Genomic DNA, 72,089 nt, shown 5'->3' on the forward strand with positions numbered 1-72,089 from the left:
TGTTGTTTGGAGGACAACACCTTTGGAAAGGGTCACTTCCCATGGGGGCATACTACTGTGGCCAGGCCCATCTGCCCCCCAGGAGGGGCAGAAAGCCCACCAAAGACCAGGGAAGATTTATGTTTTAAAAAAAAGAGGGTGAAGGTATGGCCATACCCCACCCCAAATAAATCGGGCCAAAGTTGCTCTGCCCACCGGTGGGCAGATGGGGGAATTAACACTGTCCACTCTCTGAGGGGGGCAGCAAGCCTACTAGATGCCAGGAAATTAATAAAAAAAGTGGGTGGTGGCTACCAACCAAATTGGGCATGGTTATGCCCCCACCCCAACTGAAGGGGGTAACAGTCTTTTAGCTCCCCCCACACACTAATACATCTTATCCCACGGCAAGCAAGAGGACATTTGACTATTTTGGAATTTGGTTTTACATTTGGGGCATAAGAGCTTGTCTAACTCTCAAAATCAGGCCACTTGGAATGGTGAGGGCTGCACTTTTTGGGACTTTGGGACGCTGCCATGTAGAAAAATCCACAAGACCTAGACACCTCTGAAAACTAAATATCTGGGTGAGTCCAGGATGGGGTGCTTCACATGCACCCCATACCTTTTTCTTGCCCACAATGCCCTGCAAACCTCCAACTGTGCTGGAAATCCCACATTTTTCCCACATTTTTGTGATGGAACCTTCCGAAATCTGCAGGAATCCACAAAATTCCTACCACCCAGCATTGTCACATCTATACAGATAAAAAATTCAGCCTAAAATGTTTTTTTTTCAAACTGCCCTTTTGGACCCGCTTTGGTTCCCGCTCAATTTGGACATGTTTTTGGCTCTTCCCTGTGACAAGCCCTTGGCCCACCTACAAAAGTGAGGTATCATTTTTACGGGAGAAATGTTTGGGGATAGGAAATTTGTCCTGGTGTGGTGATCCCACACAGAAATGTGGGAATCTTTTTATTTTTTAGCTACATTTTTTGAGGTTTGCTGAGGATACTAGGTAAGAAAACAATGGGGGACCCAAGCAAGTCACACCTCCCTGGATTCCCTCGGGTGTCTAGTTTTCAAAATGTTGGGTTTTGGTAGTTTTCCCTATATGGCTGCTGAGCCCAGGACCAAAAATGCAGGTGCCCCTCCCCCACAAAAACAGGTAGTTTTGTATTTGATAATTTTGATGTGTCCACATAGTGTTTTGGGGCATTTCCTGTTGCAGGCACTAGGTCTACCCACACAAGTGAGGTACCATTTTTATCGGCGGGAGACTTGAGGGAACGCTGGGTGGAAGGAAATTTGTGGCTCCTCTCAGATTACAGAACTTTCTGTCACCGAAATGTGAGAAAAACAGTTTTTTTGTCCAAATTTTGAGGTTTGAAAAGGATACTGGGAACAGATCCTGGTGAGAGCCCAACAGGTCACCCCATCCTGGATTCCCCTAGTATCCAGTTTTAAAAAACTCACAGGTTTGGTAGGTTTCCCCAGGTGCCAGCTGAGCTAGAGGCTAAAATCCACAGCTAGGCACCTTCCAAAAAAACAGCTCTGTTTTCTTTGGGAAAATGTGATGTGTCCACGTTATGTTTTGGGGCATTTCCCGTCCCAGCACTAGGGGCCATATTTATACTCCGTTTGCGCCGGATTTGCGTCGTTTTTTTTAACGCAAATTCGATGCAAAACGAACTCCATATTTATACTCTGGCGTTAGACGCGTCTAGCGCCAAAGTCCATGGAGTTTGCGTCATTTTTTAGCGTGGACACCTACTTTGCGTTAATGATATGCAAGGTAGGCGTTCCCGTCTAAAAAATGTACTCCGAGGCATGTGCGCCGTATTTACACTCCCAGGCAAAAATGACGCCCGGGAGTGGGCGGGTCAAAAAAAATGACGTCCAGCCGCTTTTGAGTCGTTTTTTAGCGCCTGGTCAGGGCAGGCGTTAAGGGACCTGTGGGCTCGGAAGGAGCCCAGAGGTGCCCTCCCATACCCCCAGGGACACCCCCTGTCACCCTTGCCCACCCCAGGAGGACGCCCAAGGATGGAGGGACCCATCCCAGGGAACTTAAGGTAAGTTCAGGTAAGTAATTTTTTTTTTTTTTTGTGGCATAGGGCGGCCTGATTTGTGCCCCCCTACATGCCACTATGCCCAATGACCATGCCCAGGGGTCATAAGTCCCCTGGGCATGGCCATTGGGTAAGGGGGCATGACTCCTGTCTTTGCTAAGACAGGAGTCATTTCAATGGGGGTTGGGAGTCAAAATAAATGGCGCAAATCGGGTTGAGGCGAAAATTTTGCCTCAGCCTGACTTGCCCCATTTTTTGGCGCCCAAGCTCCATATTCCCTTACGCCGGCGCTGCCTGGTGTACGTCATTTTTTTTGACGCACACCAGGCAGCTCCGCCGGCTAACGCCGGCTAACGTCATTGAATAAATACGGCGCCCGCATGGCGCTTCAGAATGGCGTTAGATTTTTTGACGCATAACTGCGTTGGCGCAGTTGTGCGTCGAAAAGTATAAATATGGCCCTAGGTCTACCCACACAAGTGAGCTACCATTTTTATCAGGAGACTTGGGGAAATGCTGGGTGGAAGGAAATTTGTGGCTCCTCTCAGATTCCAGAACTTTCTGTACCGAAATGTGAGGAAAAAGTGTTTTTGGGCCAAATTGTAAGGTTTGCAAAGGATTCTGGGTAACAGAACCTGGTGAGTGCCCCACAAGTCACCCCATCTTGGATTCCCGAGGTGTTTAATTTTTAAAAATGCACAGGCTTGGAAGGTTGTTTTGCTAGTTGAACTAGAGATCAAAATCCACAGCTAGGCACTTTCCAAAAAACACATCAGTTTTCAATGTAAAAATGTGATGCGTCCATGCTGCATTATCTGTCGCAGGCATTAGGCCTACCCACGCAAGTGAGGTACTGTTTTTATCGGGAGACTTGGGGGAACACAGAATAGCATAACAAGTGTTATTGCCCCTTGTCTTTCTTTACATGTTTTCCTTCCAAATGTAAGACAGTGTGTTAAAAAGACGCCTATTTGAGAAATGCCCTGTAATTCACAGGCTAGTATGGGGAATTCAGAGATGTGTAAATAACCATCGCTTCTCAACACCTTATCTTGTGCCCATTTTGGAAGTACACATTTTTCCTCAATACCTATTTTTCACTCTTTTTATTTCACCAAATGAATTGCTGTATACCAAGTATACAGGGAAAACCCATTGTAAGGTGCAGCTCATTTATTGGCTCTGGGAACCTAGGCTTCTTGATAAACCTGCAAGCCCTATATATCACTGCAACCAGAATCTAGCAGATGTAACGGTATATAGCTTTCACAAATCTGACATCTCAGGAAAAAGTTACAGAGTAAAACGTGGAGAAAAATTGCTGTTTTTTTCAGCTCAATTTCAATATTTGTTTTGATTTCAGCTGTTATTTTTTGTGGGAAAACCTTGTAGGATCTACACAAATGACCCCTTGCTGAATTCAAACGTTTTTCTACTTTTTAGAAATGTTCAGTTCTTCAGGATCCAGCATTGATTTCATGCCCATTTCTGTCAGTAACTGAAAGGAGGATAAAAGCCCCCAAAAATTTTAAAAATGGGACATGTCCCAATAAAATGCCACAATTGTGTTGAAAAATGCGGTTTTATGGTTCAAGTACCGGAAACCCTTTGTTAATGCCATTTTCAGGGAAAAAATCACAAGCCCTTTTTTCCCATTTTTATTTTTAAAAAAACGAAATTTTGGCTGTATTTTGGCTAATTTCTAGGTCTCCAGGGGAACCCACAAACTCTGGTACCTCTGGAATCCCCGGGATGTTGGAAAAAAGAGGACACTAATTTGGTGTGGGTAGCTTATGTGGACAAAAAGTTATGAGGGCCTTAGCGCAAACTGCCCCAAATAGCCAAAAAGGACCTGGCAGTGAAGGGGTTAAGGACAGCAAGAAAGATTTTTTGTTGTTGTTGTTTTTTTGTGGGGGGTTCATGCAAAAAAAAAAACATATGAAAAAAGCTAGCAGCATCATAACATTATATAGTACAATGTAAAATGTAAAACCACCTCAAGGCTGATAATACACAAGCCCACAGTCTCAAAATGCCATCACTTTCTTATTGTAGAACTCTGCTGCCTCACATCATTAATAATGTGCCACCGTATCCCCTTGCCCTAAATTTCCCATAGACTCCAAAATTTCTTAAGAGGTCCAGATCTAAGCACATAGCAGTGTTCTAATTCTTTGATTTTTAGCATTTTAAGGCACTATTGTGAGTATGTAGGAATTAACTTAGATCGCCAGTTTTGCGAAATTAACGATCTAGCTACAAAAGCACATATAAACAATCTTTTTTTCAACAAAGATTTAAAATTAATATCTGGAGTACCCAAGGACTTCGGTATATATGTCTATGTCATGGTCTAACCCCAAAGTGAACAGTGCATCTGGATGTCTGCCCAGAAAGAGGTTATTCAAGGACATCCCCAGATAATTTGAATTCAATTGGCTCGACCCTCCTCTGAGCACCTAAAGCACCTATCAAAAACCTGGAGATTAATTCTTTGCAGAAATGCCGGAGTTCTATAGAGTAGCCAATTTGCATTGAACTGCATTCTGCGGACGTTTGCACCTTTTATTAAAGAAAAATAACCATATTTATCCTACTCCAGGTCTCTTCTGTAACTAGGAGCCCTTCCTTAGTCTGTCACTTATTTTGAACCTTTAAGTCTAGGGTGTTAGCCTTCTGATGTCTAAGGATACAAGTCCAGCTACTGATGGATCTGCGAGTAGTGGTTTCTATCCAGTCTTTGACCAAATCTAAGCTGTCCCAAATTCTAATAATATTTCAATTGCTTAAAAACTGTCTGATACAAATAAAAGACCCATGCATCAATATCTTAAAAAGTCTAACTGAGTGCTCTATTTCCACCCAGATCTTCCAACTAGCTAAGTTTAAGAAATGTAGAATCTTACTATTCCCATTAGACCCCCACCTGGCCATGATGTTCATCAAATAAAGGGCGATTCCCTACATAGATATCAGCAAGGCAGGTTTTACAGTTAATGACCAGAATGTTGTAGAGCTTACACAATTGATTTTTACATTTAAGAAACCAGCCTACAACCTTGTATCTAACTTTTTGGGGGGATCCGGTGAGGCGCAGAAAGTCAACCATCTCATATTCATGAAAAATCAGATTAACAAAAAAAAATCTACACTCATCCTGCCATGAACTTTAAAAAAAAACTATATGAGCAATGTGCAAAATTAGCAAATTAATATAATTTCAGATCATGCAAGGCTAGGCCACTTTTTATTCAGTCCTGTAGAGCACCACTTTAAAGCTAGTCTAGGGCCCATATTTATACTTTTTTAGTGCCGCAGTTGTGCCGCTATTTGATGAAAAAGCAGCGCACACTTACAAAATACAATGGTATTTTGTAAGTGTGCGCCGCTTTTGCGTAAAAAAATGACGCAAATACGGCGCTAAAAAAGTATAAAATGGGCCTAGGTGTCTTATACGCCCATATAAAAGCCAAAAACATGCCCTCAGTTCCTTAAAAAACGTCATCTGAAGAGCACATGGATTTGCTGACAATAAAAAAATACAGAATGGCAGGACTGACATTCTGATCAAAGCAACCCAGACAATTATTGAAAGTGGTAAATCAGTACATTTAGGAAAAAGTGCCTTAATCTTACATATCAGAGGGGAATGGCTCGGTGCAAATAGATAATCCACGTTTTCCATAACATATATCTGTGAATACCTTTTAGGATGGTGATTAACTAAGGGGTTGAATTCTATAGATAAAGTTTCCAGTGCACAGTTACTTAATACAATTTCTGTTTTCAACTTATTTATTTTATACTCATCCAGCTCTTGAAATTCTTGAAAAGTTGTAAAAACCTGATTTAAGATTGCCAGTTCTGGTTTTAAAAATAATGCTATACCATCAGCTTCTAACTTAATAGGGATCAAACCACTTATCGCGGATACAATGCCGGTATCAGTGCATATTACTATAGTTAAGGGCTCTATAAATAGCGCAAAAAGAATAGATGACAGGTGGCATCCTTGCTGCATTCCCTTATCAATCACACAGGTCCCTATATTCTGAGAATTAATAATAATCTGAGCTGTGGCCCCTGCATACAAGTGTGATATACTCTGAATGAGCCTCTCTGGAAACCCAAAGTCATGTAAAATAGCAAACAAACTGGCCCAGGATACAAGGTCAAATGTCTTTTCTATGTCCAATAGAGAAACCTGGACAGATATTTGATTTTGTGAAAAATAATGGAGTGCTTTGATTAAGAAATTTGTAGTAGAAAAAAGTTGTGTAGGAAGTTGGCTCTGTATGCACTATTTCAAAGTAAGGAATAGTATGCACAGAGTCCAAGGGTTCCCCTTAGAGGTAAGATAGTGGCAAAAAGAGATAATACTAATGCTCTATTTTGTGGTAGTGTGGTCGAGCAGTAGGCTTATCAAATGAGTAGTGTTAAGCATTTGTTGTACATACACACAGGCAATAAATGAGGAACACACACCCAGAGTCAATTCCAGGCCAATAGGTTTTGGTATAGAAAAATATATTTTCTTAGTTTATTTTTAAGAACCACAGGTTCAAATTTTACATGTAATACTTTGCATGAAAGGTATTGCAGGTAAGTACTTTAGGAACTTTGAATAATCACAATAGCATATATACTTTTTCAAATAAAACACATATAGCTATTTTAAAACTAGACACAGTGCAATTTTCCCAGTTCCTAGGGGAGGTAAGTAATTGTTAGTTCTTGGAGGTAAGTAAACCACCTACGGGGTTCAAGTTTGGGTCCAAGGTAGCCCACCGTTGGGGGTTCAGAGCAACCCCAAAGTTACCACACCAGCAGCTCAGGGCCGGTCAGGTGCAGAGTTCAAAGTGGTGCCCACAACGCATAGGCTTCAACGGAGAAGGGGGTGCCCCGGTTCTAGTCTGCCAGCGGGTAAGTACCCGCGTATTCGAAAGGCAGACCAGGGGGGTTTTGTAGGGCACTGGGGGAGAGACAAGTTAGCACAGAAAGTACACCCTCAGCAGCACGGGGGCGGCCGGGTGCAGTGTGCAAACACACATCGGGTTTTCAATTGGAATCAATGGGAGACCAAGGGGTCTCTTCAGCGATGCAGGCAGGCAAGGGGGGGCTCCTCGGGGTAGCCACCACCTGGGCAAGGGAGAGGGCCTCCTGTGGGTCACTCCTGCACTGGAGTTCCGATCTTTCAGGTCCTGGGGGCTGCGGGTGCAGAGTCTTTTCCAGGCGTCGGGATCTGGGAGTCAGGCAGTCGCGGTCAGGGGGAGCCTCGGGATTCCCTCTGCAGGCGTCGCTGTGGGGGCCCAGGGGGGGCAACTCTGGCTACTCACGGTCTCGTAGTCGCCGGGGAGTCCTCCCTGAAGTGTTTGTTCTCCACAAGTCGAGCCAGGGGCGTCGGGTGCAGAGTTGCAAGTCTCACGCTTCTGGCGGGAAACGCAGTTGTCTTGAAGTTGCTTCTTTGGAAACAAAGTTGCAGTCTTTGGTGAACAGGGCCGCTGTTCTCGGGAGTTTCTTGGTCCTTCTAGAGCAAGGCAGTCAGAGGTCGCTGGTCCTGGGGAAGGCGTCGCTGGAGCAGTTTCTTCAGAAGGGGTGGAGACAGGCCGGTGGGGCTGGGGCCAAAGCAATTGGTGTCTCCGTCTTCTCTGCAGGGTTTTTCAGCTCAGCAGTCCTCTTCTTCTTAGGTTGCAGGAATCTGAGTTGCTAGGTTCAGGGGAGCCCCTAAATACAGAATTTAGGGGGGTGTTTAGGACAGGGAGGGCAGTAGCCAATGGCTACTAGCCCTGAGGGTGGCTACACCCTCTTTGTGCCTCCTCCCAAGGGGAGGGGGTCACATTCCTATCCCTATTGGGGGGATCCTCCATCTGCAAGATGGAGGATTCCTAAAAGTCAGAGTCACTTCAGCTCAGGTTGCCTTAGGGGCTGTCCTGACTGGTCAGTGACTCCTCCTTGTTATTCTCATTATCTCCTCTGGCCTTGCCGCCAAAAGTGGGGCCGTGGCCGGAGGGGGCGGGCAACTCCACTAGCTGGAATGCCCTGTGGTGCAGTAACAAAGGGGGTGAGCCTTTGAGGCTCACCGCCAGGTGTTACAGCTCCTGCAAGGGGGAGGTGATTAGCATCTCCACCCAGTGCAGGCTTTGTTACTAGCCACAGAGTGACAAAGACACTCTCCCCATGTGGCCAGCAACATGTCTCGAGTGTGGCAGGCTGCTAAAACCAGTCAGCCTACACGGGTAGTTGGTTAAGGTTTCAGGGGGCACCTCTAAGGTGCCCTCTGGGGTGAATTTTACAATAAATTGTACACTGGCATCAGTGTGCATTTATTGTGCTGAGAAGTTTGATACCAAACTTCCCAGTTTTCAGTGTAGCCATTATGGTGCTGTGTAGTTCGTGTTTGACAGACTCCCAGACCATATACTCTTATGGCTACCCTGCACTTACAATGTCTAACATTTTGCTTAGACACTGTAGGGGCACAGTGCTCATGCACTGGTGCCCTCACCTATGGTATAGTGCACACTGCCTTAGGGCTGTAAGGCCTGCTAGATGGGTGACCTATCTATACTGCATAGGCAGTGTGAGGTTGGCATGGCACCCTGAGGGGAGTGCCATGTCGACTTACTCATTTTGTCCTCACTAGCACACACAAGCTGGCAAGCAGGGTGTCTGTGCTGAGTGAGGGGTCCCCAGGGTGGCATAAGTTATGCTGCAGCCCTTAGAGACCTTCTCTGGCATCAGGGCTCTTGGTACCAGGGGTACCAGTTACAAGGGACTTACCTGGATGCCAGGGTGTGCCAATTGTGTAAACAAAAGTACAGGTTAGGGAAAGAACACTGGTGCTGGGGCCTGGTTAGCAGGCCTCAGCACACTTTCAAATCAAAACATAGCATCAGCAAAGGCAAAAAGTCAGGGGGTAACCATGCCAAGGAGGCATTTCCTTACAAGTTGCCTCCCCAAAATAAAACCACACTGGTCTGGATGAATAATGGAACTTGGCATTTTACTTATATGATTAGTCAACACTTTGGCAATAACTATATATTCTGCATTTAGCAGACTAATACGCCTATATGAGTTAGCGTCTTCTTTATTTTTATCTTCTTTTCTGAAAGCTGACCTGAACCACAGTGCAAAACGAAACTGGGACTTCACCCCTGTCCAATATGTAATTGCCGAGGCTCACCAGTTCAGGATTTAAAGCTGGTGCGAATTTCTTACAAAACTCTGCTGGCAATCCATCTCCACCACATGCTTTCCCACTTGGAGTAAGTGTGTAAGTAATCTGTAAATGTAATGAACTCACAACTACTAGTGTTTGCTCAAAGTGTCCTGGTGCTTGTGTTGTCAGAGTGAACTGCAAATAAGGGGGCCCTAGAGAGTAATTTTCCTTTCATCACACTACAAGTGCAATATTTTTCTGTGTGAATATATAAAATCTATTCACTTTTCTCCACCTTTGTGTCCACAGGCGGCTTAACCATATTGCTGTGTTTTATGCTGGGCCCATGCAGTTCTTTCCCTCTTCCCTTCTCCTTCTAGTCTCCAAATCTTATCTCATAGAAATATACCCCTTAAGACACACAGGGGGTGATTCCGAGTTTGGCTGGTGGCGGGTGCCGCCAGCCAAACGGGAACCGCCAGAACACCGTACCGCGGTCAGAAGACCGCATCGGTCATTCTGAGTTTCCCGCTGGGCTGGCGGGCGACCGCCAGAAGGCTGCCCGCCAGCCCAGCGGGAAACCCCCTTCCATGAGGATGCCGGCTCCGCGTGGCAGACATTGAAAATCTTGGTGGGGCCCTGTTAGGGGGCCCCTGCAGTGCCCATGCCATTGGCATGGGCACTGCAGGGGCCCCCAGGGGCCCCACGACAACCGTTACCGCCAGCCAGGTTCTGGCGGTCAAAACCGCCAGAACCAGGTTGGCGGTAAGGGGGTCGGAATCCCCATGGCGGCGCTGGAGGATTCCCCAGGGCAGCGGGAAACCGGCGGAAAACCGGCGGTACACCGCCGGTTTTCGGTTTCTGACCGCGGCTGTACCGCCGCGGTCAGAATGCCCATGGGAGCACCTCCAGCCTGTTGGCGGTGCTCCCGCGGTCGTTGGCCCTGGCGGTAGTCTACCGCCAGGGTCAGAATGACCCCCACAGTGACCTAGACAGGGACATAGGGCTCACAAGACATCCTGATGAATGCCCTTGGCCCTGTGGGAACGTATGAGAACCAAAATATGTTTCTCTATAACACAATTTTCTTAAGATCCCAACAACATGTGTTCCTTTTCTTTTGATTCTTCTGTTAGAGAGGCACAAAAAGTAAAACACAGTACAGAAATAGCATAAGTCAAGTGCAAAAAGTTCCTCTGCTATTGATTGTGTTCCCTGCAGGGCAAAGGGGAATTGGAATTTTCTAGTGGATTTTAGGGCAGTAAATGTATGAATGTTAAAAAACAGTTGTATAAATGAACATACTGATGGGTAGATGGGTTAAAAGATGGATGGATAGATGGATGGGTTAAAAAAGTAAAGTATGGTTAAATGGGGCGATGCGTGCAAATAGAAAATTGAAGGAATTGATAGAAGAATGGACGAATAGATATAGGGTATATGTGTGGATAGATGGAAGGAGGATGAAAGGAATTCTTCAACGGAAGGTCGCATTTGCTTCCTTGACATGCTCAGTCAGCTTAAACGTATGTTTCAAGTAGGGAGTATTTTACTGCCTTGCTTAAGATCCATTTATTTTTATATGTAATATTGTCATTGTCATTTTGTGACCATTTCCTCCAAAGGGGATACAAGTTGAGATGTGCAACCAATCACATAAGCCTCAAAATGTCAACTTTATTCAATAGACAGGGCTAGGGAGCAGTTGTATGAGCTGAATGTCAGAACGTTGGAAGGAGACAGGGGAGTTCTGAAGGTACACTTTGGTACACGTCAGTGCACTGGCCAGTGCTGGGTGGCGATCGGTGGGGAGGTGCAGTAAGACGAAGAGGAGCACACCACCACACCGCCACCACCGACAGACGCGGAGACACTGAGACGCCGAGACGCTTTACCACGCATTACCGGAGCCGGGTGAAGATCGGCAGGGAGGTGCGGTAAGACGAAGAGGAGCTCACCGCCGCCTCCAGAGCCGTGGAGACACTGAGGTGCCGAGGCGCATTACCGTGCCTTGCCACGGCCGAAAGCCACTGCAGGAAAGGAGGAGGAGGAGAAGAGGGGAGGCAAGAAGTGAGGTCTTTCACCTCTCTCCCGCAGGCACCGGATGACGATTGGAGGCATCAAAGGAGTACAAAAGAGGACACCGGTAGTCACGCACTACCAGAAAGGTGGGTCTCCCTGAGAGACAAGCAACGCTGTGAAGTGCAGAGACGATCACAGCAGAGGGAGCCGGGTGAGAAGAGAGGTGAGGTGAGGCGGGGGAGTGGTGCGGAGCCAGGTGTCATGGTGCCACTTGCCCTCACTATAGACATTTCAATAGTCACTATAGTTACTGGTCACCTCTCTGAACTGTACTGTCTCTTTGGAGTAGTTTGACTCCGTCCCCTGGCCCAGCATCCTGACTCTTTCCGTGGAGCGGGGCGGAGAAACCGTGAGGGCTGGAGAGGAAAACTTGCTAGAGTCTGGAGGAAAATAGAACCCCTGTAGTGCCTATTCGTGCCTAGCTCTCCCTTCTGGGGCAAAGTCATCGCCTAGACACCACCTGGTGTTTAAGGAAGGAAGGTGGAAGAAGGAAGGAGGAAGGAAGAAGGAGAAGAGTGAAGGGGAGAGACAGAGGTGACAGAGATTGGTGTGGAAAAGTGACCCATACACCTGCTGTCTGTCATTGTCTGAGCTTGCGCAGCCTCGTGTTTCAATTTCCCCCCTCTGCTCTCCACCCCAGCCCCCAGTTTGAAATCCATGATCATGCTCTTTCCGTAGACTTATACTTGTATCTGTCCCTCTAGATGATAAAGCAGCAGTGTTCTGCTATATTCAGTCAAGGGCCGCAGTCTATGATAAAGATGACTGCTAAACACTTTTAAAGGAGCAGGACTTTTCTCAGTTGCGCCTGTAAAAAGACGAAGTCAAATTCCTTAAGGAATAAGAGTATTCCTCACCTGCACACAAAAAGTATAAATTCCATCCTGTCTGTTGTTCAAAAGGAGTCACTTGAATAATTAGCTGCTAACGATTGCACTGATCCAAGAGCCAGCAGTGCTTTTGATAGAGAGGAGGAGGCACCCCATCCCTTTTTGAGAGGAGTCTTGGAGATTCAAATACCACCCCAGGAAAATCAAAAGTCCTCGACAGTGAATGCGATGGATGAGGTGGGAATTAGAGCAGGAATAGAGTATTTTACTCTCCCAGATATTGACCTGGATTACGCTCAAGGGAATCTCTCCCGATAGTCACCTAAAGACTCATCTGGACAGTATCCTCTGTCCCATTACACCAGGTCTAAGGCTGTTTAGTAGCACTCCCTCTGACCTCTCTCTTCCCCTTAAATTTTCTTCTCAGACGCCAGATCACGTGTGCTCTCTGAATCTACCGAGTGGTCCCCCAGAGCAAAACTTAATATTCTCTGAGTCTTTCAAATGTCTCAAAAGAATGTTGTCTTCTATCTTGGTTGTCCTTGAAAAATCAGTTACTAGTTCTGATCATCTACAAGACGTATTATTTTCCATATTAAAAACATTGCTAGATCAAAAGGACCTAAACCCGGGTCAAGTTGGGAAATCATGTAGGGCCATTCAGGCTGATCCGCAATCGTCAGGCGACAAGCTCTACAACCATTTTTGAGTTTGCAGCCCCATGTGTGCCCATGATTTTTCCTACTCGGCTTTCTTTCTCTAAGCAAGGAACACAGGTGGGAAAGCTGCAAATTCAGCGGAATCCTTCAAACACTCAGGATCCTTCAACTCAAGAGATCCTCGTCTATTCCTTGAAAAATCTATTTTCTAGTCCTTTTCCTGTGAGTAACGTAGCCGCCTTTGACTATGAACTTGCTTTGAAAAAAGATGAGGCTACTCCCCCAGTGGCCCCCTATCCCATCTTTTTACCTAAAATAAATCCTGATTTGCTGTCAGTGGAACATGAGGGGATCCTGGATGAAAACACCTCAAGTCCTCGGGGAAAAAAGGAAAAAAAATAACAGTAAAGAGGAAAATCAGAGGAAAAGGAGAATTTCTAAAAATAACCCAATAAGGATTAAGTTTGAGGTTGAGGGCCAAAATGGGTCCTCATTCCATCAAGAAGAACGTGAATTGACTCTAAGGATGGAGTATCCCAAGGTGTTGGGATCGGCTAGCCCCCCAACTCCATGGGGTGAACAAAACTCTATAACTCCCGTGGAGGTTCAACAGTCTTCCCTCGTACTCTAGGAGTCTGTTTCCCATTTCAAAACCACATGATATCTCCTTCTGCAATGTAAATGCAAATATAGTGACAGTAAATTGTATTTCTGATCCCTATAAAGGGGGGGATGACTATATAACGGAGGAGGTGTCTCTTGATAGTATAGAGCCTCCGGAATGTCTAGAGTTTTCCGCTTTATTTGATTCAAATGGGATCTTAAATTGCTCTATTTTAATTTCATGCCTCTCAGATATTGCTGAGTTAAAGTTTGTTGACAATTGTGATATTTACCGCGTTTACCTTGAGCATAGCATAGGAATGGTAAAGACAAAAGCCTGGTTCTTTTCTAAAACTGTTTTAAATTAGATTTTAGTACATTGTGAGCAGTAACAGTGCAGTGGTATAGATGTGGTTCCAATATGGGGTAAGGAAGTTTTCCGTAACCAGATACAGTCCCATATTACCCATCATGCGAACAACACCAATCTGCACCAATGTCCCGCTCATAATGCCCCCCCCCCCCAACCCGGAAAAGGTAAAAATTTCTGTTGCTCATGGTGAAAGAGTGGTAAAGATTTTGGAGGATGCCTCACCGTATTGCACATGCTCCAAAAAGGAAAACTGGAGTTGGCTGGCAGGAGCATTAAATAGCACTCTAAACTGCACGAGGGAGAAGGGTACTTCTTCACATCCCTGTTACTAACCAGAATTTCTCCTTGGTCTCCTAGAATGCAGTTGGCTTAGGGAACACTACAGAGAAATTAGATTTTATCTGTTCACTTCAAGTGGACGCAATCTGCATTCAGGAGACTGGAGAGTAGCAGACTTCACCTATCCTGGGCATTTGGTCTTAAGTATAAAGGCGCAGCCATCTAAAAAAGGGCAAGCAAAAGGAGGAATTGCCATATGATTGAATAATAAACTTAAATGGGAATATGTTAGCTCGCCTATCTCCTCAAACTTTTTTTCAGATTGTGAGAGTGTATCCGATTTCAGAGAATGGTTGAAAACCTCCCTGCTAATAGTTAATGCTTAAATTCCCCCGGATAAGAAATTTGATAATGTTTTATTGTCTATGCTTAATCAAATATTAGTAATCTGCTCTAATCCACATGAAAGTGTAGATGCGTTACTAATAATGAGAGATTTAAATAGCAAAATCTCCAACTTATCCCTTGCCACTTTTGGGGACCTAGAGAGGGAAACTGCTTGAACCCCTTCGCTGCCAGGCCTTTTCCCCCTCCTGTGCCAGGCCTTTTTTTGCCTATTTGGAATAGTTCTCGCTTAGGCCCTCATAACTTCTTGTCCACATAAGCTACCCACGCAAATTTGCATCCTTTTTGTCCAACATCCTAGGGATTCTAGAGGTACGCAGACTTTGTGGGTTCCCCTGAAGGAGGCCAAGAAATTAGCCAAAATACAGTGAAAATTTCGGTTTTTTTTTTTAAATGGGAAAAGGGGGCTGCAGAAGAAGGCTTGTGTTTTTTCCCCTGAAAATGGCATAAACAATGGGTTTGTGGTGCTAATATCACCAGCTTCCCAGCTTTCAGGAACAGGCAAACTTGAATCAGAAAACCCAATTTTTCAACACAATTTTGACATTTTACTGGGACATACCCCAATTTTACGATTTTTTGTGCTTTCAGCCTCCTTCCAGTCAGTGACAGAAATAAGCGTGGAACCAATGCTGGATCCCAGAAACCTAAACATTTCTGAAAAGTCAACAAAATTCTGAATTCAGTAAGGGGTAATTTGTGTAGATCCTACAAGGGTTTTGTACAAAAAATAACAACTGGAAAAAAAAATATTAAAATTGAGGTGAAAAAACAGCCATTTTTCTCTACATTTTACTGTGTAACTTTTTCCTGCAATGTCAGATTGTTGAAAGCAATATACTGTTACGTCTGCTGGACTCTTCTGGTTGCAGGGATATATAGGGCTTGTAGGTTCATCAAGAACCCTTGCTACCCAGAGCCAATAAATGAGCTGCACCCTGCAGTGGGTTTTAATTGTATACCGGGTATACAGCAATTCATTTGCTGAAATAAAAAGAGTGAAAAATAGCTATCAAGAAAACCTTTGTATTTCCAAAATGGGCACAAGATAAGGTGTTGAGGAGCAGTGATTATTTGCACATCTCTGAATTCCGGGGTGCCCATACTAGCATGTGAATTACAGGGCATTTCCCAAATAGATGTCTTTTTTACCCACTCTCTTATATTTGGAAGGAAAATTGTAGAGAAAGACAAGGGGAAATAACACTTGTTTTGCTATTCTATGTTCCCCCCAAGTCTCCCGATAAAAATGGTACCTCACTTGTGGAAATGCCCCAAAGCACAACGGGGACAAATCCCATTTTTCTACAGAAAGCAGAGGTGTTTTTTTGCAAAGTGCCTACCTGTAGATTTTGGCCTCTAGCTCAGCCGTCACCTAGGGAAACCTACCAAACCTGTGCATTTTTCAAAACTAGAGACCTAGGGGAATCCAATAAGGGGTGACTTGTGGGGCTCTCACCAGGTTCTGTTACCAAGAATCCTTTGCAAACCTCACAATTTGGCTAAAAAATCAAATTTTCCTCATATTTCGGTGACAGAAAGTTCAGGAATCTGAGAGGAGCCACAAATATCCTTCCACCCAGCGTTCCCCCAAGTCTCCCGATAAAAATTATACCTCACTTGTGTGGGTAGGCCTAGCACCTGCGACAGGAAATGCCCCAAAACACAACATGGACACATCACATTTTCCCAAAGAAAACAGACCTGTTTTTTGCAAAGTGGCTAGCTGTGGATTTTGGCCTCTAGCTCAGCCGGCACCAAGGAAAACCTACCAAACCTGTGCATTTTTTAAAACTAGAAACCTAGGGGAATCCAAGATGGGGTGACTTGTGGGGCTCTGACCAGGTTCTGTTACCCAGAATCCTTTGCAAACCTCAAAATTTGGCTAAAAAAAACACATTTTCCTCACATTTCAGTGACAGAAAGTTCTGGAATCTGAGAGAAGCCACAAATTTCCTGCCACCCAGTGTGCCCCCAAGTCTCCCGATAAAAATGATACCTCACTTGTGTGGGTAGGCCTAGCGCCCGCGACAGGAAATGGCCCAAAGCACAACGTGGACACATCCCATTTTTCTACAGAAAACAGAGGTGTTTTTTGCAAAGTGCCTACCTGTAGATTTTGGCCTCTAGCTCAGCGAAACTACCCTAGGGAAACCTACCAAACCTGTGCATTTTTTAAAACTAGAGACCTAGGGGAATCCAAGATGGGGGTGACCTGTGGGGCTCTCACCAGGTTCTGTTACCCAGAATCCTTTGCAAACCTCAAAATATGGCTAAACAAAACACACTTTCCTCACATTTCGGTGACAGAAAGTTCTGGAATCTGAGAGGAGCCACAAATTTCCTTCCACCCAGCGTTCCCCCAAGACTCCCGATAAAAATTATACCTCACTTGTGTGGGCAGGCCTAGCGCCCGCGACAGGAAATGCCCCAAAACACAACGTGGACACATCCCATTTTTTTACAGAAAACAGAGGTGTTTTTTGCAAAGTGCCTACCTGTAGATTTTGGCCTCTAGCTCAGCCGGCACCTAGGGAAACCTACCAAACCTGAGCATTTGTAAAAACTAGAGACCTATGGGAATCCAAGATGGGGTGACTTGTGGGGCTCTCACCAGGTTCGGTTACCCAGAATCCTTTGCAAACCTCAAAATATGGCTAAAAAAACACATTTTCCTCACATTTCGGTGACAGAAAGTCCTGGAATCTGAGAGGAGCCACAAATTTCCTTCCACCCAGCGTTCCCCCAAGTCTCCTGATAAAAATGATACCTCACTTGTGTGCGCAGGCCTAGCGTCCGTGACAGGAAATGCCCCCAAAATACAACGTGGACACATCACATTTTTCTACAGTAAACAGAGGTGTTTTTTGCAAAGTGCCTACCTGTAGATTTTGCCCTCTAGCTAAGCCGGCACCTAGGGAAACCTACCAAACCTGTGCATTATTGAAAACTAGAGACCTAGGGGAATCCAAGATGGGATGACTTGTGGGGCTCTCACCAGGTTCTGTTACCCAGAATCCTTTGCAAACCTCAAAATTTGGCTAAAAAACTCAAGTTTTCCTCACATTTCGGTGACAGAAAGTTCTGGAATCTGGGAGGAGCCACAAATTTCCTTCCACCCAGCGTTCCCCCAAGTCTCCCTATAAAAATTATACCTCACTTGTGTGGGCAGGCCTAGCGCACGCAACAGGAAATGCCGCAAAATACAACGTGGACACATCCCAATTTTTTTTACAGAAAACAGAGGTGTTTTTTGCAAAGTGCCTACCTGTAGATTTTGGCCTCTAGCTCAGCCGGCACCTAGGAAAACCTACCAAACCTGACCATTTTTAAAAACTAGAGACCTAGGGGAATCCAAGATGGGGTGACTTGTGGGGCTCTCACCAGGTTCGGTTACCCAGAATCCTCTGCAAACCTCAAAATTTGGCTACAAAAACACATTTTCCTCACCTTTCGGTGACAGAAAGTTCTGGAATCTGAGAGGAGCCACAAATTTCCTTCCACCCAGCGTTCCCCCAAGTCTCCTGATAAAAATGATACCTCACTTGTGTGCGTAGGTCTAGCGCCCACAACAGGAAATGCCCCAAAATACAACGTGGACACATCACATTTTTCTACAGAAAACAGAGGTGTTTTTTGCAAAGTGCCTACCTGTAGATTTTAGCCTCTAGCTCAGCCGGCACCTAGGGAAACCTACCAAACCTGTGCATTTTTTAAAACTAGAGACCTAGGGGAATCCATGATGGGGTGACTTGTGGGGGTCTCACCAGGTTCTGTTACCCAGAATCCTTTGCAAACCTCAAAATATGGCTAAACAAAACACACTTTGCTCACATTTCGGTGACAGAAAGTTCTGGAATCTGAGAGGAGCCACAAATTTCCTTCCACCCAGCGTTCCCCCAAGACTCCAGATAAAAATTATACCTCACTTGTGTGGGCGTGCCTAGCGCCCGCGACAGGAAATGCCCCAAAACACAACGTGGACGCATCCCATTTTTTTACAGAAAACAGAGGTGTTTTTTGCAAAGTGCCTACCTGTAGATTTTGGCCTCTAGCTCAGCCGGCACCTAGGGAAACCTACCAAACCGGAGCCTTTGTAAAAACTAGAGACCTATGGGATTCCAAAAATGGGTGATTTGTGGGGCTCTCACCAGGTTCGGTTACCCAGAATCCTTTGCAAACCTCCAAATTTGGCTAAAAAACACATTTTCCTCACATTTCGGTGACAGAAAGTCCTGGAATCTGAGAGGAGCCACCAATTTCCTTCCACCCAGCGTTCCCCCAAGTCTCCTGATAAAAATGATACCTCACTTGTGTGCGTAGGTCTAGCGCCTGCGACAGGAAATGCCCCAAAATACAACGTGGACACATCACATTTTTCTACAGAAAACAGAGGTGTTTTTTGCAAAGTGCCTACCTGTAGATTTTGGCCTCTAGCTCAGCCGGCACCTAGGGAAACCTACCAAATCTGTGCATTTTTTAAAACTAGAGACCTAGGGGAATCCATGATGGGGTGACTTGTGGGGCTCTCACCAGGTTCTGTTACCCAGAATCCTTTGCAAACCTCAAAATATGGCTAAACAAAACACACTTTCCTCACATTTCGGTGACAGAAAGTTCTGGAATCTGAGAGGAGCCACAAATTTCCTTCCACCCAGCGTTCCCCCAAGTCTCCCGATAAAAATTATACCTCACTTGTGTGGGTATGCTTAGCGCTCGCGACAGGAAATACCCCAAAACACAACATGGATACAACCCATTTTTCTACAGAAAACAGGTGTTTTTTACAATGTGCCTACCTGTAGATTTTGGCTTCTCGCTCAGCCGGCACCTAGGGAAACCTACCAAACCTGTGCATTTTTTTAAACTAGACACCTAGGGGAATCCAAGATGGGTTGACTTGTGGGGCTCTCACCAGGTTCTGTTACCCAGAATCCTTTGCAAACCTAAAAATGTGGCTAAAAAACACATTTTCTTCACATTTCGGTGACAAACAGTTCTGGAATCTGAGAGGAGCCACAAATTTCCTTCCACCCAGCGTTCCCCCAAGTCTCCCGATAAAAATGGTACCCTACTTGTGTGGGTGGGCCAGGTGCCTGCAACAGAAAAAGGCCACAAACTTGTAGAGATTATGGGGATAGCACAGCGAGTTGATAAGCACATATTCTTCTTTTATACATCTTTAGGCTGACTGTGCTTTGGGGAACCACACAAGTGAGGTGTCATTTTACTTGGGAGACTGAGGGGAACGCTAGGGAGTAGGAATTTTGTGCTGGAACGGTGATCGTACAAACAAAAGTCAGGAAATATGCTTTTTTAAGCAAATTTTGAGGTTTGCAGAGGAGTCTGGGTAAGAAAATGTTGGGGGATCCACGCAAGCCATACCTCCCTGGACTCCTTGGTGTGTCTAGTTTTAAAAACTGTCTGGGTTTGGTAGTTTCCCTAGACTCCTTTGGAGTAAATTGCTTTCACTTACCTAAAACATGCAACTATGCAAACCGCAGGACAACTAAAGCCAAAACCGCGAGGATCCACAGCAAAGGAAGCAAAAGCTTTGAACTAGAACAAAAAGAAGAAATAAACTGTTATAATCACAAATACAAATACTTCGCCAGTTGACAAACACCCCGCCACCAAGAACTTAGAAATTAGCCCTGGTGCCTAAGTGGCTTCTGCCCCACTAGGAGGCTGGTGGGCCTAAAAAAAATCGGCTGATCTGCCCCCAAGTGAGGCAGAAATGTCCAACAGCTCTCTTCCCTGTTTGGGGGGGCGGCCCTTGCCAAAGGGGGCGAATGGGGGTGCCCCCAGCACAAAAAAAACAAAGGGAACCAAAAAAAAAAATCTCTGACATCTTGGTGCATGGGCCTAAAAACAAATAGGCTGATCTGCCTCCAAGGTGGGCAGAAATGGCCATCACTAACGTGCTCCCTTTGGGGAGGCGACCCTTGCCAAAGGTGCCGCCCCTCCCCACACAAAACACACACACACGATCCCTGGTGCCTAAGTGGATTCTGCCCCCCTTGGGGCAGATGGGCGTAAAATAAATTGCCTGATCTGCTTCCAAGGGGGGCAGAAATGGCCAACAGCTCTGCCCCCTTTAGGAGGCGACCCTTGCCAAAGGGGGCAAAAGGTGGCACCCCAGCACAAAACAAAAAAAGGGGAAAAAAAAATCCCTGGCGTATTAGTGGTTTCTGCCCTCCTTGGGGGCAGATGGGCCTACAAAAATAAGCCAATCTGCCCCCAAGGGGGCAGAGATAGCCAATATGAAATTTACCCCCTTTGGGGGGGGCAACCCTTGCCCAAGGGGTGCCCCCAAACACACAAAACACACACGCAATCCCTGGCGCCTAGTGGGTTTCGACCCCCCGGGAGCCAGATCGGCCAAAAACATGGCCGATCTAGCCCGGGGGGGTGAAACATATAAAAAATGATTGCCCTTGGGGCAGCGACCCTTGCCTAAGGGGGTCACTGCCCAAAAACATAAAGAAAATAAATTCCCTGGTGTCTAGTGGTTTTCGGACCCCCCCTGGGGCCAGATCGGCCAAAAAATCAGCCGATCTGCCCCCGGAGGGGCCGAAACAGGAAAAAAATAGCCCCCCATGGGAGCGACCCTTGCCCAAGGGGTCGCTCCCAAAATACATAACCAAAATCAAATCCCTGGTGTCTAGTGGTTTTCCTACAAAGTGGAGTCCCAGACTCCTGGACAGAGAGTGTGATTGTCCCATTACATAAAAAGGGTGATAAATCCTTGCCCGTAAATTATCATCAAATCACACTACTGGATGCAACTGGCAATATATTTGCAAAACGTATTTTAGTACATTTAACTTCCTGGGTCGAGGACAATGAAATACTTCCTCTGGAACAAGTAGGTTTTAGAAAGTATCATAGTACTTTGGACAATATGTTATTGCTGCAAATGATAAATGAAAAATATGTTCAGATAAGGGGGGACAGTATATGCAGCGTTTCTTGATTTCTCTATGGCCTTCAATAGAGTGGACAGCAAAATACTGTGGAAAAAACTAAGGCGGTCATTCTGACCGCGGCGGTCGGCGGTCGCCGCCCGCCAAGCGGTTCCCGCTGAAAGACCGCGGCGGCCATTCTGGCTTTCCCGCGGGGCCGGCGGGCGACCGCCAGAAGACCGCCGGCCGGCCCAGCGGGAAAGCCCCTTAAACAATGAAGCCGGCTCGGAATGGAGCCGGCGGAGTTGCAGGGGTGCGACGGGTGCAGTGGCACCCGTCACGATTTTCACTGTCTGGAAAGCAGACGTTGAATATCTTTGTGGGGCCCTGTTAGGGGGCCCTGCACTGCCCATGCCAGTGGCATGGGCCGTGCAGGGGCCCCCAGGGGCCCCACGTCACCCGTTCCCGCCATCCTGGTTCTGACGGTGGACACCGCCAGAAACAGGCTGGCGGGAAGGCGGTCGGAATCCCCATGGCGGTGCTGCAAGCAGCGCCGCCATGGCGGATACCCTGAGCCAGCGGGAAACCGCCGGCTCCCCTTTTCTGACCGCGGCTTTGCCGCCGCGGTCAGAATCGCCCAGGAAGCACCGCCAGCCTGTTGGCGGTGCTTCCGCCGCCCTCCGCCATGGCGGTCATGGACCGCCAGGGTCAGAATGACCCCCTAAGTAAGCTTTGCACTCCTCTACCTGGTGTAAAATTTTGCTAAGAGGAGAACAGGGCTTGTGTGATAAATTTCCTACAAAAAATTGACTGAAGCAAGGCTGTTTATTGGCACTATTGTTATTTTCCTTATATATTTATGATCTGCCCAGTTTTTTGCTTAATGTGGAAGGTTTTTCACCGAAAATTGGAGGATATCCTTTGTCTTGCCTCCTATATGCAGATGATATAGTTGTGATTGACCTTACCCTTTAAATCAGCGATTGCCTGTGTTGCACCTATATGCTACACAGCATCATCTGCAGATTAATCAATCCAAGTCTCAAGTGATATGTTTCCTTGGGAAAAAATTGAGTAAGAAAATCAACTTCTCCTGGTCTTTGGGCCAACACAAGCTAGAATGGTTAAAATCCTACTGTTTCTTGGGGAAAATGTTTTCCTTCTCACTCAGTGACAAAGATCATATGTGCAATAATGTCTTGAAGGCTTTATCTCAAGCACAAGGTTTAGTTGCATTTTTTACAGAAGTTGGCTGACGTCATTTCCACCATTTATTAACGGTTTATCAAACAAAGATCCCGGCCACTATCCTGTATTCTCTTGAGGGCACAGAGATCTCCAAATGGAATTTTTTAGATAGGACGGAAGGGCAGATATTAAGACTCCTAGCCTCGAGTAATAACTTGGCCTCAGTGGCAGCCTTAAGGCTCGAATTCGGTATTAAGAATGTTTTCGTATTGGCCTTGTGGCTGTGGTTCGGAGAGCTTATAGTTTAGCCCACATTAAGGCAGCTACCTTAGGAAATCGAGCTTTTATAGAAATCTTTAATAGATTGAAATTAAAATATATGTTTTTTAAACATTATAATCTAGCTTTACAATTACTTGATCCAAACCATGATTCGATTCAATCCTCTCTGCCCACTACTCTTAAAACCCTTTTAAAAGAAATGTCCTGGTGGAAATGTTTCTCCTCTGATTTACAGTTCTACAGTAATAAAAGGAGACGGACCAGTTTAAGCAAATCAGTAATTTAAACAATCTCAGCCCAACAATTTCTTGGAATCTTCCCCATGGGTTAAGGCCCTTGTACCTTTTGCTGAAATTAGATAGATTGCCCCTTAGAGATTTTACCGCTAAATGGGAGGGATCTGATAATAATTGAGATCTCTGTCAACTGGGTGTGCAGAATTGTAAACGTGTACTATTTATTTGTCCGGCTTTAGCCCCGGCCAGGAAAGAATGGCTAAAACCTCTTTACCTGCAATTTAATATTCGCTCAGTAGGAGAAGCTTTGGAAGCTCTCTTTAATCCTCCCAATGAACGCTTTTGTTATAGGATTTTTACATTCTTTCAGGCCTTTTTAAATCTCTACTGAGTGTTCTGTATGGGTGATAACTATAAAGATAAAAAATTTACTCTTCAGGGCAGATTGGAGAACTTTGATAAGAACACCTGGTGCTTTTCAATTCGCATTTACTGCTAAAGGTTGTTTGTCCTGGACTAATTTGAATGCTTTTCTATTATTCCGGCTTGGAAGTATATGTTACACAACTGTTTTACTGTAGAAAACATTATGGTAAGCGAGGGTTCTCTACAAGAAGTCTCCCTAGGGTTCCATGTCCCACTGTCTGAGGCACTCATTGGCTTTTCCTTCCTCAGAATATTTAATGTTTATACTCTAGAGGCTAATTTTAATAACTAGAATAACCTGATCAATTTTAGACCCGCTACTGTGATGTTTTATATGACCAATGTATTTTTATAATTTTTGTGCTCTTTTTTTAATCTTCTGTGAAATTTGTATATGCATGTTCTCAGGTTGTTCTATGTCTTGGTTTAACACGTGGACCTCTTAGGAGTTCCAATTCATGAAATAAATAAACTTGAAACTTGTATGAACAGGGAGCACATTTACTAAGAATTCATGCAATGCAGGGCAGCAAGGCAGGGAAGCAACGCAAGTTGCTGTGCTGCATTGCGTGAATGGGAGGGAGCTAAAAAGCAATATACCTACTAAAATGTGCTGCCGTCTCCCACCACTGATGCACTTGTGGCTGCTGAGCGCCAATACAGGAACCCTTGTGCCATTCTGCAAGGGGTTTGCATTAGAGGCAGTAATGTTTTGTGCAGGAAGGGACAACAGCCATCTAGAAAGTCATTTTTGTTATGTGTACTTGTGATGCAGAATGCAACACACATAGAAAGTGATAATAACAAGGAGAAATAAACACATTTCTCCTCACTATGACTCTCTGTGGTAGGCTTAGCAAGCTCCTGTAATTGCAGCTTTACAAACATTATTAAATGTGGAATCCTGAGGAGTTCATGGGTGGATGCACAGGAACACCCATGCTCCACCCATGAAATAACTGCCACTAAGAAATGCAACACAACACAATGCAATCTGTGCTGCATTTCTTTACAAAGCCACACAAATCAGGCCTTGCGCGGCTTTGTAAATCCCAAATAAGGCCTTGCATTGCCCTGCGTTGCCTTGCAAGACACAAGGTTAATGCAAAGGCTACGTAATTCCCCCCCAATTATCTGCCTTAAAACAAGTTTCAAAGTGCAGCTGCCTTGAGTAGCTGTCTGAACCTGTGCATGGTTGCAACTGGATCTAGTCGAAACAACCTGCAACTGGATTTCTAAAAATACGTTGTAGGTTTATAATGAGACCAGATATGGCATACATAATTCTATTCATTAGTTGTTGTCTGTTGTGTGAACTCTACCCATTAACCTGTTCTGTGCCTTGGACGAGATGATCTGGTCCAAGGCTACAGTTCCCCTGTGCCTTGGACGAGATCATCTTGTCCATGGCACAGGGGAACTTGGGGGAGCGCTAGCGCGCCCCCCCGTTCACCCCCTCCCCCCCAAGCCGGGGATGGAAGGGGAAGACCTTCCCCTTCCACCCCCCCTGTGACGTCAGTGTGAGAGCGCGCGCTGATTAGTCACAGGGGCCTCCCCCATCGCGCTGGAAGCAGAGCTTCCAGCGCGATTGAAAGAGAAATGCTAAGCATTTCTCTTTCAATCACATGGGCGAGGCCCGGAGGGGCTTCAAAGGGAAGGAAATGTATTTCCTTCCCTTTGAAGTCTCTCTGAGGGTTTCAAAAGCCGGATTGCTTGCAATCCGGCTTTTGAAACCCCACTAGACACCAGGGATTTTTTTTTTTTGATATTGTCATAAGGGAGCGACCCCTTGGGCAAGGGTCGCTCCCTGGGGGGGCATGTTTTCGGGAAGGCCTTTTCTGCCCCCAGGGGGGGCAGAAACCTCAAGGCACCAGGGATAAAAAACAAAATTAGGTTTTTTTTTTTTTTTTTAGGTGGGGAGCGACCCCTTAGGCAAGGGTCGCTCCCCTTGGGGGAAAATTATATTTAGGTCATTTCTGCCCCCCTTGGGGGCAGATTGGCCTATTTTGATGAGGCCAATCTGCCCCCAAGGGGGGTAGAAACCACTAGACACCAGGGAGTTTTTTCACGCAAGGGGAGCGACCCCTTAGGCAAGGGTCGCTCCCTGGGGGGGGCAATTTATTTTAGGCCATTTCTGCCCCCCCTGGGGCAGATCAGCCTATTTTAGGTCAATCTACCCCCAAGGGGGCAGAAACCACTAGGCACCGGGGATTTGTTTTTTGGCGCCAATGTCACGCAGGGGGAGTGACCCCGTAGGCAAGGGTCGTTCCCGGGCAGGGGGTGATTTGGGGGGGTGGGGGTGCTCAAATTTATTTTAGGGCATTTCTGCCCCTCCTGGGGCCGGCTGAGCTAGAGGCCAAACTCTGTGATATGTTGTGTCCACGTTGTGTTTTGGGCCATTTCCTTTCGTGGGCGCTCGGCCTACCCACAGAAGTGAGGTATCATTTTTATCGAGAGACTTAGGGGAATGCTGGGTGGAAGGAAATTAGTGGCTCCTCTCAGATTCCAGAACTTTCTGCCACAGAAATGTGAGGAACATGTGTTTTTTTAGCCAAATTTTGAGGTTTGCAAAGGATTCTGGGTAACAGAACCTGGTCCGAGCCCCACAAGTCACCCTATCTTGGATTCCCCTAGGTCTCTAGTTTTCAGAAATGCACAGGTTTATTAGGTTTCCCTAGGTGCCGGCTGAGCTAGAGGCCAAAATCTACAGGTAGGCACTTCGCAAAAAACACCTCTGTTTTCTTCCAAAAATTTGGATGTGTCCACGTTGCGCTTTGGGGTGTTTCCTGTCGCGGGCGCTAGGCCTACCCACACAAGTGAGGTATCATTTTTATCGGAAGACTTGGGGGAACGCTGGGCGGAAGGAAATTTGTGGCTCCTCTCAGATTCCAGAACTTTCTGCCACAGAAATGTGAGGAACATGTGTTTTTTTAGCCAAATTTTGAGGTTTGCAAAGGATTCTGGGTAACAGAACCTGGTCCGAGCCCCGCAAGTCATCCCTCCTTGGATTCCCCTAGGTCTCTAGTTTTCAGAAATGCACAGGTTTGGTAGGTTTCCCTAGGTGCCGGATGAGCTAGAGGCCAAAATCTACAGGTAGGCACTTCGCAAAAAACACCTCCTGTTTTCTTCCAAAAATTTGGATGTGTCCACGTTGCGCTTTGGGGCGTTTCCTGCCGCGGGCGCTAGGCCTACCCACACAAGTGAGGTATCATTTTTATCGGGAGACTTGGGGGAACGCTGGGTGGAAGGAAATTTGTGGCTCCTCTCAGATTCCAGAACTTTCTGCCACAGAAATGTGAGGAACATGTGTTTTTTTAGCCAAATTTTGAGGTTTGCAAAGGATTCTGGGTAACAGAACCTGGTCCGAGCCCCACAAGTCACCCCATCTTGGATTCCCCTAGGTCTCTAGTTTTCAAAAATGCACAGGGTTGGTAGGTTTCCCTAGGTGCCTGCTGAGCTACAGGCCAAAATCCACAGGTAGGCACTGTTTTCTTTCAAAAATTTGGATGTGTCCACGTTGCACTTTGGGGCGTTTCCTGACGCAGGCGCTAGGCCTACCCACACAAGTGAGGTATCATTTTTATCGGGAGACTTGGGGGAACGCTGAGTAGAAGGACATTTGTGGCTCCTCTCAGATTCCAGAACTTTCTGAAACAGAAATGTGAGGAACATGTGTTTTTTTAGCCAAATTTTGAGGTTTCCAAAGGATTCTGGGTAACAGAACCTGGTCTGAGCCCCGCAAGTCACCCCATCTTGGATTCCCGTAGGTCTCTAGTTTTCAGAAATGCACAGGTTTATTAGGTTTCCCTAGGTGCCGGCTGAGCTAGAGGCCAAAATCTACAGGTAGGCACTTCGCAAAAAACACCTCTGTTTTCTTCCAAAAATTTGGATGTGTCCACGTTGCGCTTTGGGGTGTTTCCTGTCGCGGGCGCTAGGCCTACCCACATAAGTGAGGTATCATTTTTATCGGAAGACTTGGGGGAACGCTGGGTGGAAGGAAATTTGTGGCTCCTCTCAGATTCCAGAACTTTCTGCCACAGAAATGTGAGGAACATGTGTTTTTTTAGCCAAATTTTGAGGTTTGCAAAGGATTCTGGGTAACAGAACCTGGTCCGAGCCCCGCAAGTCATCCCTCCTTGGATTCCCCTAGGTCTCTAGTTTTCAGAAATGCACAGGTTTGGTAGGTTTCCCTAGGTGCCGGATGAGCTAGAGGCCAAAATCTACAGGTAGGCACTTCGCAAAAAACACCTCCTGTTTTCTTCCAAAAATTTGGATGTGTCCACGTTGCGCTTTGGGGCGTTTCCTGCCACGGGCGCTAGGCCTACCCACACAAGTGAGGTATCATTTTTATCGGGAGACTTGGGGAAACGCTGGGTGGAAGGAAATTTGTGGCTCCTCTCAGATTCCAGAACTTTCTGCCACAGAAATGTGAGGAACATGTGTTTTTTTAGCCAAATTTTGAGGTTTGCAAAGGATTCTGGGTAACAGAACCTGGTCCGAGCCCCGCAAGTCACCCCTCCTTGGATTCCCCTAGGTCTCTAGTTTTCAGAAATGCACAGGTTTGGTAGGTTTCCCTGGGTGCCGGCTGAGCTAGAGGCCAAAATCTACAGGTAGGCACTTCGCAAAAAACACCTCTGTTTTCTTCCAAAAATGTGGATGTGTCCACGTTGCGCTTTGGGGTGTTTCCTGTCGCGGGCGCTAGGCCTACCCACACAAGTGAGGTATCATTTTTATCGGGAGACTTGGGGGAACGCTGGGTGGAAGGAAATTTGTGGCTCCTCTCAGATTCCAGAACTTTCTGCCACAGAAATGTGAGGAACATGTGTTTTTTTAGCCAAATTTTGAGGTTTGCAAAGGATTCTGGGTAACAGAACCTGGTCCGAGCCCCGCAATTCACCCCTACTTGGATTCCCCTAGGTCTCTAGTTTTCAGAAATGCACAGGTTTGGTAGGTTTCCCTAGGTGCCGGCTGATCTAGAGGCCAAAATCTACAGGTAGGCACTTCGCAAAAAACACCTCCTGTTTTCTTCCAAACATTTGGATGTGTCCACGTTGCGCTTTGGGGCGTTTCCTGTCGTGGGCGCTAGGCCTACCCATACAAGTGAGGTATCATTTTTATCGGGAGACTTGGGGGAACGCTGGGTGGAAGGAAATTTGTGGCTCCTCTCAGATTCCAGAACTTTCTGCCACAGTAATGTGAGGAACATGTGTTTTTTTAGCCAAATTTTGAGGTTTGCAAAGGATTCTGGGTAACAGAACCTGGTCTGAGCCCCGCAAGTCACCCCATCTTGGATTCCCCTAGGTCTCTAGTTTTCAGAAATGCACAGGTTTAGTAGGTTTCCCTAGGTGCCGGCTGAGCTAGAGGCCAAAATCTACAGGTAGGCACTTCGCAAAAAACACCTCTGTTTTCTTCCAAAAATTTGGATGTGTCCACGTTGCGCTTTGGGGTGTTTCCTGTCGCGGGCGCTAGGCCTACCCACACAAGTGAGGTATCATTTTTATCGGGAGACTTGGGGGAACGCTGGGTGGAAGGAAATTTGTGGCTCCTCTCAGATTCCAGAACTTTCTGCCACAGAAATGTGAGGAACATGTGTTTTTTTAGCCAAATTTTGAGGTTTGCAAAGGATTCTGGGTAACAGAACCTGGTCCGAGCCCCGCAATTCACTCCTCCTTGGATTCCCCTAGGTCTCTACTTTTCAGAAATGCACAGGTTTGGTAGGTTTCCCTAGGTGCCGGCTGATCTAGAGGCCAAAATCTACAGGTAGGCACTTCGCAAAAAACACCTCCTGTTTTCTTCCAAACATTTGGATGTGTCCACGTTGCGCTTTGGGGCGTTTCCTGTCGCGGGCGCTAGGCCTACCCACACAAGTGAGGTATCATTTTTATCGGGAGACTTGGGGGAACGCTGGGTGGAAGGAAATTTGTGGCTCCTCTCAGATTCCAGAACTTTCTGCCACAGAAATGTGAGGAACATGTGTTTTTTGAGCCAAATTTTGAGGTTTGCAAAGGATTCTGGGTAACAGAACCTGGTCCGAGCCCCGCAAGTCACCCCATCTTGGATTCCCGTAGGTCTCTAGTTTTCAGAAATGCACAGGTTTGGTAGGTTTCCCTAGGTGCCGGCTGAGCTAGAGGCCAAAATCTACAGGTAGGCACTTCGCAAAAAACACCTCTGTTTTCTTCCAAAAATGTGGATGTGTCCACGTTGCGCTTTGGGGTGTTTCCTTTCGCGGGCGCTAGGCCTACCCACACAAGTGAGGTATCATTTTTATCGGGAGACTTGGGGGAACGCTGGGTGGAAGGAAATTTGTGGCTCCTCTCAGATTCCAGAACTTTCTGCCACAGAAATGTGAGGAACATGTGTTTTTTTAGCCAAATTTTGAGGTTTGCAAAGGATGCTGGGTAACAGAACCTGGTCCGAGCCCCGCAATTCACTCCTCCTTGGATTCCCCTAGGTCTCTACTTTTCAGAAATGCACAGGTTTGGTTGGTTTCCCTAAGTGCCGGCTGATCTAGAGGCCAAAATCTACAGGTAGGCACTTCGCAAAAAACACCTCCTGTTTTCTTCCAAACATTTGGATGTGTCCACGTTGCGCTTTGGGGCGTTTCCTGTCGCGGGCGCTAGGCCTACCCACACAAGTGAGGTATCATTTTTATCGGGAGACTTGGGGGAACGCTGGGTGGAAGGAAATTTGTGGCTCCTCTCAGATTCCAGAACTTTCTGCCACAGAAATGTGAGGGACATGTGTTTTTTTAGCCAAATTTTGAGGTTTGCAAAGGATTCTGGGTAACAGAACCTGGTCCGAGCCCCGCAAGTCACCCCATCTTGGATTCCCGTAGGTCTCTAGTTTTCAGAAATGCACAGGTTTGGTAGGTTTCCCTAGGTGCCGGCTGAGCTAGAGGCCAAAATCTACAGGTAGGCACTTCGCAAAAAACACCTCTGTTTTCTTCCAAAAATGTGGATGTGTCCACGTTGCGCTTTGGGGTGTTTCCTGTCGCGGGCGCTAGGCCTACCCACACAAGTGAGGTATCATTTTTATCGGGAGACTTGGGGGAACGCTGGGTGGAAGGAAATTTGTGGCTCCTCTCAGATTCCAGAACTTTCTGCCACAGAAATGTGAAGAACATGTGTTTTTTTAGCCAAATTTTGAGGTTTGCAAAGGATTCTGGGTAACAGAACCTGGTCCGAGCCCCGCAATTCACTCCTCCTTGGATTCCCCTAGGTCTCTACTTTTCAGAAATGCACAGGTTTGGTAGGTTTCCCTAAGTGCCGGCTGATCTAGAGGCCAAAATCTACAGGTAGGCACTTCGCAAAAAACACCTCCTGTTTTCTTCCAAACATTTGGATGTGTCCACGTTGCGCTTTGGGGCGTTTCCTGTCGCGGGCGCTAGGCCTACCCACACAAGTGAGGTATCATTTTTATCGGGAGACTTGGGGGAACGCTGGGTGGAAGGAAATTTGTGGCTCCTCTCAGATTCCAGAACTTTCTGCCACAGAAATGTGAGGAACATGTGTTTTTTTAGCCAAATTTTGAGGTTTGCAAAGGATTCTGGGTAACAGAACCTGGTCCGAGCCCCGCAAGTCACCCCATCTTGGATTCCCGTAGGTCTCTAGTTTTCAGAAATGCACAGGTTTGGTAGGTTTCCCTAGGTGCCGGCTGAGCTAGAGGCCAAAATCTACAGGTAGGCACTTCGCAAAAAACACCTCTGTTTTCTTCCAAAAATGTGGATGTGTCCACGTTGCGCTTTGGGGTGTTTCCTGTCGCGGGCGCTAGGCCTACCCACACAAGTGAGGTATCATTTTTATCGGGAGACTTGGGGGAACGCTGGGTGGAAGGAAATTTGTGGCTCCTCTCAGATTCCAGAACTTTCTGCCACAGAAATGTGAAGAACATGTGTTTTTTTAGCCAAATTTTGAGGTTTGCAAAGGATTCTGGGTAACAGAACCTGGTCCGAGCCCCGCAATTCACTCCTCCTTGGATTCCCCTAGGTCTCTACTTTTCAGAAATGCACAGGTTTGGTAGGTTTCCCTAAGTGCCGGCTGATCTAGAGGCCAAAATCTACAGGTAGGCACTTCGCAAAAAACACCTCCTGTTTTCTTCCAAACATTTGGATGTGTCCACGTTGCGCTTTGGGGCGTTTCCTGTCGCGGGCGCTAGGCCTACCCACACAAGTGAGGTATCATTTTTATCGGGAGACTTGGGGGAACGCTGGGTGGAAGGAAATTTGTGGCTCCTCTCAGATTCCAGAACTTTCTGCCACAGAAATGTGAGGAACATGTGTTTTTTTAGCCAAATTTTGAGGTTTGCAAAGGATTCTGGGTAACAGAACCTGGTCCGAGCCCCGCAAGTCACCCCATCTTGGATTCACGTAGGTCTCTAGTTTTCAGAAATGCACAGGTTTGGTAGGTTTCCCTAGGTGCCGGCTGAGCTAGAGGCCAAAATCTACAGGTAGGCACTTCGCAAAAAACACCTCTGTTTTCTTCCAAAAATGTGGATGTGTCCACGTTGCGCTTTGGGGTGTTTCCTGTCGCGGTTGAGGCCTACACACACAAGTGAGGTATCATTTTTATCGGGAGACTTGGGGGAACGCTGGGTGGAAGGAAATTTGTGGCTCCTCTCAGATTCCAGAACTTTCTGCCACAGAAATGTGAGGAACATGTGTTTTTTTAGCCAAATTTTGAGGTTTGCAAAGGATTCTGGGTAACAGAACCTGGTCCGAGCCCCGCAATTCACTCCTCCTTGGATTCCCCTAGGTCTCTACTTTTCAGAAATGCACAGGTTTGGTAGGTTTCCCTAGGAGCTGGCTGATCTAGAGGCCAAAATCTACAGGTAGGCACTTCGCAAAAAACACCTCTGTTTTCTTCCAAAAATTTGGATGTGTCCACGTTGCGCTTTGGGGTGTTTCCTGTCGCGGGCGCTAGGCCTACCCACATAAGTGAGGTATCATTTTTATCGGAAGACTTGGGGGAACGCTGGGTGGAAGGAAATTTGTGGCTCCTCTCAGATTCCAGAACTTTCTGCCACAGAAATGTGAGGAACATGTGTTTTTTTAGCCAAATTTTGAGGTTTGCAAAGGATTCTGGGTAACAGAACCTGGTCCGAGCCCCGCAAGTCATCCCTCCTTGGATTCCCCTAGGTCTCTAGTTTTCAGAAATGCACAGGTTTGGTAGGTTTCCCTAGGTGCCGGATGAGCTAGAGGCCAAAATCTACAGGTAGGCACTTCGCAAAAAACACCTCCTGTTTTCTTCCAAAAATTTGGATGTGTCCACGTTGCGCTTTGGGGCGTTTCCTGCCGCGGGCGCTAGGCCTACCCACACAAGTGAGGTATCATTTTTATCGGGAGACTTGGGGGAACGCTGGGTGGAAGGAAATTTGTGGCTCCTCTCAGATTCCAGAACTTTCTGCCACAGAAATGTGAGGAACATGTGTTTTTTTAGCCAAATTTTGAGGTTTGCAAAGGATTCTGGGTAACAGAACCTGGTCCGAGCCCCGCAAGTCACCCCTCCTTGGATTCCCCTAGGTCTCTAGTTTTCAGAAATGCACAGGTTTGGTAGGTTTCCCTGGGTGCCGGCTGAGCTAGAGGCCAAAATCTACAGGTAGGCACTTCGCAAAAAACACCTCTGTTTTCTTCCAAAAATGTGGATGTGTCCACGTTGCGCTTTGGGGTGTTTCCTGTCGCGGGCGCTAGGCCTACCCACACAAGTGAGGTATCATTTTTATCGGGAGACTTGGGGGAACGCTGGGTGGAAGGAAATTTGTGGCTCCTCTCAGATTCCAGAACTTTCTGCCACAGAAATGTGAGGAACATGTGTTTTTTTAGCCAAATTTTGAGGTTTGCAAAGGATTCTGGGTAACAGAACCTGGTCCGAGCCCCGCAATTCACCCCTACTTGGATTCCCCTAGGTCTCTAGTTTTCAGAAATGCACAGGTTTGGTAGGTTTCCCTAGGTGCCGGCTGATCTAGAGGCCAAAATCTACAGGTAGGCACTTCGCAAAAAACACCTCCTGTTTTCTTCCAAACATTTGGATGTGTCCACGTTGCGCTTTGGGGCGTTTCCTGTCGTGGGCGCTAGGCCTACCCATACAAGTGAGGTATCATTTTTATCGGGAGACTTGGGGGAACGCTGGGTGGAAGGAAATTTGTGGCTCCTCTCAGATTCCAGAACTTTCTGCCACAGTAATGTGAGGAACATGTGTTTTTTTAGCCAAATTTTGAGGTTTGCAAAGGATTCTGGGTAACAGAACCTGGTCTGAGCCCCGCAAGTCACCCCATCTTGGATTCCCCTAGGTCTCTACTTTTCAGAAATGCACAGGTTTAGTAGGTTTCCCTAGGTGCCGGCTGAGCTAGAGGCCAAAATCTACAGGTAGGCACTTCGCAAAAAACACCTCTGTTTTCTTCCAAAAATTTGGATGTGTCCACGTTGCGCTTTGGGGTGTTTCCTGTCGCGGGCGCTAGGCCTACCCACACAAGTGAGGTATCATTTTTATCGGGAGACTTGGGGGAACGCTGGGTGGAAGGAAATTTGTGGCTCCTCTCAGATTCCAGAACTTTCTGCCACAGAAATGTGAGGAACATGTGTTTTTTTAGCCAAATTTTGAGGTTTGCAAAGGATTCTGGGTAACAGAACCTGGTCCGAGCCCCGCAATTCACTCCTCCTTGGATTCCCCTAGGTCTCTACTTTTCAGAAATGCACAGGTTTGGTAGGTTTCCCTAGGTGCCGGCTGATCTAGAGGCCAAAATCTACAGGTAGGCACTTCGCAAAAAACACCTCCTGTTTTCTTCCAAACATTTGGATGTGTCCACGTTGCGCTTTGGGGCGTTTCCTGTCGCGGGCGCTAGGCCTACCCACACAAGTGAGGTATCATTTTTATCGGGAGACTTGGGGGAACGCTGGGTGGAAGGACATTTGTGGCTCCTCTCAGATTCCAGAACTTTCTGCCACAGAAATGTGAGGAACATGTGTTTTTTGAGCCAAATTTTGAGGTTTGCAAAGGATTCTGGGTAACAGAACCTGGTCCGAGCCCCGCAAGTCACCCCATCTTGGATTCCCGTAGGTCTCTAGTTTTCAGAAATGCACAGGTTTGGTAGGTTTCCCTAGGTGCCGGCTGAGCTAGAGGCCAAAATCTACAGGTAGGCACTTCGCAAAAAACACCTCTGTTTTCTTCCAAAAATGTGGATGTGTCCACGTTGCGCTTTGGGGTGTTTCCTTTCGCGGGCGCTAGGCCTACCCACACAAGTGAGGTATCATTTTTATCGGGAGACTTGGGGGAACGCTGGGTGGAAGGAAATTTGTGGCTCCTCTCAGATTCCAGAACTTTCTGCCACAGAAATGTGAGGAACATGTGTTTTTTTAGCCAAATTTTGAGGTTTGCAAAGGATTCTGGGTAACAGAACCTGGTCCGAGCCCCGCAATTCACCCCTACTTGGATTCCCCTAGGTCTCTAGTTTTCAGAAATGCACAGGTTTGGTAGGTTTCCCTAGGTGCCGGCTGATCTAGAGGCCAAAATCTACAGGTAGGCACTTCGCAAAAAACACCTCCTGTTTTCTTCCAAACATTTGGATGTGTCCACGTTGCGCTTTGGGGCGTTTCCTGTCGTGGGCGCTAGGCCTACCCATACAAGTGAGGTATCATTTTTATCGGGAGACTTGGGGGAACGCTGGGTGGAAGGAAATTTGTGGCTCCTCTCAGATTCCAGAACTTTCTGCCACAGTAATGTGAGGAACATGTGTTTTTTTAGCCAAATTTTGAGGTTTGCAAAGGATTCTGGGTAACAGAACCTGGTCTGAGCCCCGCAAGTCACCCCATCTTGGATTCCCCTAGGTCTCTAGTTTTCAGAAATGCACAGGTTTAGTAGGTTTCCCTAGGTGCCGGCTGAGCTAGAGGCCAAAATCTACAGGTAGGCACTTCGCAAAAAACACCTCTGTTTTCTTCCAAAAATTTGGATGTGTCCACGTTGCGCTTTGGGGTGTTTCCTGTCGCGGGCGCTAGGCCTACCCACACAAGTGAGGTATCATTTTTATCGGGAGACTTGGGGGAACGCTGGGTGGAAGGAAATTTGTGGCTCCTCTCAGATTCCAGAACTTTCTGCCACAGAAATGTGAGGAACATGTGTTTTTTTAGCCAAATTTTGAGGTTTGCAAAGGATTCTGGGTAACAGAACCTGGTCCGAGCCCCGCAATTCACTCCTCCTTGGATTCCCCTAGGTCTCTACTTTTCAGAAATGCACAGGTTTGGTAGGTTTCCCTAGGTGCCGGCTGATCTAGAGGCCAAAATCTACAGGTAGGCACTTCGCAAAAAACACCTCCTGTTTTCTTCCAAACATTTGGATGTGTCCACGTTGCGCTTTGGGGCGTTTCCTGTCGCGGGCGCTAGGCCTACCCACACAAGTGAGGTATCATTTTTATCGGGAGACTTGGGGGAACGCTGGGTGGAAGGAAATTTGTGGCTCCTCTCAGATTCCAGAACTTTCTGCCACAGAAATGTGAGGAACATGTGTTTTTTGAGCCAAATTTTGAGGTTTGCAAAGGATTCTGGGTAACAGAACCTGGTCCGAGCCCCGCAAGTCACCCCATCTTGGATTCCCGTAGGTCTCTAGTTTTCAGAAATGCACAGGTTTGGTAGGTTTCCCTAGGTGCCGGCTGAGCTAGAGGCCAAAATCTACAGGTAGGCACTTCGCAAAAAACACCTCTGTTTTCTTCCAAAAATGTGGATGTGTCCACGTTGCGCTTTGGGGTGTTTCCTTTCGCGGGCGCTAGGCCTACCCACACAAGTGAGGTATCATTTTTATCGGGAGACTTGGGGGAACGCTGGGTGGAAGGAAATTTGTGGCTCCTCTCAGATTCCAGAACTTTCTGCCACAGAAATGTGAGGAACATGTGTTTTTTTAGCCAAATTTTGAGGTTTGCAAAGGATGCTGGGTAACAGAACCTGGTCCGAGCCCCGCAATTCACTCCTCCTTGGATTCCCCTAGGTCTCTACTTTTCAGAAATGCACAGGTTTGGTTGGTTTCCCTAAGTGCCGGCTGATCTAGAGGCCAAAATCTACAGGTAGGCACTTCGCAAAAAACACCTCCTGTTTTCTTCCAAACATTTGGATGTGTCCACGTTGCGCTTTGGGGCGTTTCCTGTCGCGGGCGCTAGGCCTACCCACACAAGTGAGGTATCATTTTTATCGGGAGACTTGGGGGAACGCTGGGTGGAAGGAAATTTGTGGCTCCTCTCAGATTCCAGAACTTTCTGCCACAGAAATGTGAGGAACATGTGTTTTTTTAGCCAAATTTTGAGGTTTGCAAAGGATTCTGGGTAACAGAACCTGGTCCGAGCCCCGCAAGTCACCCCATCTTGGATTCCCGTAGGTCTCTAGTTTTCAGAAATGCACAGGTTTGGTAGGTTTCCCTAGGTGCCGGCTGAGCTAGAGGCCAAAATCTACAGGTAGGCACTTCGCAAAAAACACCTCTGTTTTCTTCCAAAAATGTGGATGTGTCCACGTTGCGCTTTGGGGTGTTTCCTGTCGCGGGCGCTAGGCCTACCCACACAAGTGAGGTATCATTTTTATCGGGAGACTTGGGGGAACGCTGGGTGGAAGGAAATTTGTGGCTCCTCTCAGATTCCAGAACTTTCTGCCACAGAAATGTGAAGAACATGTGTTTTTTTAGCCAAATTTTGAGGTTTGCAAAGGATTCTGGGTAACAGAACCTGGTCCGAGCCCCGCAATTCACTCCTCCTTGGATTCCCCTAGGTCTCTACTTTTCAGAAATGCACAGGTTTGGTAGGTTTCCCTAAGTGCCGGCTGATCTAGAGGCCAAAATCTACAGGTAGGCACTTCGCAAAAAACACCTCCTGTTTTCTTCCAAACATTTGGATGTGTCCACGTTGCGCTTTGGGGCGTTTCCTGTCGCGGGCGCTAGGCCTACCCACACAAGTGAGGTATCATTTTTATCGGGAGACTTGGGGGAACGCTGGGTGGAAGGAAATTTGTGGCTCCTCTCAGATTCCAGAACTTTCTGCCACAGAAATGTGAGGAACATGTGTTTTTTTAGCCAAATTTTGAGGTTTGCAAAGGATTCTGGGTAACAGAACCTGGTCCGAGCCCCGCAAGTCACCCCATCTTGGATTCACGTAGGTCTCTAGTTTTCAGAAATGCACAGGTTTGGTAGGTTTCCCTAGGTGCCGGCTGAGCTAGAGGCCAAAATCTACAGGTAGGCACTTCGCAAAAAACACCTCTGTTTTCTTCCAAAAATGTGGATGTGTCCACGTTGCGCTTTGGGGTGTTTCCTGTCGCGGTTGAGGCCTACACACACAAGTGAGGTATCATTTTTATCGGGAGACTTGAGGGAACGCTGGGTGGAAGGAAATTTGTGGCTCCTCTCAGATTCCAGAACTTTCTGCCACAGAAATGTGAGGAACATGTGTTTTTTTAGCCAAATTTTGAGGTTTGCAAAGGATTCTGGGTAACAGAACCTGGTCCGAGCCCCGCAATTCACTCCTCCTTGGATTCCCCTAGGTCTCTACTTTTCAGAAATGCACAGGTTTGGTAGGTTTCCCTAGGAGCTGGCTGATCTAGAGGCCAAAATCTACAGGTAGGCACTTCACAAAAAACACCTCCTGTTTTCTTCCAAACATTTGGATGTGTCCACGTTGCGCTTTGGGGCGTTTCCTGTCGCGGGCGCTAGGCCTACCCACACAAGTGAGGTATCATTTTTATCAGGAGACTTGGGGGAACGCTGGGTGGAAGGAAATTTGTGGCTCCTCTCAGATTCCAGAACTTTCTGCCACAGAAATGTGAGGAACATGTGTTTTTTTAGCCAAATTTTGAGGTTTGCAAAGGATTCTGGGTAACAGAACCTGGTCCGAGCCCCGCAATTCACCCCTACTTGGATTCCCCTAGGTCTCTAGTTTTCAGAAATGCACAGGTTTGGTAGGTTATCCTAGGTGCCGGCTGATCTAGAGGCCAAAATCTACAGGTAGGCACTTCGCAAAAAACACCTCCTGTTTTCTTCCAAACATTTGGATGTGTCCACGTTGCGCTTTGGGGCGTTTCCTGTCGCGGGCGCTAGGCCTACCCACACAAGTGAGGTATAATTTTTATCGGGAGACTTGGGGGAACGCTGGGTGGAAGGAAATTTGTGGCTCCTCTCAGATTCCAGAGCTTTCTGCCACAGAAATGTGAGGAACATGTGTTTTTTTAGCCAAATTTTGAGGTTTGCAAAGGATTCTGGGTAACAGAACCTGGTCTGAGCCCCGCAAGTCACACCATCTTGGATTCCCCTAGGTCTCTAGTTTTCAGAAATGCACAGGCTTAGTAGGTTTCCCTAGGTGCCGGCTGAGCTAGAGGCCAAAATCTACAGGTAGGCACTTCGCAAAAAACACCTCTGTTTTCTTCCAAAAATGTGGATGTGTCCACGTTGCGCTTTGGGGTGTTTCCTGTCGCGGGCGCTAGGCCTACCAACACAAGTGAGGTATCATTTTTATCGGGAGACTTGGGGGAACGCTGGGTGGAAGGAAATTTGTGGCTCCTCTCAGATTCCAGAACTTTCTGCCACAGAAATGTGAGGAACATGTGTTTTTTTAGCCAAATTTTGAGGTTTGCAAAGGATTCTGGGTAACAGAACCTGGTCCGAGCCCCGCAAGTCATCCCTCCTTGGATTCCCCTAGGTCTCTAGTTTTCAGAAATGCACAGGTTTGGTAGGTTTCCCTAGGTGCCGGATGAGCTAGAGGCCAAAATCTACAGGTAGGCACTTCGCAAAAAACACCTCTTGTTTTCTTCCAAAAATTTGGATGTGTCCACGTTGCGCTTTGGGGCGTTTCCTGACGCGGGCGCTAGGCCTACCCACACAAGTGAGGTATCATTTTTATCGGGAGACTTGGGGGAACGCTGGGTGGAAGGAAATTTGTGGCTCCTCTCAGATTCCAGAACTTTCTGCCACAGAAATGTGAGGAACATGTGTTTTTTTAGCCAAATTTTGAGGTTTGCAAAGGATTCTGGGTAACAGAACCTGGTCCGAGCCCCGCAAGTCACCCCTCCTTGGATTCCCCTAGGTCTCTAGTTTTCAGAAATGCACAGGTGTGGTAGGTTTTCCTAGGTGCCGGCTGAGCTAGAGGCCAAAATCTACAGGTAGGCACTTCGCAAAAAACACCTCTGTTTTCATTCAAAAATTTGGATGTGTCCACGTTGCGCTTTGGGGTGTTTCCTGTCGCGGGCGCTAGGCCTACCCACACAAGTGAGGTATCATTTTTATCGGGAGACTTGGGGGAACGCTGGGTGGAAGGAAATTTGTGGCTCCTCTCAGATTCCAGAACTTTCTGCCACAGAAATGTGAGGAACATGTGTTTTTTTAGCCAAATTTTGAGGTTTGCAAAGGATTCTGGGTAACAGAACCTGGTCCGAGCCCCGCAATTCACTCCTCCTTGGATTCCCCTAGGTCTCTACTTTTCAGAAATGCACAGGTTTGGTAGGTTTCCCTAGGTGCCGGCTGATCTAGAGGCCAAAATCTACAGGTAGGCACTTCGCAAAAAACACCTCCTGTTTTCTTCCAAACATTTGGATGTGTCCACGTTGCGCTTTGGGGCGTTTCCTGTCGCGGGCGCTAGGCCTACCCACACAAGTGAGGTATCATTTTTATCGGGAGACTTGGGGGAACGCTGGGTGGAAGGAAATTTGTGGCTCCTCTCAGATTCCAGAACTTTCTGCCACAGAAATGTGAGGAACATGTGTTTTCTGAGCCAAATTTTGAGGTTTGCAAAGGATTCTGGGTAACAGAACCTGGTCCGAGCCCCGCAAGTCACCCCATCTTGGATTCCCGTAGGTCTCTAGTTTTCAGAAATGCACAGGTTTGGTAGGTTTCCCTAGGTGCCGGCTGAGCTAGAGGCCAAAATCTACAGGTAGGCACTTCGCAAAAAACACCTCTTTTTTCTTCCAAAAATGTGGATGTGTCCACGTTGCGCTTTGGGGTGTTTCCTGTCGCGGGCGCTAGGCCTACCCACACAAGTGAGGTATCATTTTTATCGGGAGACTTGGGGGAACGCCGGGTGGAAGGAAATTTGTGGCTCCTCTCAGATTCCAGAACTTTCTGCCACAGAACTGTGAGGAACATGTGTTTTTTTAGCCAAATTTTGAGGTTTGCAAAGGATTCTGGGTAACAGAACCTGGTCCGAGCCCCGCAATTCACTCCTCCTTGGATTCCCCTAGGTCTCTACTTTTCAGAAATGCACAGGTTTGGTAGGTTTCCCTAGGTGCCGGCTGATCTAGAGGCCAAAATCTACAGGTAGGCACTTCACAAAAAACACCTCCTGTTTTCTTCCAAACATTTGGATGTGTCCACGTTGCGCTTTGGGGCGTTTCCTGTCGCGGGCGCTAGGCCTACCCACACAAGTGAGGTATCATTTTTATCGGGAGACTAGGGGGAACGCTGGGTGGAAGGAAATTTGTGGCTCCTCTCAGATTCCAGAACTTTCTGCCACAGAAATGTGAGGAACATGTGTTTTTTTAGCCAAATTTTGAGGTTTGCAAAGGATTCTGGGTAACAGAACCTGGTCCGAGCCCCGCAATTCACCCCTACTTGGATTCCCCTAGGTCTCTAGTTTTCAGAAATGCACAGGTTTGGTAGGTTTCCCTAGGTGCCGGCTGATCTAGAGGCCAAAATCTACAGGTAGGCACTTCGCAAAAAACACCTCCTGTTTTCTTCCAAACATTTGGATGTGTCCACGTTGCGCTTTGGGGCGTTTCCTGTCGCGGGCGCTAGGCCTACCCACACAAGTGAGGTATCATTTTTATCGGGAGACTTGGGGGAACGCTGGGTGGAAGGAAATTTGTGGCTCCTCTCAGATTCCAGAACTTTCTGCACAGAAATGTGAGGAACATGTGTTTTTTTAGCCAAATTTTGAGGTTTGCAAAGGATTCTGGGTAACAGAACCTGGTCTGAGCCCCGCAAGTCACCCCATCTTGGATTCCCCTAGGTCTCTAGTTTTCAGAAATGCACAGGTTTAGTAGGTTTCCCTAGGTGCCGGCTGAGCTAGAAGCCAAAATCTACAGGTAGGCACTTCGCAAAAAACACCTCTGTTTTCTTCCAAAAATTTGGATGTGTCCACGTTGCGCTTTGGGGTGTTTCCTGTCGCGGGCGCTAGGCCTACCCACACAAGTGAGGTATCATTTTTATCGGGAGAATTGGGGGAACGCTGGGTGGAAGGAAATTTGTGGCTCCTCTCAGATTCCAGAACTTTCTGCCACAGAAATGTGAGGAACATGTGTTTTTTTAGCCAAATTTTGAGGTTTGCAAAGGATTCTGGGTAACAGAACCTGGTCCGAGCCCCGCAAGTCATCCCTCCTTGGATTCCCCTAGGTCTCTAGTTTTCAGAAATGCACAGGTTTGGTAGGTTTCCCTAGGTGCCGGATGAGCTAGAGGCCAAAATCTACAGGTAGGCACTTCGCAAAAAACACCTCCTGTTTTCTTCCAAAAATTTGGATGTGTCCACGTTGCGCTTTGGGGCGTTTCCTGTCGCGGGCGCTAGGCCTACCCACACAAGTGAGGTATCATTTTTATCGGGAGACTTGGGGGAACGCTGGGTGGAAGGAAATTTGTGGCTCCTCTCAGATTCCAGAACTTTCTGCCACAGAAATGTGAGGAACATGTGTTTTTTTAGCCAAATTTTGAGGTTTGCAAAGGATTCTGGGTAACAGAACCTGGTCCGAGCCCCGCAAGTCACCCCTCCTTGGATTCCCCTAGGTCTCTAGTTTTCAGAAATGCACAGGTTTGGTAGGTTTCCCTAGGTGCCGGCTGAGCTAGAGGCCAAAATCTACAGGTAGGCACTTCGCAAAAAACACCTCTGTTTTCATTCTAAAATTTGGATGTCTCCACGTTGCGCTTTGGGGTGTTTCCTGTCGCGGGCGCTAGGCCTACCCACACAAGTGAGGTATCATTTTTATCGGGAGACGTGGGGGAACGCTGGGTGGAAGGAAATTTGTGGCTCCTCTCAGATTCCAGAACTTTCTGCCACAGAAATGTGAGGAACATGTGTTTTTTAAGCCAAATTTTGAGGTTTGCAAAGGATTCTGGGTAACAGAACCTGGTCCGAGCCCCGCAATTCACTCCTCCTTGGATTCCCCTAGGTCTCTACTTTTCAGAAATGCACAGGTTTGGTAGGTTTCCCTATGTGCCGGCTGAGCTAGAGGCCAAAATCTACAGGTAGGCACTTCGCAAAAAACACCTCTGTTTTCTTCCAAAAATTTGGATGTGTCCACGTTGCGCTTTGGGGAGTTTCCTGTCGCGGGCGCTAGGCCTACCCACACAAGTGAGGTATCATTTTTATCGGGAGACTTGGGGGAACGCTGGGTGGAAGGAAATTTGTGGCTCCTCTCAGATTCCAGAACTTTCTGCCACAGAAATGTGAGGAACATGTGTTTTTTAGCCAAATTTTGAGGTTTGCAAAGGATTCTGGGTAACAGAACCTGGTCCGAGCCCCACAAGTCACCCCATCTTGGATTCCCGTAGGTCTCTAGTTTTCAGAAATGCACAGGTTTGGTAGGTTTCCCTAGGTGCCGGCTGAGCTAGAGGCCAAAATCTACAGGTAGGCACTTCGCAAAAATCACCTCTGTTTTCTTCCAAAAATTTGGATGTGTCCACGTTGCGCTTTGGGGCGTTTCCTGTCGCGGGCGCTAGGCCTACCCACACAAGTGAGGTATCATTTTTATCGGGAGACTTGGGGGAACGCTGGGTGGAAGGAAATTTGTGGCTCCTCTCAGATTCCAGAACTTTCTGCCACAGAAATGTGAGGAACATGTGTTTTTTAGCCAAATTTTGAGGTTTGCAAAGGATTCTGGGTAACAGAACCTAGTCCGAGCCCCGCAAGTCATCCCATCTTGGATTCCCCTAGGTCTCTAGTTTTCAGAAATGCACAGGTTTGGTAGGTTTCCCTATGTGCCGGCTGAGCTAGAGGCCAAAATCTACAGGTAGGCACTTCGCAAAAAACACCTCTGTTTTCTTCCAAAAATTTGGATGTGTCCACGTTGCGCTTTGGGGAGTTTCCTGTCGCGGGCACTAGGCCTACCCACACAAGTGAGGTATCATTTTTATCGGGAGACTTGGGGGAACGCCGGGTGGAAGGAAATTTTTGGCTCCTCTCAGATTCCAAGCTTTCTGCCACAGAAATGTGAGGAACATGTGTTTTTGTAGCCAAATTTTGAGGTTTGCAAAGAATTCTGGGTAACAGAACCTGGTCCGAGCCCCGCAAGTCACCCCTCCTTGGATTCCCCTAGGTCTCTAGTTTTCAGAAATGCACAGGTTTGGTAGGTTTCCCTAGGTGCCAGCTGAGCTAGAGGCCAAAATCTACAGGTAGGCACTTCGCAAAAAACACCTCTGTTTTCTTTCAAAAAATTGGATGTGTCCACGTTGCGCTTTGGGGCGTTTCCTGTTGCGGGCGCTAGGCCTACCCACACAAGTGAGGTATCATTTTTATCGGGAGACTTGGGGGAACGCTGGGTGGAAGGAAATTTGTGGCTCCTCTCAGATTCCAGAACTTTCTGCCACAGAAATGTGAGGAACATGTGTTTTCTGAGCCAAATTTTGAGGTTTGCAAAGGATTCTGGGTAACAGAACCTGGTCCGAGCCCCGCAAGTCACCCCATCTTGGATTCCCGTAGGTCTCTAGTTTTCAGAAATGCACGGGTTTGGTAGGTTTCCCTAGGTGCCGGCTGAGCTAGAGGCCAAAATCTACAGGTAGGCACTTCGCAAAAAACACCTCTGTTTTCTTCCAAAAATGTGGATGTGTCCACGTTGCGCTTTGGGGTGTTTCCTGTCGCGGGCGCTAGGCCTACCCACACAAGTGAGGTATCATTTTTATCGGGAGACTTGGGGGAACGCCGGGTGGAAGGAAATTTGTGGCTCCTCTCAGATTCCAGAACTTTCTGCACAGAAATGGGAGGAACATGTGTTTTTTTAGCCAAATTTTGAGGTTTGCAAAGGATTCTGGGTAACAGAACCTGGTCTGAGCCCCGCAAGTCACCCCATCTTGGATTCCCCTAGGTCTCTAGTTTTCAGAAATGCACAGGTTTAGTAGGTTTCCCTAGGTGCCGGCTGAGCTAGAAGCCAAAATCTACAGGTAGGCACTTCGCAAAAAACACCTCTGTTTTCTTCCAAAAATTTGGATGTGTCCACGTTGCGCTTTGGGGTGTTTCCTGTCGCGGGCGCTAGGCCTACCCACACAAGTGAGGTATCATTTTTATCGGGAGAATTGGGGGAACGCTGGGTGGAAGGAAATTTGTGGCTCCTCTCAGATTCCAGAACTTTCTGCCACAGAAATGTGAGGAACATGTGTTTTTTTAGCCAAATTTTGAGGTTTGCAAAGGATTCTGGGTAACAGAACCTGGTCCGAGCCCCGCAAGTCATCCCTCCTTGGATTCCCCTAGGTCTCTAGTTTTCAGAAATGCACAGGTTTGGTAGGTTTCCCTAGGTGCCGGATGAGCTAGAGGCCAAAATCTACAGGTAGGCACTTCGCAAAAAACACCTCCTGTTTTCTTCCAAAAATTTGGATGTGTCCACGTTGCGCTTTGGGGCGTTTCCTGTCGCGGGCGCTAGGCCTACCCACACAAGTGAGGTATCATTTTTATCGGGAGACTTGGGGGAACGCTGGGTGGAAGGAAGTTTGTGGCTCCTCTCAGATTCCAGAACTTTCTGCCACAGAAATGTGAGGAACATGTGTTTTTTTAGCCAAATTTTGAGGTTTGCAAAGGATTCTGGGTAACAGAACCTGGTCCGAGCCCCGCAAGTCACCCCTCCTTGGATTCCCCTAGGTCTCTAGTTTTCAGAAATGCACAGGTTTGGTAGGTTTCCCTAGGTGCCGGCTGAGCTAGAGGCCAAAATCTACAGGTAGGCACTTCGCAAAAAACACCTCTGTTTTCATTCTAAAATTTGGATGTCTCCACGTTGCGCTTTGGGGTGTTTCCTGTCGCGGGCGCTAGGCCTACCCACACAAGTGAGGTATCATTTTTATCGGGAGACGTGGGGGAACGCTGGGTGGAAGGAAATTTGTGGCTCCTCTCAGATTCCAGAACTTTCTGCCACAGAAATGTGAGGAACATGTGTTTTTTAAGCCAAATTTTGAGGTTTGCAAAGGATTCTGGGTAACAGAACCTGGTCCGAGCCCCGCAATTCACTCCTCCTTGGATTCCCCTAGGTCTCTACTTTTCAGAAATGCACAGGTTTGGTAGGTTTCCCTATGTGCCGGCTGAGCTAGAGGCCAAAATCTACAGGTAGGCACTTCGCAAAAAACACCTCTGTTTTCTTCCAAAAATTTGGATGTGTCCACGTTGCGCTTTGGGGAGTTTCCTGTCGCGGGCGCTAGGCCTACCCACACAAGTGAGGTATCATTTTTATCGGGAGACTTGGGGGAACGCTGGGTGGAAGGAAATTTGTGGCTCCTCTCAGATTCCAGAACTTTCTGCCACAGAAATGTGAGGAACATGTGTTTTTTAGCCAAATTTTGAGGTTTGCAAAGGATTCTGGGTAACAGAACCTGGTCCGAGCCCCACAAGTCACCCCATCTTGGATTCCCGTAGGTCTCTAGTTTTCAGAAATGCACAGGTTTGGTAGGTTTCCCTAGGTGCCGGCTGAGCTAGAGGCCAAAATCTACAGGTAGGCACTTCGCAAAAATCACCTCTGTTTTCTTCCAAAAATTTGGATGTGTCCACGTTGCGCTTTGGGGCGTTTCCTGTCGCGGGCGCTAGGCCTACCCACACAAATGAGGTATCATTTTTATCGGGAGACTTGGGGGAACGCTGGGTGGAAGGAAATTTGTGGCTCCTCTCAGATTCCAGAACTTTCTGCCACAGAAATGTGAGGAACATGTGTTTTTTAGCCAAATTTTGAGGTTTGCAAAGGATTCTGGGTAACAGAACCTAGTCCGAGCCCCGCAAGTCATCCCATCTTGGATTCCCCTAGGTCTCTAGTTTTCAGAAATGCACAGGTTTGGTAGGTTTCCCTATGTGCCGGCTGAGCTAGAGGCCAAAATCTACAGGTAGGCACTTCGCAAAAAACACCTCTGTTTTCTTCCAAAAATTTGGATGTGTCCACGTTGCGCTTTGGGGAGTTTCCTGTCGCGGGCACTAGGCCTACCCACACAAGTGAGGTATCATTTTTATCGGGAGACTTGGGGGAACGCCGGGTGGAAGGAAATTTTTGGCTCCTCTCAGATTCCAAGCTTTCTGCCACAGAAATGTGAGGAACATGTGTTTTTGTAGCCAAATTTTGAGGTTTGCAAAGAATTCTGGGTAACAGAACCTGGTCCGAGCCCCGCAAGTCACCCCTCCTTGGATTCCCCTAGGTCTCTAGTTTTCAGAAATGCACAGGTTTGGTAGGTTTCCCTAGGTGCCAGCTGAGCTAGAGGCCAAAATCTACAGGTAGGCACTTCGCAAAAAACACCTCTGTTTTCTTTCAAAAAATTGGATGTGTCCACGTTGCGCTTTGGGGCGTTTCCTGTTGCGGGCGCTAGGCCTACCCACACAAGTGAGGTATCATTTTTATCGGGAGACTTGGGGGAACGCTGGGTGGAAGGAAATTTGTGGCTCCTCTCAGATTCCAGAACTTTCTGCCACAGAAATGTGAGGAACATGTGTTTTCTGAGCCAAATTTTGAGGTTTGCAAAGGATTCTGGGTAACAGAACCTGGTCCGAGCCCCGCAAGTCACCCCATCTTGGATTCCCGTAGGTCTCTAGTTTTCAGAAATGCACAGGTTTGGTAGGTTTCCCTAGGTGCCGGCTGAGCTAGAGGCCAAAATCTACAGGTAGGCACTTCGCAAAAAACACCTCTGTTTTCTTCCAAAAATGTGGATGTGTCCACGTTGCGCTTTGGGGTGTTTCCTGTCGCGGGCGCTAGGCCTACCCACACAAGTGAGGTATCATTTTTATCGGGAGACTTGGGGGAACGCCGGGTGGAAGGAAATTTGTGGCTCCTCTCAGATTCCAGAACTTTCTGCCACAGAACTGTGAGGAACATGTGTTTTTTTAGCCAAATTTTGAGGTTTGCAAAGGATTCTGGGTAACAGAACCTGGTCCGAGCCCCGCAATTCACTCCTCCTTGGATTCCCCTAGGTCTCTACTTTTCAGAAATGCACTGGTTTGGTAGGTTTCCCTAGGTGCCGGCTGATCTAGAGGCCAAAATCTACAGGTAGGCACTTCGCAAAAAACACCTCCTGTTTTCTTCCAAACATTTGGATGTGTCCACGTTGCGCTTTGGGGCGTTTCCTGTCGCGGGCGCTAGGCCTACCCACACAAGTGAGGTATCATTTTTATCGGGAGACTAGGGGGAACGCTGGGTGGAAGGAAATTTGTGGCTCCTCTCAGATTCCAGAACTTTCTGCCACAGAAATGTGAGGAACATGTGTTTTTTTAGCCAAATTTTGAGGTTTGCAAAGGATTCTGAGTAACAGAACCTGGTCCGAGCCCCGCAAGTCACCCCATCTTGGATTCCCGTAGGTCTCTAGTTTTCAGAAATGCACAGGTTTGGTAGGTTTCCCTAGGTGCCGGCTGAGCTAGAGGCCAAAATCTACAGGTAGGCACTTCGCAAAAAACACCTCTGTTTTCTTCCAAAAATGTGGATGTGTCCACGTTGCGCTTTGGGGTGTTTCCTGTCGCGGGCGCTAGGCCTACCCACACAAGTGAGGTATCATTTTTATCGGGAGACTTGGGGGAACGCTGGGTGGAAGGAAATTTGTGGCTCCTCTCAGATTCCAGAACTTTCTGCCACAGAAATGTGAGGAACATGTGTTTTTTTAGCCAAATTTTGAGGTTTGCAAAGGATTCTGGGTAACAGAACCTGGTCCGAGCCCCGCAATTCACCCCTACTTGGATTCCCCTAGGTCTCTAGTTTTCAGAAATGCACAGGTTTGGTAGGTTTCCCTAGGTGCCGGCTGATCTAGAGGCCAAAATCTACAGGTAGGCACTTCGCAAAAAACACCTCCTGTTTTCTTCCAAACATTTGGATGTGTCCACGTTGCGCTTTGGGGCGTTTCCTGTCGCGGGCGCTAGGCCTACCCACACAAGTGAGGTATCATTTTTATCGGGAGACTTGGGGGAACGCTGGGTGGAAGGAAATTTGTGGCTCCTCTCAGATTCCAGAACTTTCTGCACAGAAATGGGAGGAACATGTGTTTTTTTAGCCAAATTTTGAGGTTTGCAAAGGATTCTGGGTAACAGAACCTGGTCTGAGCCCCGCAAGTCACCCCATCTTGGATTCCCCTAGGTCTCTAGTTTTCAGAAATGCACAGGTTTAGTAGGTTTCCCTAGGTGCCGGCTGAGCTAGAAGCCAAAATCTACAGGTAGGCACTTCGCAAAAAACACCTCTGTTTTCTTCCAAAAATTTGGATGTGTCCACGTTGCGCTTTGGGGTGTTTCCTGTCGCGGGCGCTAGGCCTACCCACACAAGTGAGGTATCATTTTTATCGGGAGAATTGGGGGAACGCTGGGTGGAAGGAAATTTGTGGCTCCTCTCAGATTCCAGAACTTTCTGCCACAGAAATGTGAGGAACATGTGTTTTTTTAGCCAAATTTTGAGGTTTGCAAAGGATTCTGGGTAACAGAACCTGGTCCGAGCCCCGCAAGTCATCCCTCCTTGGATTCCCCTAGGTCTCTAGTTTTCAGAAATGCACAGGTTTGGTAGGTTTCCCTAGGTGCCGGATGAGCTAGAGGCCAAAATCTACAGGTAGGCACTTCGCAAAAAACACCTCCTGTTTTCTTCCAAAAATTTGGATGTGTCCACGTTGCGCTTTGGGGCGTTTCCTGTCGCGGGCGCTAGGCCTACCCACACAAGTGAGGTATCATTTTTATCGGGAGACTTGGGGGAACGCTGGGTGGAAGGAAATTTGTGGCTCCTCTCAGATTCCAGAACTTTCTGCCACAGAAATGTGAGGAACATGTGTTTTTTTAGCCAAATTTTGAGGTTTGCAAAGGATTCTGGGTAACAGAACCTGGTCCGAGCCCCGCAAGTCACCCCTCCTTGGATTCCCCTAGGTCTCTAGTTTTCAGAAATGCACAGGTTTGGTAGGTTTCCCTAGGTGCCGGCTGAGCTAGAGGCCAAAATCTACAGGTAGGCACTTCGCAAAAAACACCTCTGTTTTCATTCTAAAATTTGGATGTCTCCACGTTGCGCTTTGGGGTGTTTCCTGTCGCGGGCGCTAGGCCTACCCACACAAGTGAGGTATCATTTTTATCGGGAGACGTGGGGGAACGCTGGGTGGAAGGAAATTTGTGGCTCCTCTCAGATTCCAGAACTTTCTGCCACAGAAATGTGAGGAACATGTGTTTTTTAAGCCAAATTTTGAGGTTTGCAAAGGATTCTGGGTAACAGAACCTGGTCCGAGCCCCGCAATTCACTCCTCCTTGGATTCCCCTAGGTCTCTACTTTTCAGAAATGCACAGGTTTGGTAGGTTTCCCTAGGTGCCGGCTGATCTAGAGGCCAAAATCTACAGGTAGGCACTTCGCAAAAAACACCTCCTGTTTTCTTCCAAAAATTTGGATGTGTCCACGTTGCGCTTTGGGGCGTTTCCTGTCGCGGGCGCTAGGCCTACCCACACAAGTGAGGTATCATTTTTATCGGGAGACTTGGGGGAACGCTGGGTGGAAGGAAATTTGTGGCTCCTCTCAGATTCCAGAACTTTCTGCCACAGAAATGTGAGGAACATGTGTTTTTTTAGCCAAATTTTGAGGTTTGCAAAGGATTCTGGGTAACAGAACCTGGTCCGAGCCCCGCAAGTCATCCCTCCTTGGATTCCCCTAGGTCTCTAGTTTTCAGAAATGCACAGGTTTGGTAGGTTTCCCTAGGTGCCGGATGAGCTAGAGGCCAAAATCTACAGGTAGGCACTTCGCAAAAAACACCTCCTGTTTTCTTCCAAAAATTTGGATGTGTCCACGTTGCGCTTTGGGGCGTTTCCTGTCGCGGGCGCTAGGCCTACCCACACAAGTGAGGTATCATTTTTATCGGGAGACTTGGGGGAACGCTGGGTGGAAGGAAATTTGTGGCTCCTCTCAGATTCCAGAACTTTCTGCCACAGAAATGTGAGGAACATGTGTTTTTTTAGCCAAATTTTGAGGTTTGCAAAGGATTCTGGGTAACAGAACCTGGTCCGAGCCCCGCAAGTCACCCCTCCTTGGATTCCCCTAGGTCTCTAGTTTTCAGAAATGCACAGGTTTGGTAGGTTTCCCTAGGTGCCGGCTGAGCTAGAGGCCAAAATCTACAGGTAGGCACTTCGCAAAAAACACCTCTGTTTTCATTCTAAAATTTGGATGTCTCCACGTTGCGCTTTGGGGTGTTTCCTGTCGCGGGCGCTAGGCCTACCCACACAAGTGAGGTATCATTTTTATCGGGAGACGTGGGGGAACGCTGGGTGGAAGGAAATTTGTGGCTCCTCTCAGATTCCAGAACTTTCTGCCACAGAAATGTGAGGAACATGTGTTTTTTAAGCCAAATTTTGAGGTTTGCAAAGGATTCTGGGTAACAGAACCTGGTCCGAGCCCCGCAATTCACTCCTCCTTGGATTCCCCTAGGTCTCTACTTTTCAGAAATGCACAGGTTTGGTAGGTTTCCCTAGGTGCCGGCTGATCTAGAGGCCAAAATCTACAGGTAGGCACTTCGCAAAAAACACCTCCTGTTTTCTTCCAAACATTTGGATGTGTCCACGTTGCGCGTTGGGGCGTTTCCTGTCGCGGGCGCTAGGCCTACCCACACAAGTGAGGTATCATTTTTATCGGGAGACTTGGGGGAACGCTGGGTGGAAGGAAATTTGTGGCTCCTCTCAGATTCCAGAACTTTCTGCCACAGAAATGTGAGGAACATATGTTTTTTTAGCCAAATTTTGAGGTTTGCAAAGGATTCTGGGTAACAGAACCTGGTCCGAGCCCCACAAGTCACCCCATCTTGGATTCCCGTAGGTCTCTAGTTTTCAGAAATGCACAGGTTTGGTAGGTTTCCCTAGGTGCCGGCTGAGCTAGAGGCCAAAATCTACAGGTAGGCACTTCGCAAAAATCACCTCTGTTTTCTTCCAAAAATTTGGATGTGTCCACGTTGCGCTTTGGGGCGTTTCCTGTCGCGGGCGCTAGGCCTACCCACACAAGTGAGGTATCATTTTTATCGGGAGACTTGGGGGAACGTTGGGTGGAAGGAAATTTGTGGCTCCTCTCAGATTCCAGAACTTTCTGCCACAGAAATGTGAGGAACATGTGTTTTTTAGCCAAATTTTGAGGTTTGCAAAGGATTCTGGGTAACAGAACCTAGTCCGAGCCCCGCAAGTCATCCCATCTTGGATTCCCCTAGGTCTCTAGTTTTCAGAAATGCACAGGTTTGGTAGGTTTCCCTATGTGCCGGCTGAGCTAGAGGCCAAAATCTACAGGTAGGCACTTCGCAAAAAACACCTCTGTTTTCTTCCAAAAATTTGGATGTGTCCACGTTGCGCTTTGGGGAGTTTCCTGTCGCGGGCGCTAGGCCTACCCACACAAGTGAGGTATCATTTTTATCGGGAGACTTGGGGGAACGCCGGGTGGAAGGAAATTTTTGGCTCCTCTCAGATTCCAAGCTTTCTGCCACAGAAATGTGAGGAACATGTGTTTTTGTAATCAAATTTTGAGGTTTGCAAAGAATTCTGGGTAACAGAACCTGGTCCGAGCCCCGCAAGTCACCCCTCCTTGGATTCCCCTAGGTCTCTAGTTTTCAGAAATGCACAGGTTTGGTAGGTTTCCCTAGGTGCCAGCTGAGCTAGAGGCCAAAATCTACAGGTAGGCACTTCGCAAAAAACACCTCTGTTTTCTTTCAAAAAATTGGATGTGTCCACGTTGCGCTTTGGGGCGTTTCCTGTTGCGGGCGCTAGGCCTACCCACACAAGTGAGGTATCATTTTTATCGGGAGACTTGGGGGAACATAGATTAGCAAAACAAGTGTTATTGCCCCTTGTCTTTCTCTACATTTTTTCCTTCCAAATATAGGAGAGTGTGTAAAAAAGACATCTATTTGAGAAATGCCCTGTAATTCACATACTAGTATGGTCACCCCGGAATTCAGAGATTTGCAAATAACCACTGCTCCTCAACACCTTATCTTGTGCCCTTTTTGGAAATACAAAGGTTTTCTTGATAGCAATTTTTTACTCTTTATATTTCAGCAAATGAATTGCTGTCTACCCGGTATAGAATGAAAACGCACTGCTAGGTGCAGCTCATTTATTGGCTCTGGGTTCCTTGGGTTCTTGATGAACCTACAAGCCCTATATATCCCCGCAGCCAGAGGAGTCCAGCAGACGTAACGGTATATTGGTTTCGATAATCTGAAATTGCAGGGCAAAGTTACAGAGTAAAACGTAGAGAAACATTTATGTTTTTTTCACCTCAATTTCAATATTTTTCTTTTTCAGTTGTTAATTTCTGTAGGAAACCCTTGTAGGATCTACACAAATGACCCCTTGGTGAATTCAGAATTTTGTCTACTTTTCAGAAATGTTTACGTTTCTGGGATCCAGCATTGGTTTCATGCCCATTTCTGTCACTGACTGGAAGGAGGCTGAAAGCACAAAAAATTGCTAAAATGGGGTATGTCCCAGTAAAATGCCAAAAATTGTGTTGAAAAATTGGGTTTTCTGATTCAAGTCTGCCTGTTCCTGAAAGCTGGGAAGCTGCTGAGTTTAGCACCGCAAACCCTTTGTTGATGCCATTTTCAGGGGAAAAACAACAAGTCTTCTTCTGCAGCCACTTTTTCCAATTTTTTTTAAACAAACAAAATTTTCCCTGTATTTTGGCCAATTTCTTGGCCTCCTTCAGGGGAACCCACAAAGTCTGGGTACCTCTAGAATCCCTAGGATGTTGGAAAAAAAGGACGCAAATTTGGCTTGGTTAGCTTATGTGGACAAAAAGTTATGAGGGCCTAAGCGCGAACTGCCCCAAATAGGCAAAAAAAGGCCTGGCACAGGAGGGGGAAAAGGCCTGGCAGCGAAGGGGTTAATGTTTCAGACCAGTGGAGGAAGCGTTGGACCCAAAGGATAAAATAAGTACAGGGTGAAACCAATTTCTGAGTGCTTTACAAAATTGTTTGTAGATGAACAAGGTCAAACAGAAAGTGATGTCCTAAAGCTTTGCAAACATAAAACCAACAGAAGCGTTTGCTGTACAATTTTGGAAAATCTTCACACGCATTTGAAATACCAAGTGGGAGGCGCATTAAGATGAAAGTAAAAACAGTAGTCATGGCATGCCAACTTGTCCATAGAGCACTACAGGGTCAGGGCATCTGTCAGATAACTGCTATTCCGGCCGGTGTTAATGTCAAGCTGAAGATAAGTGAGTTATGTGCGGGCGTGCTGCGCGTGGCTGATGTGGAAGCCGCCATCCGATTCCAGCACCAAGGGCATGAACACAATAGGAGTTCAATTCGAGGTGACTAGTCTTGAGTGGAGAGAGTGGTAGGGTTTTTATTCGTCTCTGGTGTGGTTAGGTTAGAATATTCGAAGCAAAAGTAATAAAGGAAGGTGCGTGTTCAGTATTAAAATGATTCTCCAGTAGCATTTTTAGGTCTCTCCTACAGGAAGCTGTAACTGGTGTAGACAACGTGTTACCAATACCATATACATAGAAAAGAAGAGTGAGCTTTAGATCGACCCCCTCATGCAATGAGCTGGTAGCATTTTTAAAGATTGCCTTTGGCTGGGCAGACTATTCTTTAAATCATAGAATTTTATGGAAGGTTATATGGGGTTTAAATTAATTCCCTGTAACCTCTCCCTTGGGCTCCCTACCCCCCCCCCCCCACCCCCCCCACCCTCCTACCAGTCATTGCCCCAAAACAACGTGGATCCCAGCCGCCTCACTCAACCTCTGTCCCTTGTCTCCAGCTCATTCTTATTTTGTCTTTGCCAATGCTTGTTGAAATGCATCTCAAGTATTGGCAAACCAAAACAATTCAGAAAAAAGGCTGCCTTGTTTATGCACAGCTGCCATCTTGTGTGAGTTTAGAGGAGTCTTTAACATGTTTGTATATGATGTTTGTTGCAGGTTTACATGAAAAATGTTCACGGCTAGGCTCTTGCTTCAGCTCTTAGAGTCAAGTGATACTCTAGACTTGGCTCTCCCTGTTATTTGGTGGGGATGTTATTGAAATGGCATTTAAATTAAAAAGAAATAGGGCTTCATACAGTTTTGTACTGTGTGAAAAGAACTTCCTTTCCAAAATGTCCACCAGAATATTATAAAAATATTTGTGCTCCAACTGCGGCAGTCGTGACATGAAACCAGGTGGCCTGGTATGCCCTTGCCATAGTAGTATACCCTTGCCTTAGTGAATCAATACTTTTGACAGATTACATAGCGAACAGTGTTGAAAAGCCCTCTCGTGGTGGTCATGAGCTACGGCAATGAAAGAAATGATTTATCTTACAGCAATTTGTTGTCCCCCTTCTGCAGGCACAAGTAGCCACCTTGGTCTATTTTTATTTTTTTGAAAAACCATCACACGTTGGTGTCACATGTACGTGCAGAGCAACAAACATCTGCAAATCCTACAGCTCGACACTCCAGGTTAAAAGCGAGGCCCATTAGCGTTTAAATGCTTGCTTTATGTTCGGTATTTAAAAGCCGGGCAAGAAAGGAAGTTTCTGATATGTACCGGAAGAGCATTCCAAACATGTGGAGCGTTTCCTGAGAAGGGACTACGACTGGTGTCCAGGATGAAAGACTTGCTCACCAGTCGAAAAACAATTCCCGAAGGAGGCTTTTAAAACCTCCCTCCTGCTTGCTTTCAAGATGAAAACATACTCTTGCAATTACATATTGAGAGGCCATAATGAAATACCTATTGCAGAAAAAATGGCAACTAAATCCGCTTGCGCTGCTGAGCATGACAAGCATCTGTGCTTGTTTAAATGAAGCATGTCTAAATTTGATCACTTTTCTTTTGGCTGTTACTTGCTTGAAAACGGCTACTGGGTTCTTTAGTATGGCATCTCTTACTGATAACACAATCAGCTCTATTCTGAATGCTGTATACCACGCCATCTGTTCCTCACATTAAATCTCTATTAACAGGACTGAGTTTCCACTAAGACAAAACCCTACCTTTCCCTTTTGGCCTTCCTCTGAGTCAGCCAGCTGCCTCGCAGAGTTATAGCGGCTTAGTATTTTTCCTGGCTCGCCATGCAAACCCGTTAAGTATTAACGTGGGAGTGGATTCTCCTAGCTGACAATTTAAAATAAAGTAGATTGAAAGTGACACGGCGACGCGTGTGGCTGTTAATTCGCGTCATCAAGGTTCTTTTCTGACATCCTGAAAGATCTGGCTCGCGCGGCTGACGCATGTGACCTTTGCTGGTGACCTTGTGCTATTAAAGGGTAGGCCCGCTCATTGATTCCTAAGAGTGACAGATGCCTCATGCGGTTGAACATTAGCAATTTGAAATCAGCCCCCGGGGATGTGAACATGTTTCCCTTTTCCCTTCACAATGATTTGAACTTGTCTGTGGACCACGCAACCTGAATGAAAGCAGTGACCTCTTTCCTGGGCACAGACCGACGCGATTGCAATGCTAAAGACATTTTCTCACATTAGTCTTGATTTCATCTGCCTAGCTAAAATGAGTAAAAGGTAAAATAATAAAATGAAAATGCAAATAACTAATCCACGTATTTCTAGACCTAGATTAAGATATATTTTAAAATTATGATCTTCACATTTCTTTGAAATGGCAACTGCGTTTTTATCTAGAACTTGAACAAAAGTAATCTGGGATCAAAGAAGACGTTTAGGGTCGAATTTAAGAAAAGTGACAATGCATCCAATTCAGCGCCACTTTTCTTGCACCCCTTAGCACCCCCTAACGCCACCATATGTGTGCAGTATATAACATACAGCTCACCATGACAGTAGTTATGGAACTAGCGTCAACATTTTTGCTGCTAGTTTGGTGCTTTGCAGGATTAGCACCAAAAATGTTGAAGCTAAATCTGAAAAGCACATTTAGGGCCATTGAAAACAATGGTGTGGCTCTTTTTAATGCCTACTCTGTGGAGGTGTTAAAAATGCTGCTAAAAATGGTGCAAAGAAATCTTTTAGATTTCTTTGTGCCATTCTTTTGGCCCCCCTAATGGGGGAATGCCCCCACTTTCATACATTATGCCTGGCGGAGGCATGATGTGGCGCAAGGGGTTACAAAGTTCGCAATGCATGCATTGCACCACCTTGTAAATATGGTGCAGCTTTTTTGCCATAATATCGCCACATTAATATATAAAAAAAGAAAATAATGTGGCGATATATGGAGCTACGCCCTCTTAAAACTAGGTTTTAGGGTCTAACAAATTAGGTATACCATATATAGCTCATCTCAAGTCCCCAAGCATACCCTGCAAATCTACGAAATTACTCTGCTGCTCCCTAATTGTTTGATTTCACATTCTGGTGTGAAAGGATAATCCAAATGTTTAGGGGTTATGTAAATGTGCAATTTTCCTCATATGGGGCACATATAGCATATAGATAAATGAATTCTCCAGTAAACCCTGAGAAAAACAAGGAATGTGTTTGGTGGATTTTTCCATACCATCTGCACACATTTGTACATACTTTTTAGGTGTAAAATTAAAAGTGTATTTTGTATGGGAAAACCAGTCTTAATATTTGAAAATACTCACAGCTTTACTATGTCAGACTTGGAGCATACCAACATTGCCATGGACACCTCTTCATATTCCTTCATATTCCGTACATGTTCCTGCCGCTGGAAGCATTGCTTAATTTGAGCCTGTGGTTGTAGATGGGGCACATAAGCACTTATTCTTGGAGACTAAAACATAATTTTCCTCATCAGATGTTCACCCAGAACAAGAGACAAAAACACACAAGGGGGAAAGAAAGAGGAAGAGAAAGACAGAAGAAGGGTGACTTAGGGAGAAATCAGGCATGACGACAACCTGTAAAAGTGAGACAGAGATGTAGGGAATGTCTGAGGATGTAAGAAAGAGGCATGACGTGGAATTAAAACTATGAAACTGTAGTGTTCAGCACCCCTGTTATTTATAATGTCAGCTGCAGGCTTCTGAGTAAAACCTTGGGCCCTGGCACTTATTGTTTTACAAATTAAGGTTTGCTGGGCAGTTGGTGATGATAATGGGCAATCTTCTCAACTTGCAAGCTTTCTGCATTACAGACTGGTCCTAAAACACTCTTTAAATCAGGATTCCTATTTTTTCACACAGATTTCCGTTTTTCAGGACCAAAGTTTTATCAATATGCACAAAAGTATATACAACTGGTACCATATATCTGCCTGCTCTGTTTATTGTGTTTGGTGCAAAGAAGAATGGAGAAAAAAATCACATTTTGCCATAAGGTACCAAAATGAAAACATAATTAAAATCTATGAATGAGTATTAAATACATATTAAATTAACAGACTTATTAAGGCACTGATTACTAGTGGCATAGAACAGTATCCCCAGGGAGGATAACAATCTGAGCCAATCCTACTGGATGGATGTTTATGCACCTGATGTGTCTGCATTCTGTAGAATTTGGCTGGATTGGTGGATTTGGAAGGAAGAGACGTTGGGAAGGAGAACAGCCTAGACCCCAAATATCCCTTGTAGCACCATGGAATGAGCTGTCCACAGTTCTTACATCTCTGGCACTCTAATCTTCCCCAGGCTGATAGGTACACTCCAATACTCTGAACCTTGTTGCACCCATGACTATTAAATGCCATGAGCCACATAAAGAGGCCCAGGGCACCCAGCTGAACGTGTTCACCTGAAAAATTGGGCCTGATCCCCCATCCACAAAACTCCCCCTACCTCAGAGCAGCAAACCCTAGAGCAATTCCTCAAGTGGCCAAATTGTACATGCCACAAAGTCAGAGTGCCTGGGTGAGAATGCACGCACCACACCCTTAACAAAAGCCTTGGGGAGCAGCCACCCATGTACCTGGCACTAGCATGCACCACAGCGTAACTCCCCATCACATCCCTGATCAACCGATTCCTATGGTCTCACCACTTACTCTTATTGACTATTTAGGCCAGGTGGGAAAAAGAGACCTATTTCTCCTTGAACGGTGGAAGCTATATGTGGATTTGGACCCGGGTCTTTTGGGTCCGCATGTTATTCCCATTTCCATGATGAAAAACTTGTAATAGTCATGATTATGTGCTGGGTTACATGCCAGAAGAAAATCCAGTTGAGTGTTTTGTTTTGAAATGAATTCTGCTAGTGACATGTCCCCAATCCCTCGATCAAACTAAGGGGCAGATTTAAGAGCCCCTAGCACCACCTTAGCACCAGCATAGCGTAATTTGTTTTACGTTAAGGCAACGCTAAAGTGGCATTTTTCCAACACCATATTTTCAAAGTGGAGCAATGCATGCATTGTGTCACTTTGTAAACCCCGGCACCACATTATGCCTGCACCAGGCATAATGTTTGCAAGTAGGGCGTTCCACCATTAGGGGGGGCGAAAAAATGGCACAAGGAAATCCAGGAGATTTCCTTGTGCCATTTTTGGCACATTTAATGTCTACTCAGAGCAAGCATTAAAAGGGGACTTCCATTATTTATAATGGGCTCCTATGTACTCTGCAGGAGTAGCACCAACATTTTGGTGCTACTCCTGCAGAGTACATCAATAGTGTCAAAAAACCAATGCTATTGTCCCGTACCCTGTGCCATGGTGCACCGTATTTTAAATTTGGCACACACATGGTGGCAGTAGGGGGGTCTAAGGGGCGCAAGGAAAGTGGCAGTGCACTAGGTGCAGCGCCACTTTTCTTAAATCTGCCCCTAAGAATTTCCGATTTCTGGAAGCTGGCTACAATTGAAGTCGACATCCTATGCTGTTCTGTGTTCAGCATGTCATGTGTGAGAGTACTGCTACAAAAGCAAATACATCAGTGCCATTGTTAAATGTGTAGCCTTAAAACATCCTACTGAACTTGATATAGAAATGTTCTCCTTGACTTTAACGGCGGGGATGAGTTCTTGTGGTCCAAGAGATTTACTTTAAAAAAAAAATTCCTGTGATGACCAACGCTGAAGATTGGATACGTGAACCAGTGTGAACACATTGCTAAAAGGGCATATGACATAAACCACTTGTCTCTTTAAGCTACTTTAAAACGTGCAAAGTGCACAGTGTAGCAAAACGTGCTAACCACAGAATGTTTTCAAGTACATTGTCTCTGCTATATTATCATGAACAAACTGTGGTCAGGTATGGTCAATGCATTGCTGACTGTAGAAGACTAGGGTTTTACTTTGTCCACACATTTTATTGGGCAGCATCATTTCAAGACAATACCTAATGTTTCCTAAGCACACTCGATGTGTACGTATATTAAACGAAAATACTGTAATAACATATGCAATTTTGTTGTTGCAGCACAAATGTTGCGTATGTTCTTTAGTTATATGTTTTCATTTTATAACTTAAAGATCAGTGACAGATACTTCACATAATAGCAGATGTCCAGTGCTTGCTCTGTGGCACCAACATATTACATTTCTGGACCATCTTTTCTTTTGGGATAGCCCAATTGCTTTTCATTCTTATTTACATTCATTGGAATTATTACTTTCTTTGGTGGCATTTTTGGTTCCTCAAGGGCCTGTCCTTTTGGCGCCGTTTATGTCATGTAGTCCGGATGATGTGCTCTCAAACTAGCCATTTGAGACCCAAATGTTGACATTGCATCCACACTAGGGGCCTGATTTAGGCATCAGTGGATGGTATACCACGTCACAAATGTGATGGATAACCCATCCGCCATATTAGGATCCCCGTAGGATATAGTGGGATCGTAAAATGGCGGACAGGATATCTGTCACATTTGTGACAGATATTCCCCTCCGCCAAGAACTAAATCAGGTCCTATGTCTGAAGAAGCGACTTCAATCATTTACAAACATACTTTGGATGGTGAATGTATCTTGATCAAAAGTTTTTATCATGTTAGGTGGATATATCAATCTCCACTAATCTTGATAACACCCCCCGTTAATTTGATCTGTGTGATTAATGTAGGTCGGTTTTGTTTTCAATAAGGCTGTATTAAGGAGCCTGACTGAACACTGTTGAAATTTATTAGATGTTATATATCGATATGTGAACATGTGTAACGTAAGATTATTTGTTAGATTCTAACATAAAATAAAAATACTTTTTTTCAGAATTTATTTGATACGTCTTTTCAGTAACATGTAATGTTTAATTCTATACAAGGTAGATTATTATACCAACTGGATTATGAATGAGACTAAATGAGTCCTACAGGGGCCCTTTACTTTATGTGTTAGTTTATACCCAGTTTCCTGGGGGAATATTGGGTAGCCCTATTGTGTTTGCACTGTCTAAATCCCTGGCTCATCTCTGGTTTAGCTCGCACCATTGCCCCCTTCTAATATCACATTCTGACATTTAATTGCAACATTCATCAATAATTGTGAGATACAGTGTCTCCTTCGGTTATTTACCGAATGCAAGTGAATTTATATGAGCAGCCGGGCATTAGCGAACGTAAAAAAGATGGGAACAGAACAACTCGTGTAACAAACAGCGGTCAGTTCGAGCTTCAGTCGAAGCAAACCAACATTTTCCATGCGGTGACCCCTCGAGCATCGAGCGCTGGAGGCCGGCAGGGTATAGCTGAGAATTGAATTATTATTTTTAGATCTATTAACTGATGTGAGCATCTACCAGCCCTGAAAAACACAGGGGCTAATACAACAGAGGCCACTGAATTGTAACCAGCTGAAAACGAACTTAAAGATGTGGAACTTTAAAATCTGCTGCATGAGCAATGCGCTTCATTGCTAAAGATTTCCCTCACTTTTGAAATGTTTGCACGTGGGAATGACAAAAAAGAATTCTGCCTATTACAAAAAATCAATGCACCTATATGCATGGTACTCTTGCCAGTCAAGCAGGCTGAAACCGCCCAGATTCTTATAGTTTGTATAGTTCTTTTGCGTAATCAGCACACACTAAGGGCAATATTTATACTTTTTGACGCAAAACAGCGCTAATGCAGTTTTGCGTCAAAAAAATTTGCGCCGGCTAACGCCATTCTGAAGCGCCATGCGGGCGCCGTATTTAATCAATGACGTTAGCCGGCGTTAGCCGCCGGCGCTGCCTGGTGTGCGTGGAAAAAAACTACGTACACCAGGCAGCGCCGGCGTAGGGGGATATGGAGCTTGGGCGTCAAAAAATGGGGCAAGTCAGGCTGAGGCAAATATTTCGCCTCAACCCGATTTGCGGCATTTTTTTCAACTCCCAACCCCCATAGAAATGACTCCTGTCTTAGCAAAGACAGGAGTCATGCCCCCTTGCCCAATGGCCATGCCCAGGGGACTTCATGTCCCCTGGGCATGGTCATTGGGCATAGTGGCATGTAGGGGGGCACAAATTAGGCCCCCCTATGCCACGAAAAATTAAAAAAAAATACTTACCGGAACTTACCTTAATGTCCCTGGGATGGGTCCCTCCAGCCTTGGGTGTCCTCCTGGGGTGGGCAAGGGTGACAGGGGGTGTCCCTGGGGGCATGGGAGGGCACCTCTGGGCTCCTTCCGAGCCCACAGGTCCCTTAACGCCTGCCTTGTCCAGGCGCTAAAAAACGGCGCAAAACCGGCCGTACGTCATTTTTTTTGACCCGCCCACTCCCGGGCGTGATTTTTGCCCAGGAGTGTAAATACGGCGCACATGCCTCGGAGTCAATTTTTTAGACGGGAACGCCTACCTTGCATCTCATTAACGCAAAGTAGGTGTCCACGCTAAAAAATGACGCAAACTCCATGGACTTTGGCGCTAGACGCGTCTAACGCCAAAGTATAAATATGGAGTTAGTTTTGCGTAAAAAAAAACGACGCAATTCCGGCGCAAACAGAGTATAAATATGCCCCTAAGCACTTATTGTGGCCTTTAAAAGGAAAGGTTTAGGAAAATGCTTGTTGAGGTTCTAGCCCCTCCTGCAATAAGCAACCAATGAAAGTGAAGTGAGCCGTCTAAAAGGGCATCTCTTAAAGAGACTCGACTGGAGCGCGTCATCTCCCCACCACTCTCCCAAACTGCCAAGTCAGGTTTCATTCTACCAAAGACGGATATTGAGCCCACGCAATTATCAGTCCCCGTGTCCTCTCAGCGCCGTTTTCCACAGCACCAATCTCGGTGGTGCCTTGCAGCAGATTCACAGCATCGTTCTGAATTGCTTTAACCGCTGGAATTCATTGTTGGCAATAATTACCAGCATGTCTACAGACTGCCACCACAAATGTAAGCTTTTTCATTACCTTCTTCTGTTTTACAGTTCTCAGTCGTTAGCTAAACACAACACAAAACAATAATATGAATAAAATATCAGACAAGAAGCAAAACAAGAGAAATATTATTGCTATAAAAAATGACAATCACCAAGTGCTGACAAATATTTAAAATAATAATGAAATGGTTATAAATTTTTCAGATGTTACATGCACTAGTGACGTGCGCTAGTGAAATGCATTTGTCTACCATACTGCGTCTTCTTAATTTCAAGTTGACAGGCAGGTTTGATGGAAATATTCATAAGTGCCACAGTTTGGGGGGAAAGATCCAAAACAACGTGTCCGGAACCACGCCTGCGTTGTTTATACATGCGGAACGACGCTTGCCTGAACAACGCAGGCCATTTTCTCTGCCTTAGCCATGTATGTGCTGAACAACGCACATGCGTGGTTAAGGCAGAGAAAGAGGAAGATCCATAGGGTGAGGATGCGGTCAGGTAAGTGGGGCTGGGATGAGGGTTGGGGGTAGTTTTTAGGGGTGGGGCGGGGGGGTGAAGGGTTTGGGGTGGATAGGTTATCTTATTTTTTTAAGGGGTGGGGGGCGGGTACTATGTTTTTAGGGTGGGGTGGGGGGGTCAGTGCTATTTTGTTTTTAGGGGCGGGGTGGGAGGTCGGGGTAATTTTGTATTTAGGAGGGATGCAGGTTGGGTTTTTAGGGGCAGGGGTCGGGGTAATTTTGTATTTAGGGCGGGTGGGGTGGGTTGAGTTTTCAGGGGCAGGGTGGGGGTCAGGGTAATTCTGTATTTGGGGGTTGGGGTAATAATGTTTTTAGGGGGGGTGGCAGTGGGTTTTTAGGGGTGGTGGGTGGGGTAATTTTGTATTTTGGGATGGGGTGGGGGATTAAGGTAATTTTGTATTTAGGGCAGGTAGGGGGGTTGGGGTAATTCTGTATTTAGGGCAGGGGCGTATTTTTAGGTGTTGGGGGCTTGGTAATTTTGTATTTAAGGTGGGTGGGGGGGTTGTTTTTTCAGGGGTGGGGTGGGTGGTTGGGGTTAATTTTGTATTTAGGGTGGGGGTGGGTTTTTAGGGGTGGGGTCAGGGTAATTTTGTATTTAGGGGGTGGGTTTTTAGGGGTGGGGGTCGGGGTAATTTTGTATTTAGGGCAGGTGCGGGAGTCGGGTTTTTAGGGATGGGGTGGGGGTTTGGGGTAGTTTTGTATTCAGGGCAGGCGGGGGTTCGGGTTTTTAGGGGCGGGGTCAGGGTAATTTTTTTTTAGGGATTGGGTAGTTTTATTTTTGGGGGTGGTGGTTGGTTTTAGGGCTCAGCGTGGGTGGAGGGTATCGGGGTAGTTTTTAAAGGTGGGGGTTGGGGTACTTCTATTTTTAGGGGTGGGGTGGGGGGGTCGGGGTAATTTTGTTTTAGGGGTTGGGTTGTTTTATTTTTGGGGGTGGGGTCGGTTTTAAGGTTCAGGGTGGGTAGGGGTATTGGTGTAGTTTTTAAGGGTGGGGTACGGGGTACTTCTGTTTTTAGGGTGGGGTGGCATGCAACAACCACGCATGCCGTTTCCACACCTGCCTTTACTAGCCATGCCATTACAATGAAAAATCGTTGTAAAGGCATGCGTGGTAAAGGCATGCGTGGAAACAACGCAGTCCTTGTTCCGACCGTATTGTTCAGGCATGCGTGGTTGCCACATGCGTGGTTCCATCATACAACCCACTTTTGGAGTATCCCATTGGCCATACTCTAAATCTGGCCAATAGTCTATTTAGTCCAATGTCTTTCAGGCCGCCCTTAACAGAAGAACAGAATGTTTTCCCTTGCAGCTATATGAAAGTCCACAGCTTCAAGGATGAGATGAAGACAACAATAGCTACGACGACTATCAGAAAATCTGTGCTTTCAAAATAGAACTGAAAATGCTGCCAGGATTGAGGACTATAGGGAACCTGATTGACACAAAGGACTTTCTCTATTCATTAATGCACTTACTTTTGAGTGACGGGTGCATCACAACCAATAACAGGCAACCACACAAAATACACCAGACACAGCTATATAGCTTGAAATAGACACCGATCTATGTCAAACACCCACTGTTTAGAAGTATGACTCACTGATTATATTATTAGAGTAAGAAATTTGTAAGGACATGGTGAATCCTAACGAAACCCCCCGAAAGAAAACATTTGTTTGTAGAGCAGTGTTTTATCTGTTTATTTCAGGGGTTGGAATCATCGTATTACGATGCGAAATTGGCTCTTGCTATTTACTTTCCTTGCTACCTTCTATGCCCAACTTATCTCCCAGCCAGATGCGCAACTATTCCAGGGAAATACTCTGGTTCTGAACACTGGGCATTGCTGAGTGTCATTATGTAAACAAGACTCAAAATCTTCACTCACTTTTAGGATGTTTTATGACATGCCTAATCGGTTAACACGCTCAGATTTAACTAAAGAACCCGTTTTGATGTGGTATTTATGTGCAGCCAACAATATTTATTGATTTGCATATTTTACTGAAAGGTTTTTTGTTGCTGCCTCAGATTTAGGCTTATACACAGCCTCCCATTAAGATTCCTAAACAGTGATCAGGTTACATTTCATAGTGATGATAAAAGTACTTTGCTGCCAACCTAATGCATGAAAACATCTGGAGAGACCCACAGCTCCAAACTGTATATTGTTGCTACCATATCTTCTTTGTATATCTAGAATGCTATTAATGTCACAGCTTTTATTTATATGTATTTTGTTCTTGTACATTTTAGATGCATTACTCTGTTGTGCTCATCAACAAGTAAGACAGTCTTGGGCAGCTGCATAATTACCTTATTGCTTATAAATTACAGCACTGCATAATATGAAATTACCAAAATTATTTGTAGCCAGGCCTAATTTTTTACATTGCTTGAAATTTCAACATTTACCATCCAGGAGAACGGATTCCACCGGTCATGGTTATCTATTTTTGACTGCAATTGTAAGCCAAACTTTGGGCTGTGGTACTGATTATTTTGCAAATCATGCACTACTGCTACGGGTTACTTTTGAGTATTCTCGAAAGAGCAACCCTAGGCCAAGGGTTAATTTTAAAAGTCAACTGGCTGTTTGGAAGTTTAAGGTCCTGGGTGAACCGTGGGAGATTCACGTCACACTTATTTACAACTGAAGGAATCATCAGATAACGTTTCCTCTTAATGCCCCCTATTCATATTAGCCTTTCAAAGACTCTCTGCAGCACACAGGATAGGAATACAAGGAATATTTACCTCAGTACATGAATCAACTTTATATGGATGATATCCCACTTAAACGAAAGGGCCAAAGTGAACCATCATCAAACTGATCTCATTTCAGATTACAAAATAAATTGGGAAATTCGACATGTACTACCCATGCCTAGATCTACAGCTATCTCGGTGACAGAGGGAACAAACTTGAGATGTGTGGATTGAAAGACTTAACTATCTGAGCATACTCATTGAAAGAGGCCTAGAACATATTTTGTTGACAACCTAAGCAATCTCCTGTCTAACACAGCCAGTGACATTGCACAATAATCTCAGCTACAACTCTCCCTATGTGGTAGAGTGCAGATATTTTAAACAGATACCTCGCTTTACTTTTCTCGTCAGCTTACTCCTTCTCTCAATCTGGAGGAAGCAATTTTTAACTCTTGATTAGGACATTTCTAAATTCATTGAGGGATTGGAGGACCTATTTGAAAGCCTAGCAGTCTTAGGCAGAAACTCAAACAGGCAGCCTCAAATTACTGAACACAGAATCCTATGACTTGGCCCACCAACTGTAAAAATTTACCTCGAGCCCAGAGTTCAGTCTACCCTTATATGGACTCAGATTGGGCGTTCCTTGCTGCATGAACCGTCAGGTCTTAGAATAGACTATCACTCAGAAAAGATCCCACACCGAAATCGGTCATTCAATCTTCTTTCCTGGGCTGGAAATGAATATATAAATGAATACAAAATTGAACCATTGATTTATAAGTTAACACCTCTATGGAATAATGCAACTATGTTATTCAGAGATAACAGCATTAGCAGACAGGCTTTATCAAAATATGACCATATGTTAAATAATGGACATATTAATACATTCTTTTAATTATACACTGCAATTCAGATTTATTAATCCTTTGCGTTTAGTTTGCATCACAGAATTGACTCAAAGCAGTGCAAAGGTTTGTATTTGTATTTTCACTAGAAAGTAGCCCTAAACTAATACAAAGTAACACTTTGCATTGCTTTGCATCAAGGAAGCATTCCAATGGTGGTACATGGGCATTCCACTGCACTATACATGGGTTATGATGCAAATCACTATCTAATAGCATTGGTAGACAAGGATTTGAATCTAAATATTATGCCACTTTGTGGCAAGTATAACATTAAAGAAACATTTTGTTTTACTCTAAACGTTTCAAACTATGGTGGAAAGGTGTATACATGCTGCAGGGCAGCCAAGACTGCTCCAGCACAAGGGAAGAGGAGACAAGCAGCACTGCATGTTGGTAGATATGGGGCTATATGATGTTGTTCTGTTCTCTCCCTTTGACACAACACAATGAAGCAATTTTGGTTGCTGCACTGCGTAACATCAAATTCACCCCTGCATATTAATTGGACATTGATCAGTACTCGAGTGCTGGAAAGATATTATTGGTAAGAGCAGGTAGGTAGGTACCTAAATGTATTAATAACACCACCATCACAAATAAGGGCCAGTCAAGGTCTCAATAAATTAATCCTTGCTCAACCCTCAGCAGCTTGGCTCACTAACCATTAGGCTTAACTTAGGAAACAGGTGTGTAAAGTATGTAATATCAACAAAACAGTAAATAAGTAAAACACAACACACAATGAAAATCCAACACCAATTTATAAAATAGGAAATAGTTTTATCTTTACAGTGACACCAAAGCAACAAAAATCCAATGTAGGGAACAGGAGGCATGAACTGTTAAAGAATAAATCAAAAAATTTTCGGTCTAGTGCCCAAAAACTAAAAAAGCCAACTGTGGCCATCTGGTCGTACCAGACTGGGTCAAAGTTTAATGTCAACTGTGATGGAGCCCAAGTTAAATATGTGTAGTGGTAGGCCTGAGTAAAATTTTTACCTTTGCACTTAGTCACTTTGTTGGTTCTCTAGGGGCGAGCGCAAAGCGCTCCGTCCCGTGTGGTAATCTCTCTTTGGGCTTCAAACCATGCCCATTTCACGTCAGTTTCTTTCATTGGTTCATGAGCTTGCCTTTTAAAATCTGCTTGCTTTCATTAGTGAAAGGCACGCATAAGTCATGCCTTTTCTTGTGTTTACCACTCCTCAAGCGCAGTGACCAAGTACTGAAAACATACGAGGCTCCACATTTTCCGTCTGGTTTCTGGACTACTTTTTCTCTTTTTTTGCAGCCTGATCTTGCTGGGCAAAAGTTGAGCGCTTTGTATGACATCGACCATGTTACATAGTTAATTGCACTTTTGCGGGTTACGTAGGTAATTGCACTTTTGCCGGTTACATGGATAATTTCACTTTTTCCGATAGGTTTCACTATGAGTGAACTTTTATTTCCCTTTGTGTGTCTGCTTTGCACTGATGGCGGCTGTCAGCTCGCTTATGTGAAACTTTTGCTTTTCAGTTTATATGGCAAGAAAAGGCCAGTTAGTTATGTGAAACTGTTTTGTTTTCATTTTCAATTTATGTGGCAAGAAAACTCCAGTTAGGAGTTTACAATTCTAATTGCTCTAGCTCAAGCAAACGCGAGACCCGTTGCATTGCAAATGCTTGTTTTTCCTGGACATCAAGTGGGTCTCCTCGAGTCGACATCAGCAGGTTGCTTTAGTGTGAGGCCTTTGTGAAGTCCTGCCGGTCCTAGAAATGGGGACCTTTCAGCAGGACGAATGTGAAATCCAAGCCAAGACGTAGTTCGACACCGGCGGCTTGACTTTCAACAACGGGACTGTCACCTTATGGAGCTTTTTTAAAAAAATGCTCCAAATGTCTCCAAACCTGTAGATCTTCTCCCAGAATATCCTTTTTAGGGTTTTGAAGACTCTGCAACACCAGCCAAGGTTCCAAAAAGCTCTGAGTTGCTCGTTGGAGAGTTGGGACTACAATTCTCAGAATGCACCTGGTTAAATCCTTAAAACTCCACTGGATGCTGGGCAACTCGGCTCTTCTTGCAGGAGTTGATGCAGGGTATTCTTGATAGTTCCTTTGCACCTGTTGCTTACAGGGAGTCAACTCCTGGATGTTTTGAAGTAAGGCAGGGTCCTCTTTGTGGTGAGGCCCAGAGTGTGCAGCAGGTGCAGTCCTTTTTGGTGCTGACAAGGGGTTCATCAGGGCAATCCTTCTTCAGATTTCCTCTAGCAGGGATCTGGGTTGTTGGGCAGCTCTCTCACTTGCATCAAGGATTCTGGGCTGGCAAGCAAGGAAGCACCCCTGACCAACGGGGTGCAGGGTGCCACCCTCTCTGATGGCCACTTCCATAGAAGTGTGGCACATTTGTGTCCTATAAAGCACTGTTCCTTAAAAATCCAAAGTGGACAAAATCTCTCCTCGAGGTTCAGGTCTGGCTCAGCCCACCCACAGGTGTGACTAACCTTTCCCTTCACTCCCTTTCCAGCCCTTCTCCTGATGCAGAAAATGGGGAGGACTGGTTTCTGTCTGAAATGTCTTTTCTCCTTTGAAGACTAGTTTGGCTACCTAGCCCCCTCCCTGCTCTGGCATCTGCTGCTAAAGTTCTCCCACCAGATTGTTCCTTGTTTCAGCCCAGGCCACTTCACACCTCATCAGGGCAGTCAGGTCAACCTGTCAAAGCCTGACCAATCAGGAGAGAGTGCTACAAAGCTAAAATTAGGTAACTTTAGGAAATAATACTAAAACTCTTTCCCTGTAATAGTTACGTTAAATCTGACATTGGCATGTTGTTGGATGTATCTTAACCATTATTCTGACACTTTGAATCATACCTTAGCTTACTCCTATCAAAATATACACTTATTAGTTTTAAATAAAGTCTCCCCATGCTAGCCTATAGAGCTAGTGTTCTACAATGGAAAAAAGTAAAACTGGCAGCTTTTTCTTCACCAGGGCATAAAAAACATCTTCTGTACTGTCCTTGCTTATAATTACAAGGCACCCTAGGGCAGAACATAGAGGTGACATATAGGAAAAAAAATAACATCATTTGAGAGCTTGGAATTATTCTTCATTCCAAAGTCGATTGTTGACCTAATTTTATTTTAAAAGCAGCCTGCAATGTAGCGATGCCTTTAAAATGACAGCAGACACCACTGCAGTACACTCATAAGTGCCTTAACTCCGCCAGGGTCCTTAAACCTACATGCCCTACCATGTACTTAGGACTTACAAGTAGGCTATGAGAGTCAATTATAATTATGCCTAATTACCAAATACCTTTTAAACAGAGCACTGGCCCTGGGCCTGGTTAGCAGAGACTAGGGCACAGTCAGAGTAAGTAACCACCAGTGTCAGTCTAAAAGAAATGGGTGTGATCAGGGCAAAACAATGATGGCTTTCTGACATAGAGGTACAACCAGTTAACACACTACTCATGAAGCAAACTAGGCTGCCACTGTATTACTTACCCCACCATGTCAATAATAGTATCATATTATTAACATATATTCAAGGGGGGGGGGTTCAACAATGTGGAGTAGTCGCCTAACTTTATCCAACTATAATCCACCATCTATAATCCACCATCTAATCTTCAATGCAATTACTGAAGACCTATGCCTCATTTGGTAGCAGAATGGTCGCAAAAATACTCTGATGATAATTGGGACAGGCTCATAAAACTCCATGTCAAAGCTTATGAGAGGCCAAACTTGATTCTAGTTTTTTAAAAATATCACCATACTGTAAAAGTGACTCTTTTAGACTCTTTAGGGTGAATATATGCCGCACTGCAGCTTGCTGGAGAAGCCTTCAAAGCAGAGCCCCCTTTTTCCATGTATTCTGGGAAATCACATATTATACTTAGATGTGGTCTCCTTGTCAATAACCAAAGTCCTAGTTTGTTGCTCCTCTTCCAGACTGGTCCTATTACACAATGTGTCTGACATATAGGGAATAGTTTCCTACTGGAGACGACAGTGCTTCCAGTCTCTTACTTTTAGTTACTATCATCTGCTTATTAAGTTCCTGGAAATCTGTGACCTAAGGAGAAAGACTGACAGAAATGTAGCACATGGTGACATTTGGGAGAATCTTTTACAAATTAAATGATTTGATGGGCACCTATAATATGATCTTCTCCCCCTTCCCGGAGACAGAACACACATCCACAAGCAGCTAACCCAAACATCATGTAGCCACTTCCATACATCAAACTCATACCTGCTCTTTTACTTCACAATCCACAACCCACATTTCACTCCCAAGTCCTATTTTATATCTATCACCAAATATTTGCCCTTTTATGTCTCCACCTTGAAAGGTGTGAAAAAGGACTACATTTGCCAGTTAGAAGGTGTCTGGTCATGGGGGATCCAGTGCTTTTACTTATAAAATAGGAAGAATTCCCTCCTACTCCTATTTGCACTAAACTACACCCTAACCCCCTGCAGCGCATCCACTCCTCTACCTCAAGCATGGATCCTGCTTGATACCCCAAAGCATACCTCAGACAGTTAAAACTTTCCGACCATCTTGTGGTCTGAAATATTTAATCAGACAATTATTTTTGCTGTTTTGTTATAATTCTTGCTTTCTTAGATAGTCTGCATTGTGACCAGTGTTCAGGGCATAAAGATCCCCTCTTTCACCCGGTATGGTCAGTACATTTCTACAGATATATTACCTACCACATCATATGGGGACCTTCAATTAATCGAATATGGTTGTTAAATGAACATTTGTGGCCCCCAACTGTTCTCTTCATGCTGTTTGTTGTTTGTGACTCTGTACACATGTGACTAAAGAATGACTTCAAAAACAGGCATAGTGAGGGCTGTATCTGCTAGCAGGTCTGACCAATTTAGATACATTATATTAGATGGCTTGGTTGGTATGGCCTAAGACTGTCATCCCTTTGTGCTAAACGTTTCCAATCTATTCTACTATTATCGGAGATGTTGTTAGTATGCCCAGCATTCTGCTCATGATTTAAGCACATTGCCTGTTTAGCTGCCCGTGAGGGCTGGGTATGCTTCAGTTTTATACTTCTCACACAACAACTTCTATTTTTTGTTGGTGCATCAAGGGTATTTTCTGTTGTAGTACTTGTAACCAATCAAAAGAGCTCAGTGACAACTAATATGGCCCTAACAGGGAAGTAGGTTACTGAGTCATTGATGCAAATTGAGG

The sequence above is a fragment of the Pleurodeles waltl genome, chromosome 1_1, assembly GCF_031143425.1.
Source record: "Pleurodeles waltl isolate 20211129_DDA chromosome 1_1, aPleWal1.hap1.20221129, whole genome shotgun sequence".
NCBI classification, from domain to species: Eukaryota; Metazoa; Chordata; class Amphibia; order Caudata; family Salamandridae; genus Pleurodeles; species Pleurodeles waltl.